Raw genomic sequence first — 72,089 nt, forward strand, 5'->3', positions numbered from 1 at the left:
CTCGTCCTATGAAGTTAGTAGACGGATTGGGACTGCATGGGTATGGGGGGTCATGAGGTCACTGGAAAGGGGGTGTTTGGCACCCCCCCACCCCCGAGATCTCTGTAAAAGGACGAAGGTCCGAGTCTTTAGAGTCCTGAGGCTTCCTGTTATGTCCAGCGGGGGGCGCTAGTTCTTTTCGAACTCTGAACCCAACGACGCAGTCTCCAGTGCTGACCCCAGAACATCCATATGTGCCCCCCCAAGGGGAGGTGGTAGTAGCAGCAGCTTCCGTATTACCCACCTGATTGGCCAATTTCTGAAATCAAATACTCCTAAAGCATCTCTCTCTATATAAACTCCAATGTCTGTCTGTCTGTCTGTCTGCTTGTCGTGAGAGAACTACTTCATGAATTTAGATCGGGTTTTCTTCTATATGTTTCTTGAACATTCCGGTTGATTTTGTGACTTCTCTCATCATAGTTTGCTTGTGGTACCAATTTATTTGTGCGAATCCCAGACAGAGGCTGTGGGCCATTGCTCTCCCCACTCATGCACCAGCCTCGGGGCGTAACCTTACCGCCGAACGAGAGAACTACTTCACGGATTTAAATCGGGATTTCTCCTAGAATTTGCTTGAACATTCCTGTTGATTTTGCAGCTTCTCTCATCACGCGCAGTATTAGAGTTCGCTTGCAGGAGTGACGTGTTTGAGGGAATCTAAGACTGAGGCTGCAGTCCAAGGGGAGGGGAAAGTGGGTGGGGCCATCAGGAGCGGGGCCCTCCTCACTGTGCTGCTTCACTGCTAAGTGGGCGGAGCCATGGGGTGGTGGCTAGTCTTATATATAAAGCAGACTGTGAGAATCTTGGGGTCTCGTATGTCTGTTATCATCCAGCTGTCACTTAGTAACCACAAGGGGGTGCCAGAGAGCCCCAGACACTGTCCACAATATAAGAATATGAATACAATAAAGAGTTTTTATTTCATAAAGCACCTTCCAATTAACACGTCTCCAACAGTTAGCCACGATCTTATATCTAAAGCAGATTATCTAAAGAGAGTCTTGGGGTCTCGTCTGTCTGTTATCATCCAGTTGACAGTCCGAACGTTTCTGGTGAGCTCTGTCAAAGCAGTTTTATCGTGAAAAATCTGTAGTGTTATTCGTTTGTCGTTGAAAGTTTTTTATTGTCCTGTTCATCTTGCATTTTTCTAATTGTAACAATGTTGTAGCAGTAATAGAATTAAATCAACCTAATAATAATAATGTTAATTTAATTGACTTTTTTTTCGTTGTCAAAAATTCTTCACGTAAAAACATATTACCAAAATAAATCTGTCACGTTGTAGTTTTTTTAATTATATTTTTCTCAAATAATTTGAATTTTTTCCTCCCCGGAAGCTAGTATAATACAGTATAAATATAAAAAGGCGATCAGTGATGAAGAAATCACGTAGGAGAAATAACTTGCACTGCACATCAGACATAAAGCCAGTCCGGGAGTGGGGGTCCAAGGCGTAGAGTCACGTCGATCGCGTCGGTGCAATGGAAGGCATTTTCAGGACATTGTGGCGGTGTCTCCCAGCCATCCATCCGTCGGCTTCCAAGGTCTGCTTGGCAACGTCCCAAGGCTTTAGCGCTGTTTCTCCACCTGCAGGACTCCCATTTAGGTGAACATGTCATTCCAGACAAGGCAAGGGTCCCTAAACGAGGACAGAATTCCACAGACAGGAACAGCACCCAGTGTCTTGTAGTGTGACTGCACGCTGTCCAGTTATTCCAGTCTGTCCCATGTCACTCTGCTTGCCTGGCAGTTGTATGTGGTGAGTCCCCCGTGTTTAATTTGTGCTCAGTGACATATCAAACTTATACTTACACCTGTTTGTGAGACATGGACCCTACCCAGTGACCTGAGGCCAAGACCGGACCCCTTTGGTCTCTTCAGAGAGTCCTTGGGTGCCGCTGGTTTGACTTTGTGTTGCCCATGGAGTTCCGAGTCCATTTTTTCCCTTCCAAGTGCTTTTTTCTTGTCTTCTTAGAGAGTCGAGGCTGGGGGGCTGTCAAAATGCAGGGCCTGTTAACGCCCATTGTGGCCCTCGTTGTGTGATTTTGGGCTACAATACCACAATAAATGGTATTGTATTGTATTACCTGCATTGTGAGGGAGCATCAGCTCCAGCACTACGGCCATGTGGCGCGATTACCCGAGGATGATCCGGCTCATTGTTGAGGACCCGAGTGGCAGGACCAGTCCTTGTTAGGGCGCCTATGTAACACCTGGCTGTGGAAGTAGATGGTCATTTCTGGAGGGGGCGTGTCTGCCTGGGGGGGCGGGGTTACTGTTGCCGTGTCAAATTTTGTATATACAGTAAGCTGATAAATATTTTGTATGTTTGTCATTATTTGTAACGTAGATGAAGCAAATGTAATATTAGTGTTACATTATTAATAAGAACAGCAATGTTTTGATGGGTAAGACCCCCCCGGTGTTTAGGACTGAAGCTTTGTAATTTTATGACAGGGGTGGAGATACTGATGTGTCTGCTGGCCAATCAGATGAGTAATACATAAGCTACTGCCACCGCCTCCCGTTTCGGGGGGCTGCATATGGATGTTCCCGAGATCAGTTTTGGACACTGCGTTGTTGTGTTGAGAGTTCGGATTAAAGAGTTATTCTAACTTAACTCTTTGCCTGAATTGTCCTTCGGCAAATGCAGGCAGCCACTAGAGGGCACACTTTTTATTGTTTTCGTGGGCTCCCCTCTTTTATTGGTTACATTTTGGCAAATAAATCTCATCAGACGACTTTAACGCCAGGTCTGCGTCTAATTAATGCAAAGAACTTGGAGGTCTACCTTCTGTGTCATGGGCACCAAGCAAGGACTGGCGTGGCAGCTGGGGTGGTTCAGGGTTCCTTACCATTTAAACAGAAGGATAGGAGGAGACCCGCCACCCGGTGCCATTTGCTCCCCCGGTCCAACAGGTGGCAGCAGCTCTCTGGTGGGTCTCCTTCACGGCATCATGGGAGTTGGAGTTCCAATGGGTGGCCCTGCTGGCTCTGTTAGGGGGAGCTGTGGGGAGGAGGTTTCCACCAGACTCGGAAATGCTTCCCAGATGCAATGTGGAAACACGGGAAGTACGCAAGGGTTTGGTATTAAGGAAGCCGGTATAAACTCAGGGGGTCAAAGTCGGGCGGAAGAGGACGAAGCTCACCTGGAGGAGAGAAACGCCAAAGAGGGGGAAGAAGGTTACTGTTGGGATCTGAGAGAAGCCCATTAGAGGTGTTTATGAAAAATAAAATCTTTGTTTGTACCCGGGGCCAGTATTTGTGTTGATGTGTTTTTGAGGCCTGGGGCTCAATGGCACCCTCTACTGGTCACACTTTGAAATGAATGAGCAGTTCACAGAGGCGATCCATGACAGCACAGATGAAAGGGGCGTGGCCTACGGTGGGCGTGGCCAGCCAATGACAAATCACTGAAAGTCAAGTTTTTGTCACATTTTATCATTCCGATGCCCTCTCTTTACATCCAAATGCCAAAGTGGTCCTGGGTGGGGAAAGCTTGGCTGCTGCTGAGAAGATGTTGAGAAATGAAATTAAAAATAGCAGCTGCAATAACAAATAAAAAAAACTGGAGGAGGGAGAATCTGCTGCTTTCTCCTTCGGCGTCTTGGCGAGCAAAACAGGCGACGAGGATGAGGGAGACTTGACGCCTTGCTGCTTCTCGTCCCCAATTTACATATCTGCCGGTGTCTCGGCGACGCGCACACGTCTCAAATGCGCTAATAATTTATGCAGAACGGCTCCTTCTAAAAATTGATCTGCTGGTCGCCAGAAGCCAGACTGCTCGCTTCACACTCCCCCATCCCAGTTTGCACTCCCAGCTCTCGTCTTCCTTCGTCTTTACCTTTGTGCCGTTTGTCGCTTTCGTTATTTTTGTGCTTCCTTTGCCAGACAACAGAAGAGCCACTGAGAAAAATGAGGAGGGAAAAATCCAAAGCGCCACGTGGCCCGCAGGTGCCAGGCTTCTACCAGCTGCTGCCATCTTACCTGATGTCGTCTTATAAAAACAAAAATGGGGTAAACTTCAAACAAAAGAAAAAAAATCAATAAATGTCAGCACTTCGATCTTTGGGGGTTTTAAATTCCTGAATTTTCAGGTCATTCCTGCTGTGCCAGGCCTTCTCATAGAGGAAGTGGACCGGAGAGCCTCAGCTGATATGGAGGGCACTGACTGCTGATGCCCGTGAAAGGAGCGTAGGGCAGCAATCCAGCCTGAATGTCACCACTGGACCCCGAAAGAGAAGCCAAATGCCACCTCCATTGCTGGGACTGCACACTGGGGGCTTCTTTGACACCTCGAAAGGCAGACCCCCAGGTGACTTGGGTTGGCAAGAAATGCTGTAGGATAGACACAAGGAGGCCATAGCTGTGTAGCTGTGACTCGTTACTGTATAGTGCCTTTCAGGCTCTGCGGGGAGCACAGGTATGTTATGAGAAAAAGAAAGAAAAATCATTAAAGGGTAAAGGTGGCTTCTGAAAATCAATCAATCAATCAATTAATTAATTAATTAATCAATTAATTAAAATTTCATTGGGTGACAAGAAAGAATGGATATGGTCACTCACACACAGGAAAATAGGAAACAGAGAAAGGTGCTATATAACATCCAGGCAAGAAGTTATTGAGATAGATACTAAAGGTGCTACAGTATAGAACAGACAGATAAACCGATATGAAAGAAACTATATAATAGATAGATAGATAGATAGATAGATAGATAGATAGATAGATAGATAGATAGATAGATAGCAAAGGCACTATAAAGTATATGTAACTGTTCATGTTTATTAGAAATTGGGCCATTTTACTCAAAGTACCTCATCCGTTCCAACAGTGACAACAAAAGGCAAAAGAGTTTGAACTAAGGATCTTTAAGGCGGAGATGCTAATCACTGCGCCACCACACCACCCTCTGCTAGTAATGAATGAATACAAGCACACTTATTAAAGTTAACACAGCCCAATAGGCAATCCAATTATTACTCCCTTGTGCCATATTTTTGAAGAGTGCTGAGATTGGTTTCTAGGTAAATATTGATATTTAGGCACAATATTACAATATTACTTTCATAGAGAGAGGCAGAAAGACACGGACAAACAGGAGGAGCTCTACACGGACAGACAGATTCCACACTAACTCTTACTATCATGTCTGACTGACATGTCGTCATTCTCTAGTGGTGTGATAATCAGGAAAGTCTTTCTAAGTACATAACTTCATGTTATTTAACTGGAAACACAAATCAGCTAATCCTATGACTCCTTATAACCCAACTAAATGAGCCCCCAAGCCCCAGGTCACACTGGTGGCTAAATGAACTGTTTACGTGCCTAGAGATTAGCAAATGGAGCATCAAATTTAGCAATAAAATAAAACAAGACCATGCCCCCCACACAGAGTCCCCCATCAGTATCTGTATTTATTTAACTAAACATCCACCCACTGCATACAACTGCCAATTAATCTCACACGTATATTTTTGGGAATGTGGGTGGGAAAACCAAAGGAAAAACCCAAAGAGACAAAAAAGAAAACAAGCAAAGGCCATAAAGGCAGAAATGTCAGGGGAAAAAATAACATTGGTTTTAAACAGCTGGAAATATGGAGAGATAATGAAATGAATTAAAAATCACAACCTGAAAAACGAGCTTAAAACAAACCTGATTCAACTCTCCATATGTTGAATGCCATTATGGTGAAAGGATAGATAGATAGATAGATAGATAGATAGATAGATAGATAGATAGATAGATAGATAGATAGATAGATGTGAAAGGCACTATATAATAGATAGATAGATAGATAGATAGATAGATAGATAGATAGATATGAAAGGCACTATATGATAGATAGATAGATAGATAGATAGATAGATAGATAGATAGATAGATAGATAGATAGATGTGAGATGCACTACATAAAGCCTAGATAAATCGTAAAGGCGCTATATGTAATGGATCTGCAGATAAGAAAGGAGATGAGATCTGCCAGCCATTTCGCTTGCCATTTTGCAGGGGGGCCAAGTGTTTCTGTGACGAAATGCCTGTGGGTGACTGAGCTGAGTGGGTAACCTTTAAGAATTGCTGTAATTTAGCGCCTGAGCGTTTTATTGTTTCACGCCGACTTGCTTTTGAGCCCTGACATTACATTTCATTTCCCTACAAGGGAGTAATAAAGCCTGCGTCAGTGTATAAAATAGCCTGCAGATGGTCGCCCTGGATCGGTAATCACATAGCAGGACGCAGTCCACAAGTGTTGTCCCATATTTAAAGATGAATCTCCACGTTGAATATCTCCAGGTCGGTACTCTGGTATGGTGGGCTTCCCTTCTGTAAGAGGCTCAGGTTGTGCCCATGGACAAAGGGGTATGATCATTTAGGTTCCACGTGCACAAAACGAAAGGGTGCCATTTGCCAATTCTTTAAGGGACACAAAGATCAAATTTGAACTGAGGGGGTTATGGAAGGAAGGGCAGGCAGGAGGTTAAAGGTCAAGCAGCTCCTGAATCTGGCGAGAGACCCCTAGTCACCCTTCATTTATCATCTTAAAGGAGACATGTAAGAGGTGTGACACATAAGAACGTAAGGCAATTGACCAATGAGAGGAGACCATTCAGCCCATCAAACTTACTTGTTTAGCTCATAACTAAGCTGTCTAAAAATCTCATCCGGACCCTTCTGAACGCTTGTCCGGGTTTCTTCTTCCACTCCATGTCTCGCTTGCTTGTTTCAGATTCCTGCAACCTTTTGAGTAAAGAAGTGCTTCCTGACTTTAGTCTTAAATGCACATCTCTTAGTCTCCACTAGGTGTCCTCATGTATGTCATTCCCCCTGAAGCTGATGGAATTTTACTGGATCGACTTTATTAATGCCTTTTAGAATTTTTGGAGATCCAGATTAGCTCCTCATGTTTCAGACTAAATAGGTGACTCTGTCACTTGTGGCCTGCAGAGGGCACTCCTGCCGCCCAAACCCGACATGGACACACACAGGGCACAGGTTCAGCACACATGTTTTAATTTTTTTATTCTTCTCCATGGGGTGCAGCGACAGTCGGTGTCTCCCTATGGCAAGAAGAGAGACCCCGTGCTATATGCACCCCCTTTGACTTGTGGGAGAACATTTGGGATGGGGCACTCTGGGCACCAGCACATGCAAGTCAGCCCCTATCTCCCACCTCAGCCATTTCCGCCCCCACAGTGCATTTGGTCATCACACCTACATCCGATGTAGGGGTTGCAGCTACTTGGCACCCAGTACTATTTACTACCAAGGCCACTTCGTTCTGCACCCTTCTTTCCTGTATGATACAAATGTCACCTACCTGTACTGCCACATCTAGTCCCATGCAGTGCCACCTTAGCCGTTTGGGCACTGCCTTCAGGGACCCCTCAGCCCTCCTCTCCAGCACCTGTAATATCTCCCATACAATTTGGAGCACCTTTACAAGCTCTCGTACGGAGACACCACAGTCAATCAGCCCTGCCAGCAGAGGACTTGTACTTAGCTTGTCCTTATCTGCTGGCCAAGAGCCATCAAGCCTGTTGGCCTTCTGTGCAGGCCTTGTCGGGTGTCCTTTGGTCTCAAGTTGGAGATTTGCACACCCCCCCTCCCCCCTTCTCTAGACAACCGGTAGAATACCAGCACACAACGTCCAACCCCTCACCTGCCTTGGGGAGGGCATCCCGGCCCCCCACCGCTCCCTTCCCATTCTGACTGACCCCACTGGGGATGTGAGACTCCAGGCGATCCTCCTCCAGCCATTGTCTTTTGGTGAGCAGATTGGCCCTGATCGAGGTCGCTCTTCTCACTGGAGTTCACCCCACCCTTGTCCCTCAGATTGACGTGCTTTGGCCACAAATGTGGATACGGATGTTCACCATCTAGAAGGTAGGCACACAGAACAAAGGCAAATCATCCCAGGGGCAGACGCCTACCTTCCGGAGTTATTTTCTTCCGGGTGGCCTCTCTCCCCAACACGTTGATCCAAGCATCATTGGCGACGGTGTGCATGTGTCCGCCCATTGCCTTAGGGCCATGTCTGGTCTTCATTCTCCCCATCAGTGGTGCTTCAGTGAGCCCCAAAAAATAAAATTGCAGGTCCCTGCCTTGCAGATGGCCAGATATCCTGCCGACTACACCACTTGTGGCAGACAGACATGCGGGACACAAGTTCATCACACATGTTTTTATTTATTTTCTTATCTCCCCGTGGGAAACGCCTTCCTCCATTTCCCTCCTACACAGCACAGTTCCAAAGCACAGGCATTGGCTTTCGGAGTAATGCCAGCTGGCTCCTTGTATAGGGAAGTGCTCGATGACCTTCTTCCCACATAACATCCAGGTTGTGCGGAAGTGCTGCACCAAAGGGCTCAACAGTTCTGGCAGCACCCCCTGGCAACACCCATGGAACCCAACAGGGCTGCGCCAAACTCCAACTGTCATGGAGTCCTGTGAGAGTCTGAGGCACCATTGCAACCCGGGCGGGGGGCTGACACATAACACTGCAGGGGAGGTAATGCCCTGAATAAGCTCTCTCCAGTACAGAGGTGTCCTGGCTGGGTAAGGGTCCACCCCACACATGAAGACATGTCCTCCAGTCCTGGGACACAGCTGGTTGCTCTCCTCCGCAGAGCTTCAAGTGCTGCACTGTGTTGTAGTGTGGTGACCAGAATTGCACACAATAAGGCTGCTCGATTCATACTCTACAGTTCTTATGACATAACCTGACATTTTATTTGCCTTTTTAATCGTTCCTGCATATCGCTTAGATGATGAAAATGTAGTGTCAACGTAAACCCATAAATCCTTTTCAGTGGACCCTTCCTGTATGACGGCGTCTCCCATCTTGATGTTCCTGTTGCCCACATGTAGCACTTTCCACTTCTCTACACTAAAGTGCATCTTCCGAGCATTCCTCCAGGTTCTGGAGCTTCTCCATTATTTCTAAATTGTTTCTGCTGCCTCCTCAGTGTCTGCCCTTCCACCAATTTTACTAAAATGTCATTCATGTAAATCAGAAAACGTACCAGAGGGTCCATTGACGGACCCCTGAGGGGCTCCACCGATGACCTCCCTCCATTCTCCTCTTCCCCGTACTCTTTGTCTCCTGCCAACCTGAGATCCAGGAGGTTACCCCTGATGCCTTCAGCTTCCACTTCCCAAATTAGTCTTCAGTGTGGGACTGCGTTGATGGCTTTGTGAAAGCTGAAGTCACTTATGTCGTAGGCTTAGCTTTTGTCAACTGTCGCATCTGCCAGATTTGGAACTCGTTTGCCTTGGATTGCCCTTCCCACACGTCCTTTTTATAATTATTGCTCTTTTGAACATTCAGTGCATTTCTCCTATTCATTCCATAAATCCTCCTTTATGAAGATTTCTTGTGGCCTTGCTCCATACAAGCCAGGGGTTGATGGTGATCTCCTCCCTTGTGTGAACTGGAAGCTTATGGGGGGTGGTGTGTGACAATCTGCTTCATGGGACCATTGAAGAATGCAGTTTAAAATGGGGTTAGGTGCTGCCGGGATTAGTGAGTGTTGGTGTGTGTGTGAAAGTAAGAGATGGTGACACGGAGCAGTGAGTCGGGGAGAGGAGATTGGCTAATTTATTATGTATGTGCAATTGAGGGGTCACCATAGGCGCCCTCAATAACAGCTTCTAGTGGCTATTAACTTAATCCATTAGGCCTAAAAGTCAAGACAGAGGTAAAGAAGGTACGGAATGAGTGACGTTGGGAAGGATCAATAATACAAAAAACACCAGTTTAACTCTAAACTAGCTGCGTTGGTTCTGCCAGAATACCAATTAGGACGCAGCAAGGTCAATTATCAAAGAAGAATACGAGTGGGCAGTCACAAATGATCCGTACTCCGGCAATAGAATTTATTTTAATCAACTTTCAGAAAAGGCAAATCCCTCATTTTTTGACCTAATCCCCCTGCTTCTCAATACACTTTGTCCATCAGTCAACAGGCTTTCGTATTCCTTCATTGAAAAAATGTTTTAGGCTAAGCTGTGAATACACCGCTGTCGTCACCTCTTCATCAGATGTCAATGTTCATCCTTCTTTAAAACCCGTGACGGTGACTCCTAACTCAGTGATGTTCGGAGTGGGGAGCTGGGCAGGACCCTCCTCACTGCCCTGTTTCACTAATACGCGGGTGGAGCCGAGCCGGGGGGGGACATATATATATATATAATAGCTGATTACCCAGTGGCTTCAATCACTGAGTGCAAGGGAAAAAAAAATAAAATGTAGTCTATAAATTATTAAACAGTAAAACATTAACATGTAAGAAGTAAAGATACATTGAGCAGTACTGGAGTGCATTTTAAAGGCGCTATAACACAACAGGTAAGTAGCACTAACAGCAACTTAAATGTATTTGGATTGTCTCTCATAGCAGATCCCTTGTGAAAGGCGCCACACGACCGCTGTGGTATAGAAATTACATTTTATATGCGATCCTGAAAATTTCTGTCTGACAACCTTGCACTACGTGCCTGTGATTTAAGAGAAAAATTATTCTGAGAAATGTGGACGCTGCCCTTCCGTGCTTAACGGGCGGAAGGTCCAAACAATTCCCAAGTCCAAAATGTAACATGAAGACGTCGGTGCATCTTCTTAGATGTCAACCCTCCATCTTCTTAAAAGAGTTCATCACAAAAGCAACCTTGAATGTTGCAGGGTTTTAGTGACCTGAACTCACCTTAAGGGACAGCCGTGCACCACAATTTACAAACAGAGTCCTGCTTCGATGGCGCAGATCACACGCATTCGCAATGATTTCCACTCTCCCAGGAGCCGACGGGGCACTCGAAGTGTCACAAACAGCGCGAGAAGAGAGGACACCGCCTGAAAGTGTGAAGCTCTCGACCCAGCGGAGCGGCCCGAAATTCCGCGCCTCCGAGCATCCATTTTGTTCTCGCCTTCACGTTGTTTACAGCTCGGCGCAGTTAAAAAGTAGAAAGACGCAAAGCTGCTTTCCTCATCTCTTCTACCATCAAGTACTGCCAATTAAAAAAAGTTATAATGTGGCAGTTTCCGCGACAGTCATGTGGACGAATAAATTAAACTTCTCTGTCAGAACGTGCGTGGCAGCGGACGGCTCAGCGCTGGAGTCCAGAGAGGTGAGCTGGGAAAGGGCGACACGGGGCGCACTTCTATGGGATAGATCGGCGTGTTTGTGTTTACTTCTTTTCAATATCAGAAAAATAACTTTTACACAAATAATAACAATTCGTAAAGACGACATAAAAATGGCGTCCACAAACGAAGTGATTAGTTTCTGTATTATAATATGTTCTGTGGTCATACGTAATTTCCGTTTCAAATGCAAAAAGAATTTTATATATATAGATATATATGTATATATATGTGTGTGTGTGAGGAGGGACCCAAAGATAGCAAGAATTTCCCTTAAAAAAATCGTCTGTTTCTCATAACACTTTCAAAATGCACTCCCCTGAGACACAATACACTTGTCTTGTCCCAGTGCTTTGTTGCAAACTGTTCTGAAACTCTTAGAAAGTGATGGCCTTCAGTGCCTCCATCGTTTGCTTATCGACCTCCTCTACGTCCTGAAAACGATTTCCTTGAAGGGCCTTCTTCATTGTCAGAAATCAGAAAAAAAGTGGGATTACCGCTGTGTCATCCTGCTTTTAATGACAAAATGCCGCACACTCAGTGCTGTGTGTGTTGGAGTGTTGTTGTGATGCAGAAGCCACTCGCCTGCTCGCCACAATTCGGGTCGTTTACTCCGCACTGCATCAGGCAGTCGCTTGAGCACTTCAAGGGCCCCGCTTGGCCAAACGATGCAGAGGGCAGTCAGGTGCACACATCGGAACGAATGCCCATCCAGCCCACAACCAGACAGGAAGAAGCCAGCATCCTTCATAAGTAGAGCACCTCACTGGACTATCATGGCCTACTTTTTTTTGAGGCTCCAGTTTTAATTCATGAGCCAATAAGTCAGTTGAATATCAATCAACCCATGGATGAATCACCTCATTGACTGATCAGTCCCATATGTCATTGTTGCTGATTGTTTGACCGAGCGACTGGTTGACGGCGCAGCTCCCTTCACATTTCCTCGCGTCCTTTCTTGACTTTTCGGCTTTGATTCACAAGAACCCGCTGCTGTGTTTATCTCGAAAACGCTGCGAGCGAACATTGCAAAGCAGACATTCTGTTGTCATTACAATCTGAGCTCAAAATGTTCCAGCAGACATTCTGAGGAGGTTCCATGTCTCGTTGCCAACATTGCGTTAACCAAATGTTAGACGACCACAAATGGCTGACTGGACGGTGGGTTATTTTTTTTCAAATGTTCAGTTTATTACTCTTGAATGGATTCATTGCTAAAGTATATTACTATTACAGTATTTGTTAAAAAGTTCAGTTCTCTTCCAGAGTAGGCCAAATGTTACTTAAAAATAAAATGCCTGTACATTTACAGTATGCTGCGTAAGCCCCTGTTCTTTACATTAGGCTCTTGATTTACTGACTGAGGCCTTTCCAGTTTTCACCCTCGTGGTCTGCTTTTTTATTGTGAAATTTTTTTGTGAAATTGAATTGAAGGCATAAATAAAGAAATGAGAGTAGAAGAAGAGTGGAAAAGTCAGCAGAAAATAAGAAAGAAATTTCACATTGACACAGTGCCATGCAAAACGCGTCACCGTCCTGAGACATTTGGTTTTGTCATATTAAGTGACAGTATGGGAGAGCAGAGCAGAAGAAGTGCGTCAAGTGCAGAGAGTGCAGCCACATTGTTACTTGTGTCGCCGAGTGCCAATCACCAGCGCCACGTAAGGTACAATGAAAGAAATGAAAGGCACTATATAATAGATAGATAGATAGATAGATAGATAGATAGATAGATATGAAAGGCACTATATGATAGATAGATAGATAGATAGATAGATAGATAGATAGATAGATAGATAGATATGAAAGGCACTATATGATAGATAGATAGATAGATAGATAGATAGATAGATAGATAGATAGATAGATATTTATTTTATTTTTTTTTTTTTAAAAACAAACTTTATTGACAAAAACATGAAATATACAACTTACACATTATTATAAATATATTTACATGTTCATTTTTTTTTTTTTTTTGAAAAAACACAATTGAACCAAAACAAACCCCTAAAAAACAAATCGCAGTTCCTCATTATCACAGTCACACAGTACACTATTCACACACCATATTGTTTTAAACTTGTCCATATTCTTTGTGGATTTGTAAAAATTAAAATCAATCAAAATGCGACTAATGCACAGTATTTTAAAAAACACAATCGGATCTTGTAAACCATTCCTTCAATTTTGTGCTTTCTCGTTTTCCAAATAGCTAATTTACTTTGCCCCATAATAAAGTTTGCCAAATTCACATTATCTGTGTTTCTTTTAGTTTTTTTAAAACCGAACAGAAAGCCCACCCTAGTGTACACCATTTCCAATCCCCCAACAAGCCTCTCTATTAAATTAAACAAAGGCTCAAGCCTTGGACAAAACATAAAACAGTGAAACACGGTCTCTCTTTCCCCACAGAAACAACAACAGTCAGACACCCCAGGTATAATAATTGACAAGAAGGAGTTCACAGCTAAGATCCCATGTAAGACCCTCCACTGTAAATCACCCACCCTACTGGTCAATGGTGGCTTGTATAGCGACCTCCAGGCTGGCTCTGAGAATTCTGTGCAGTCCATCTTTCTCCTCCATGGAGTGTCTGTTACCGTCCTCAGGAGTCTCGATGTCTAACTTTTACGCACAGCCAGTACAATTGTTTCCCTGTAGCCGTTGGCAAAGGCAGGTCCATCAGCCTCTCCACCGAAAGAAATTTGCTCTGCTCTGCCGTTGTCCAGTCACCCTGTCATCCTGTAAAATCAGGATCCTCAGGTGGATGAGTCCGTTCATTGAACATGTTTCTCAGGAGTGCCGATCTCTCAGCTGACAGTGAAGCCTTCACTTGTGTTAAAAGGTCTGCACCACTCTCACTGACCGCACTCCAATTTGGTGTGCAATTTCATTTGTTCTTCCAACAAAACTTTTCACAGTCAATAACATGTTTTAGTTTTGTGCACACTCCATGTTTAAGATGATTAATGAAAGTTTGAGACAGTGCCACTGAACTACTGTACTTCACATTATTAACAATGGGCTCTTCCAAAACCCAGAACAATGACAGGCTGTCCTCATCCCCTTTAATTGTCACCATCTGCCAGGCTCTAAAAGACTCTTATAAAAGTCCGGTATGTCCGACATATCAAATTTATTCACCTGGCACAGCAGCAGAGTTTTTCCAAATTTCAGGTTTTCAATGTGGTCAAAGAAACGTTGTGCCAAATCCATCCACGGCTGATGCTCAGAAGGATACAACAATTTCTGTAAAGTCTGTAGCCGGAATGCAGCAACTCTCCCGAACACATCTATAATGCCTTGCCCACCTTCATCCAGTGGCTGAAACAGGACACTTCTCCTAAGCCAATGCAGGCCATCCCAAAAAAGTTGATTAAAACTTCCTGAATATTTTGAAGCAGCTGTGCAGGAGGCTCTAAACAAATGCATTTATGCCACAGTCCTGAGGCTATGAGGTTGTTAATGATGAGCATCCTGCCCTGTAGGATAACTGAGGTAGAATCCACCTCCACCGCAAGCCGATCCTTCACCTTCTGCAGTACTCCATCCCAGTTCTTTCGTATGAAGTGTTCATCCCCAAGAAACACTCCTAAATATAACAATCCTTCAGAGGACCACTGCAGGTCACCAACCAGTTGTGGTGGTTTTAAACCAGTCCAGTTGCCCAGTAAGATAGCACTGCTCTTTCCCCAGTTTATTTTAGCTGATGAAACAATTTCAAAAGATCTCTGGCATTGAAGCAAAATGTCAACGTCCTCCTGATTTTTAATGACGATGATGATGTCATCAGCGTATGCTGAAACCTTAACAGGCTCCGCAGTGCAACATGGAATTGATAGACCAGTCAACACTCCTCTCAGTTTAACCAAAAAGGTTCCAAGGCCAACACGTAGAGCATTCCAGACAAAGGGCACCCCTGCCTGACTCCTCTTCTGACATCAAAAGGTTCGCACAAACCACCATTGACCTTAACTACACCAGAAATGTCACTATACAATAGCTGAATATATTTAACAAAACGGTCCCCAAACCCAAAAGCCTGCATGACTCCCCATAAAAATGAATGTCTGACCCTGTCAAAGGCCTTCTCTTGATCTAAAGAAATAAGACCAATTGGAAAGTTAAAGAGTTTGGATACTGCAAAAATATCTCGAATTAAGAAAATATTATTAAAAATCATTCTATGAGGGACACAATAGCTCTGATCAGGATGCACCACCTGAGCTAAAACAGTTCGCAATCTGTTAGCTAGAGCCTTTGACAGGATTTTGTAATCAGCACAAAGGAGGGACACAGGCCGCCAGTTTTGAGATTTTGTAGGTCACCTTTTTGGCAGTAGTGTTATTACGCCCTCGGCAACTCTGAGGTAACACACCCATTTTAATACTGTAGAGGAATACCTCCAATACATCAGGACCAATAATATCCCAGAAGTCTTTATAAAATTCCACTGGAATGCCGTCAATGCCTGGGACTTTTCCATTATTCAATTCATTCAGTGCAGCAGTGAGCTCTCCTAAGCACAACTCCTTCTCCAGCTCTTCAGAGTCTGCATCACAAAGGTGCGGTAAATCCTTCAAGAAGGTCTGCTGTTCCTCAGCCTCACCTTCCTCTGTTGCAAAAAGAGTCTCATAAAACCTCCGGACCGCCCGCCTTATCTCACCCGGGTCCTGAGTCTCCTCACCGTTATCCTGTCTTATGCAATGTAAGACTTTATGTTGAGAGTTCTTTTTCTCAAGTCCAAAAAAATACTGGGTTGGTGCATCCATGTCAGTTATCTGTTGGAATCGCGCCTCACTAGAGCCCCCCGAGCCCTTGTTTCCAATAAATGGGCAAGGCCCTTCTTTTTAACCCCAAGAGTTTCCAACAATTTGACATCTGGACCCTGCTGTAGAAGCTGCTGAATCTGAATGATTTCAGTTTCTAACATTGCCATGTCAGCCTGTAGTGACTTAGTGACATTTCTGGTGTATTCCTGACATAATAAACGAATGTGGGTCTTCCCAACCTCCCACCACTGTTGTAAACTGGTGAACTCCTTCTTCATGAGTCTCCAACTTGCCCAAAAAAATTTAAATAAGTCTTTAAAACTTTGGTCTTGAAGGAGGAGCGTATTAAAATGCCAGTAGGCACTACGAGGCTTGTAATCAGTTAGGATCACAGAACAAGACACCAAACTGTGATCTGAGAACCCTGCAGGGGTAATGTGACCGTTTTTAAATAAACCAATATGGTGCTTGAAACAATAAAGACGATCAAGCCTCGCCATTGAAATAATCCCCCCATTCATCCTCCCCCATGTATATTGTCTGGTGCCCCCATTTTTATTTCGCCACACATCTTCCAGTCCCATCTCGCTCACAACTCTCTCTAATTCCTGGGCTGAGCGTGTGCGGCTCCAGCCCGTTATTTCTATCTTTTTGTGTATCAAGGGTGCAATTAAAATCCCCACCTAGAACGAGGACTTCATTTGTGCAACATTGTGTCAGCACACCCTCCAACTTCTTAAAAAAAGCGATTTTCTCATTCCCATCGTTCGGGGCGTATACATTAATAAAAGTAAAAGAACTGCCTTGAAGTTTGACGCGCACTTTGAGCAGCCTCCCCTTCACTATTTCTTCAACATCACAAAGAACTACGTGAACATTCTTAGAAAACAGAATGGCTACTCCAGCACTAATATTTGTACCGTTACTGTAATAAATGTCCCTTTCCAATCCCTACTCCACTCCCATTGATTTGCGTGTCTATATGGGTTTCCTGTACAAAGGTAACTTTTAAGTCTTTTGCTTTATGAATTCAAACAAAGCTAGCCTCTTATTATTATTTCTTCCACCATTAATATTTAAGCTTCCTACATTAAAGCAAGCCATGTTAAATGAAAATATAAAATAGTCAAAATAAACCACAGATCCCAGAATATACAGGATCTTGGAAATGGTGCAGTTGCCCTCTCCATTACTGCTTATTTAGTTTGAACTGTTTCTTCAGTCTGCTTGACAGATTCTTTAGTCTAAGAAGCTCTTTATCAGAGAACAAGACAGAAGAGGACTTTTCTTTTCTTAGGCTTTGTATTGATGAGATAAAAAGTTGCACATCAGGAAAGTAATCGGTCACATCTACACCCCTTCTGCCCTCAGTTTCCGTCACAAATGTTCTGATACTTTGAGCACTGTATCCCCTCTACCTTTACATTCTTGTAGGTCAGACACAGTTGAACTATCCGACATTTCCCCCTCCGCCTCATCGTCTCCCTCACTCAGCCCAGCCGCGTTTTCACTGTCTGCCTCAGCTAGGGCCGCGTACCTGCCCTGCGTAACCGGTGGGGCTGCAGCGGGACCCTCGCCTTCCTCAGCAGCACAAGCCGTAACATTACTGCGTTTTCGCGGTTCCTTCCTCCTCCCCAGCTTGTCTTTTTTTAGCAGGCCGTTTAAACCCATCGTATGGCTCAGGTGCGTTATCGTCGCCTTCCTCCATTTCAATCTCTCCCCACACACTTCCCTGTGCTGTAGCAGAATCTTCTGCTGCATTTTCATTCCGATGTCCCCATCGATGCTGGTCTGTGCATTTCCCCATCAAGCAACTCATCTCCCTTATTTAAAGGTTCAGAAACATTTACACTCTCCTCGGGCCGCTTCCTCTGGTGTCTTTGTGTTTTCATTACCATTAAGCTGTAAAGGCCGATCTTGTAAATCGTCATTAGTGACATGCAGGTTATCACGAACAACTTCTCTGTTCTCTTTCACTGGACAATTTTAACTAAATGCCCCTCACTTCCACACCCAAAACATTTCATTTCATCCGAACTCAGAAAAATCACATAATCGAAACCATCAATCTTAAACCTCATAGCAACATTTAAACTTTCATCCATTTTGTTGAGCACCATGTAAACTTGTCTCCTAAAAGACATTACATGTTTTAACTCCGGTGACTTGCACCCCAAAGGAATATAGCGGATTTTTGAAACTAAACGACCGTGACGTACTAATTCTTTTTCTATAGTCTCATTCCTCAAAAATGGGGGGACATTCGATAACGTTACTTTACGTGCTGCGCCGCCAACGGAGACACCTGCACGAACGAGCCATCGATCACTACACCCTTTTCTACAATTGTCTGCACCAGATCGACAGAACTCAAAAATAATACGATTGCGCCGTTCATTCGCGAGGCGGACTTAATGTTCTCGCAACCGATCACATTGCCTACCGCCAACACCGCACTTTCTAAGGGGAAAAAAACATCACACAGAAGTTTTATCCCATGGCGGGCTCAATCGTTCTAAATTCGCAGCCATTATGGCTGCTGTGGCCAGATGCAACTTCACACAAAAGAAAACGGAAAAACTTTCAAACAATTCACCAAGAAAATGAAAATGGGAAAGAAAGTTAAACAAAACACTTCGCTCACCAGACTCAGAGCCCACCACCAGCACTCGCGCCAGATCAACCACCCAACATGCACTGCGACAATGAAACAGGAAGGAAGCAGATAGATAGATAGATAGATAGATAGATAGATAGATAGATAGATAGATAGATAGATAGATAGATATGAAAGGCACTATATGATAGATAGATAGATAGATAGATAGATAGATATGAAAGGCACTATATGATAGATAGATAGATAGATAAATAATATTAAAGGCACTATATAATAGATAGATAGATAGATAGATAGATAGATAGATAGATAGATAGATAGATCTAAAAGGCGCTATATGATAGATAGATAGATAGATAGATAGATAGATAGATAGATAGATAGATAGATAGATAGATAGATAGATAGATAGATAGATAGATAGATAGATAGATAGATAGATCTGAAAGGCACTATGGTCTTCACTTTTCATTTCTGCTTGGGTGCCATTTAAGGAAAGGAATGAAGCAATTCAGAGGAACGATGAAGACATTCCATCCATCCATTATCTAACCGACTCTATCCTAACTAAAGGGCCACAGGGTCTGCTGGAGCCAATCTCAGCCAACACAGGGCGCAAGGCAGGAAACAAACCCCGAGCAGGGCGCCAGCCCACTGCAGAGCACACGATGAAGAAATTCAGGGGAACAAATCTCAAAAAAACAAGTCCATTAAAATGAAAGGAAAAGGAGTTAATTAGCACCAAAAACTGATCACCAATTAAGAAAAGGGTTAGAATGAAAACCTGCAGCCACTGCAGCCCTTCAGAACTGGAGTTGGAGACCACCGATTTATAAGCTTGGCCTTGTTTAAATGTGCATTCCACAAGCCTGCATCTGAGTTTCGGGACCAGGCCTACTTTAGGCTTCGATTGAGGCCTACTTTATCTTCATGAAGTCTTTTCTTGAGTTGGGTGGGCCCTGACTTTATCACAGCAGGTGCAAATTCAGTGGAAAATACAGAAAGGATTAAATCCATATTAAGCCAAATTGCCACTTGGTGCCCCACTGATTTATTTTTTTCTTTTTTTGTTGCACGCCGATACAAGTGGACCACTTTCTATGTTTCTCATAAGTCTGAAAGTTGCAGAAAAGTCTTAGTAATTTATCTGCTGAACACGGTGCCCTGCTCCCTTGTTAAATTCCAGCCTCTCACGGTCTCCGACAGGGGCTCACATTAACTAGGTCTCATTAAAAGGGCACCGATACTGTCGGCCGGTGGGCGCGTTGGTGGGGGTGGGGGGGTTAGTTTATCAGACTTGAGAAAAGACGTCGGCTTTTGGGGTGTGCGGCATGGTAATGAAACTTTTGCAAAGAAATAAGTGTGATTAAATTTTTAACAATCCCTATTAACTAGCAGCTTTTCGAATGACTTTTCAAACTCGGCAGGGAGGCACGCAGCACCGTCGTCTCCACGACTGCATTAAACGCGACGGTTAGCCTGAATAGGCACCAGCCTAAAAGGATCTCTTTGACACAGGCAATTTGCCTGACGTGCGGCTCGGCAGCACTGACTCAAAGCCCCAAATTAAATTCTCGCCTACACCCCTGGACCCCCCCAAGCCCCCACAGGCTCAGATCTCGCAATGCGTCAGGTGGGGTTTCAGAAAGCAACAAATGCGGAAATGCCACTGAGATCATTTGTTCCAAACTGGGGCAGGAGGCACGCAGTGAGATATAAACCTGAGTTCTAATCAGCTGCCCTTTGTGTGGCTCGATGGCCTAAAGGGCTGAGGGTCTCAATTCAGTGAGGTGAGCACCGCCATGGAGTGCTTTTCACACTCATTAAAATGTCACTGGAACAAGCAACTGAACACGCCAGGCAAAGCTTTAATTGCATCACACGAGAAACAATGGGAGCTGGATGTGGGCGCAGCCTTAGAAGGCATGCGTTTGGACCTTGGGTTCGAGACTGGAGTGTCAAATCATCAAATGGCTTTGGTCAGTTTAAACACATAAGCCTGACTTAGTGATGAGGATTTCTTCTGTGCCCCGATCTAAAGCTTGAGCGGCCCTCTCCAAGGAGGAGGCCAAGGACCAGGACTTAAGTTCAGGATCAAGGTGTTTAGATGGTGTCCAGCATGTGCCCTTAGGAATGTATGCAGTACCACACTGTGCAGAGAGAGGGCACTGTCACAAACTCCATCTCGTTTTCTCACTAGTGTGACGCGGCTTCCACGTCCACCAGAAAGCTCCACCCCGTTTGGATCAGCACCTTAAAAACAAAGTGGACATTCGATTAGCAGACCATCTGTGAAGGTGTTGTGTTTGTGTTGACTCGCTGGATGCCAACCTGTTTTGCACTCTCACTGTTGTCATTTGCACTTTTATTAAGTTTTCATGGAGTTTCCCAGATGAATTTCTAGAATCTATGTCAAGATCGTGCAGATTTAGAACTCAAGGATCTTCAATTTCCTTCTTCATTTTTTCTTCTAGCTTAAGTTAAGAAACTTCTAGATTTTGTCCATAGTGCCATGACACCATCTTTGTTTCCTATGGCAGCACTGTTACGGGGTGTTTGTCGTCTCCCGTTGTCATGATGTTCTCCCATGATGTTGCGGATTGTATGTCATCTGTGCTGTCATCGGAACAATGGTTTTATGGATCTCCAGAGCTTCAAGTCACAAGTCCCAGTTGTGAAAGACGCTATATAGCGCCCGACCTGGCACAGACTACGCAGAGGCATGTGTAAAAGTCACACAGGCTTTTTATTTTTCTTCACCCGTGGGCGCACGTCTTCCCCGTGACCCACAGGCAATACCCAGTCCCAAAAGCACTAAAACAACGCCAACAACTCTCCACCTTGCACCATCACTCCTCTCAGGCAACCTCGTCCTCTTCCTCCCGATTCTGGCCCCTTAGAGGTGGAGGCTGGCCCGTTTTATAGCCCACCCAGAAGTGTTCCAGGTGCTTGACCACCTGGTCCCAATTGCACCTCCGGGTGGGGCTGATGACTCGTCCAGCCGGGTTGTTGAGTCTCAGCAGTACCATCTCCCAACCAGGCTGTGGAGGACTCCATGTCCCATGGAGCCACGCGGGAGACTGGGAAATGAACATCGGCCAGGGAGGCTGCCACCAAGCATCCTGGGGGAGGTATTGAGCTGTCCATGGTGGCTCCCCCGGAACATATGCAGCAGGGGCATCCCGGCCGGGCATGGGACCCGGCTGTCCATCACACAGTATAATGACTGACTGACCTTTGTATGAAGGCTTTAAACATGACATCCACCAACCCCAACACAATTCTTCTCTCTTCGTTCTCTTCCACACCAATAGGTGAGCTTTGACCTCCTTCCACTCGACTCCAACTTGCCTAGATGAGGTTAAGCGGCTTCTTTTATGCCAGACCCAGGAGGACTACCAGTGCCGGGGCATAGCCTGATGGAAGCACTTTCGGGTTAATCAGGCGATCCCTTCAGCTCCCCCTGGAGACCCCAATGGACCCCAACAATGCTACCTCATGGGACTACAGGTTCCAGCATGCCCAGCGGGCGTCTGTGTGGGGATCCTAAACCAAGAAGACTGCCATCTAGTGTGTTGGGGGATAAAATATTTATTGGTGTGCATCTCCCCCAGAGGTTCACTTACCTCAACAGTGACATTCGTGACTCTGGTGACTCTTCCTATGCAGTCAGTAAACGGATCGGGAGAGCATAGGGGGTCATGAGGTCGCTGGAAAGGGGTGTGTAGCGCTCCTGAGATCTTTGCAAAAGGACAAAGGTCCAAGTCTTTAGAATCCTGCCTGTTTTGACACATGGACGCTTTCCTGTGACCTGAGATGAAGACTGGTCTCTTTTATGTGTGTCTCTTCAGAGAATCCTTGGGTGCCGATGGTTTGACTTTGTGTTGCTCACGGAGTCCCGAATGAGGCACATGACCTGCACTGTGAGGGAGCGTCAGTTAAGGCACTACAGCCATGTGGGGCGATTACCCGAGGATGATCTGGCTCATCGTTGAGGACCCGAGTGGCTGGACCAGGCCAAGGAGACGTGAACATAACACCTGGCTGAGGCAAATAGATCATTCTGTAGGGTGGGACTGGACTGCGTGTCTGCCTGGGGGGTTGCCAACTGGGATCCTGAGCTGTTTCGTTGTGTGGTGGCTGTGGCAATGCGCTGTACCAGTACCTGCTCCCTGACCTGATCTGACCTGATTTACCCGCCTTGTACTGGCCTCCCGGCCAGGTAAGGGTCCTTTTACAAGTCCACGTGTCCCATCCATCACAACATATAGTACTTCCGCTCAAAGTTTTCAAAGCCTTTTTTTTAACTACTCTTTTTCTGTCTTTCTCTTGCTCTCATTTCTGGCTGCTGATTTTTCATTACAGTTTCATATGTTTGATACCTGGGACCGTCTTTCAGTTCCGACCTTAGCTTACCTTTTTACTATGTGTGTCTCCCAGTTGTCTACCTTAATAATGTGTACTGTCCCCCCCGAGTCACTACTCTTGTGTGACATTTATTTTGCCTTTTTTCATTCTGTCCATTAGTCAGGGGTTTACCAGATGGTTCCATAACCCTTTTCATGTTCCTAGACTACTTGTTTAAAGATACACCCTAGAATGCAATGGGACACATCATCCATGATGCTTCTTGAGGTGAGCAGACACCCTCGCTCACGTGACCCAGCCATGGTTGATCAGGCCCTGGCTTGTTTCCCAGCATCATTAGTCCACGATTCAGACCTCCCGATCCAAAGCCACCCAGAGGTCCTCTCTGCAGGCCTCTATGGTGGACTTTATGGCTCTCCTTTTCGCAGATCCTGTGTTAGCAAGCAGGATGTAGACTTTGCATAATGAGTGGTCAACAAAGCCTCTACACCCCACCTCAAAGGGTTCACAATGAGCATTCCAGACGCTCCTCCTTTTGCCCTTCTCCACCAGCTCATGGTACTTGGACCTCTTTTGTTCATTACAGTCCTCCCAAGGGACTGTCAGCTCCACTGTGAGCACCTGCTTTGAAGATGTAGATGTTAACACCACGTCTGGCCTCAAACAAGTTGGTGTAACACAATCCGGGAACTTGAGCTGCCTGCCCAAGTCTACTCGCAGCTCCCAGTCCAACACCGAGGTACCGTAGACTGTGGCTGAGGCTGCTGTCCCCCCTTGACAAAGATGATGTCCCTCTGGCTGTGGATCACCCAGTTATTCACACACAAGTTCTTTTTTGCAGATCACATAAGAGCTTCGTTTTCTCTACTCAACTGGCATCAACACAACCTTGCCAGGTTAATTTTAACACAAGAGCATGCTGGGCAGTTGCCTTGGGGCCTCATGCTAATCTCTGTATGTTGTGTAGGTAGGGGCCCCAGTGCACTGCTCTGCCTGGGGGCCTATAATGCTGTTAAGATGGCCCTGAACCTCATGTCTCCTAGACTCATGGGGCCAGACTCTCAGAAAGAGAATGCACACTTGGGGGACAACTCGCTAAAATCTTAACAATGGACGGTGACAAAATCTGCCACTGAAGAGGCCACATGAACAAGCAGTTCTTTCTAAAAACCAAAACCCAATTCCGTCCACTGCACGTGCTGTAAATGGTCAGAGTACCAGGGAAAGGACAAGTGAAGCAACATATTGATAGTGAGCAAAATGTACTGAATTTGGAACATTAACGGTAACATTTCAAAACGGACATCTTAAGAATAACGTTTGATTCTGTAGCAGTGCTACGATTAGTGAGAACTGCATCTCCCAGCAGTCCCTGCAGGGGCTGTTGGGGTCAAAGGTGGTCAAAGAAGTTTAAAAGGAGGGCAGGTATTTTGGTTCCGTTTACCTGTGAGACTGCCTTCTGTTGTTTAAGCTGTGGTGGATGGCCGGCTCACAGGTAAACGGAACCAAAATACCTGCCCTCCTTTTAAACTTCTTTGACCACCTTTGACCCCAAAAGCCCCTGCAGGGACTGCTGGGAGATGCAGTTCTCACTAATCGTAGCACTGCTACAGAATCAAACGTTATTCTTAAGATGTCCGTTTTGAAATGTTACCGTTAATGTTCCAAATGAGCTCTCCCAACAGCATGGATGTGTCCCGAGTTCCAGCAGGGCATCATGGACTCTGTAGTTTTTATAACCAGCCCTGCTGGATACCTTGGAGACCACAAGGAGTCGCTGTAGGGAGGCTCATGGACTCGTATATGCCCTATAACCCGGAAGTACGTCATAATCCCGTGACAGGAAGAAACAACGTGCTTCCGGGGTGAAGATAAGGACTATTTACCCTGACCCGGAAGGAATAAGGAATTGTGGACTGTTGGGCAGGAACACCTCCGGGTCAGGGAGTATGAAAGGACTATGGGAGCTCCCAGAAGGCGAGCTGAGCTGGGTGGTAGGAGGGCAACGTGTCTGGGAGTGGACAATTGTGAGTTATTGGATTTATTATTGAGTATTGTTATTTATGAGTAGTGTGGAGTGGAGGGTGCTTAGTGCACGTAATTCTTATAATAAAAAGAATAATTATTGCACTTTTACCTGGTGTCTGGCGTGGTACCTGAGGGTTCAAGGGAGCGATAGTGCCCGTTACTGTCACAAAGCCATAATTAGTTTTGTGCCCTGGATTGTATTCGTTGTTGGGGTCTGGATTGTCTTCTGTCTATCTGTGTCCTGAGGATTGATTATGGATTCATTGGCTTCCCCACAAGAAAAGGAGCGCTCCTGAACCATCCATCGATCTTCACCCTTACAGTGGCTACTGGTAGGACTGTTCATCATTCCCTTGCAGCGTGCAGATCTCTGGGCTCACTATCGTCATCTTTCATTTCATCCGGTGTTGTTTCCATTGACTTTGCTGTGTGGAGTTGTTTGTGTTTCTACAGTATGTTTGATGTAATATCGCCGCGGGGTTCTGGGGTGGTATTATTGGTTTCATTTATATGACTTAATTGCATTACATTCTTTAATTATTGTTATTCGCCAGTGTGCTGTATCTCTGTTGTGAGTGTGTGTGGGTCGAGCCAAGGCTAGGAACGTCCCTGGGATCCACTATAAAAAATAAATACCTGTAAATCACCATCATCTTGACGGTGTGAATCTTAGCGGCACCTGACCGCTACAATTCAGTATTGTGGTCTGTGTAGATTCTGGTGTGCCATGTTTCATTTTCCAATTAGACAGTCGTGCTAACTCAGCTCGGACTTGCTTTCACAGCCAGCCACTGCAGCGCTGGGAGCCTACAGTTGGGCCACAAAGTCAAAGCTGTCTTCTACAGACGTGACGATTGGGCTTTGGGTTGTTCTTTGGCATGTCTCCCCATTGGGGAGAGTCCCAAAAGAGTTTTGAAACCTTACATCTAATAATAATCAATCTTTTCGTAATAATCATTAGGACTCGAAGGTCGTACTTGCCGCCTGGCCTGGAGATGACCATCATCAGATCGTGTTTTACATTCCTCACATTTCCAATCTTGAGCTAATAAAAATTGCAGGCCTTTTAATGGATCAGCCCTCATCCATTAAGCTGGAACCAGGATGACCAACATATGAAAAACTGAACTTTCTTGTTGCACCAGCATCCAGTAAAACTAACATCATAGACGGCTGGGCTGGTGAGTGCAGAACGCAGCTTTACTGAAAGGAGCTGGAAGCAGACGAGAGGCCTTGAGTCAGCAAGCACAGTGCTAAAGCCTTTATTAAGGAACCCTTAAATTTATATATTGATCAAGACCAGCTTGTACAATTTGTCTTGTTTTACCTTGATTAATTAAGATATTGATTCATGAGGAAGCTTTGACATAGAAACTGCAATGTTATCTAGAATGTGTGTACAGTACACAGGCCAATGTTACAGCCTGAGAGCAAAGACAGCTGCGTCATCAGCCAGTGACGCGCAGCCACATACGGTCTGACTTACCAACACCGGGGCTAACCTTGATAATCAATTCTTAAAACTTTCTGTATGATTCAACCAAACTAACACAATACAGCTTGCTTTTAATCTGATCGTCTGAAACGTTCATAAGCCTCAATATATAAATGTTTCTATGTTTAAAGTGTATACGCGCTAGCGTGCAATTTTACTTCGTTTCCTTTAAGCTTGGGGGGCATTGAAGGTTTTCGATAAAAAACTTTTTTAGACTTTGGTGAGTGAAAAGGCCCAGCAGAGTTGCCATGTCCCAAAACAAAAACTCATTTCACCTGTTTCCTTAAAAACACAGCGTCTTTGGTCCTTAAAAAACAAGGCAGGTGAAAGGCGAGCAGGCCATCCTAAAAATAAAAGCAGCGGCCTGTAAAATAATAGTGCCTGTTCAAGCCACTTAAAAAACTGTCAAGCAACTCCTTTTATTAGTCAAAAGTTCTAAAACCAATAACGAGGCGTATTGATCATTGATCTAATCCTCATCAGTTGCTTCTCTCCAGTTTCCAGCTGCAGATAGTGACAAGTCCACTACGACTCCTAAGTCCTTCTCATAAGATGGACTGTCGTATTCTCAGACCTCCCATTGTGTCTTCAAACCTCACATTTTTAACTCCCTATTATGTAACACTTGACATTTACGGACATTAAATTTCACAAATCGGCCCGAGTCTGTCTGCTGTCCAAGTTCCTCTGTGATAATTTCCTTCTTCATTATTCGTTCTTCCACATGGTTTGGTATTATCTACAAACGTAAGCAGGTAATCAATTATATTCTGGTCAAGATCAGTTCCACACTTTAAAAAGAGCAGCAGCTCCAGCATTGACCCAAGGGGGACACCAACGTCATCATCAGCAATTTCTGAAAAAGTTCCCATCCCCACAACCCTTCACTTTTGTTTGAGCCAATTTTGTACCCAGATACAGCCCACGCCCTGAATTCCCAATTCTTTTACAAGTCTCTTGTGTGATGTCTTTTCAAAAGCCTTCTGAAAATCAAAATAAATGTTCTCATATCCCCCTGTCCAATCTCATGCTTCCACTGCTTTTTCACAGAATGACAGTTGTGGAGGATGGCCGGCTGTTTATCCCGGCCAATACCCCCAAGCCGCCAGGTGGAGCCCTCCTTGCAGCATGGAGGTCCCCAGAAGACTAGCAGGGCATCATGGACAATGGAGTTTTTATGCACCGCCCTGCTGGATGCCATGGGGGCCACGAGAGGGAGCTGCAGGGAGGACCGAAGAGTTCTTCGTGCCCTATGACCCGGAAGTTCGTCATAGGAAGAGCGACGGGCTTCCGGGGTGAGAAAAAGCATTGTTTACCCTGACCCGGAAGGAATAAGGACTTATGGACTGTTGGATTGGGAACACGTCCGGGTCGGGGGATATAAAAGGACTGTGGGAGCTCCCAGACGGCGAGCTGAGTTGGGAGGCAGGGTGGCTAAGCGTCTGGGAGTGGAGGATTGGTTTATTGCATTTTGTGATTTATTATTGAAGAATTGTGGAGAGGAGCGTGCTTTGTGTACATAATTATTATAATAAATAATTATTTGGACTTTTATCTGGTGTCTGACGTGTGGTCAGAGGGTACAAGGGTGCGAGAAAACCCTTAAATCTGTCACACAGTCTTCTTCTTTCAGCTGCTCCCGTTAGGGGTTGCACATCGGACCATCTTCTTCCATATCTTTCTGTCCTCGTCATCTTGTTCTGTCACACCCATCAACTGCATGTCCTCTCTCACCACAACCATAAACCTTCTCTTAGACCTTCCTCTTCTCTGGCAGCTCTATCCTTACCATCCTTCTCCCAATATCTCCAGCATCTCTCCTCTGCACATGTCCAAACCAACGTCATCTCGCCTCTCTGACTTTGTCTCCCAACCATCCAACTTGAGCTGACCCTCTAATGTCCTCATTTCTAATCCTGTCCATCCTCATCACACCCAATGCAAATCTTAGCATCTTTAACTCTGCCACCTCCAGCTCTGTCTCCTGTGCCACCATCTCCTACCCATATAACACAGCTGATCTCACTACCATCCTGTAGACCTTCCCTTTCACTCCTGCTGATACCCGTCTGTCACTCCTGACACTCTTCTCCACCCTGCCTGCACTCTCTTCTTCACTTCTCTTCCACACTCCCTGTTACTCTGGACTGTTGATCCCAAGTATTTAAACTCCTCCACCTTTGCCAACTCTACTCCCTCATCCTCACCATTCCACTGACGTCCCCCTCATTCACACACATGTATTCTGTCTTGGTGGTCCTACTGACCCTCACTCCTCTCCTCTCATATCTCCACCTCTCCAGGGTCTCCTCAACCAGCTCCCTACTCTCTCTACAGATCACAATGTCAGCAGCAAGCATCACAGTCCACGAGGACTCCTGTCTAATCTCGTCTGTCAACCTGTCCATCACCACTACAAATAAGAAAGTCCTCAGAGCCGATCCCTGATGTAACCCCACCTCCATCACTCCTACCGTAGTCCTCAGCACTGTCACAGTTCCCTCGTTCATATCCTGTACCACTCTTACGTACTTCTCTGCCACTCCTGACTTCCTCATACAATACCACAACTTATCTCGAGGTCCCCTGTCATTTGCTTTCTCCAGGTCCACAAAGACGCAATGCAACTCCACTCAAGCAGTGCAGGATCCACTCTCTTCTTCGACAGTTGCCGCCTTGTGTCTGACCCTGGCTCACGAAAATCTTCTTTTTTAACATGCTGGCTACATACTCAGTTATGGGGACTAACAGTACAGTAAAACCCTCTCTCCAGGTAGCCATGATCCATTTAGATTGGGTTTCTGCATCGGAGGGAAATGTCTGAAAACAGAGTACCTTCTTGTACTTACTGGAAGCTCAGCATGGAGGTATACAACAATGTTCAGCTGTAGAGCTCTCTGTATACCGAAACTTAAAGTTCTTTTCCTCTGACATTCTCACCACTAAACAAAATTCACATCTTCAGTATGGACAACAGACGTGACTGAGCTGGCTGACATTTCACTGGAAGTACGTCAGCACTACTGTGTACATATAAAGAACTGTGTTTTTCATCTATGTTTTCCATTTGTAACTTCCCTTTCTTGCTCCTTATTTATTCACATTTGAGTTTCCTTTTATTCCTTACTGTCCCATATTTTGGGATGAACGTGTCCTTCATTATATGTACATCACTTGTAAACCTGCCTCCACCCTTCTGTGTAGCTCCACCCAGCGGGCTGCAACTCCACCATCTTGACTTGCCTGGCCTACTGCCACTCAAACATCTAGCCCCACCCAGGCAGCTCCCACTCCATCACCTAGCCCCACCCATGCTCTTTTCACTCTGTCATTTAGCCCCACCAAGCCCTCTGCCACTCAAGTGTCACGCCCCACCAAATATCTGGAGCACTTCTAGAAGGTTGGGTTTCAGTCCAGCTTGTGGAGAGCTTCTTGTACTTTGCTAATATTTAATTTTATATATATATATATATAATATTTACTATGGGGCTCTTCCCCCTGCTGTCTTCACTCGACAACCCTATGCGCCCGCCACTTTGCGGATCTGCCACTCGCGGATGTACGATTTAAACAGATTGTTATTTTCATGGGAATTGTTACATATGCATATTAGAACTAACTATTTTACATTACAGCGAGTAATTAACCATAGCAAAAAATAGTAAAACGTATTAAAAATTGAAAGTAAATTCTGTTTCATGTTGCGTTAGGGGTATTCGTTGCGTTATATGTTTTTGTTCTGTGTGGCTCTGAAATTAACACACAAATACTTTTTAAATGTACACTTTTACTGTAAAACTTCAGTAAAAACAATTTTCTGAATTAAATTGTCGTCAATATCACATTGAATTTTGATTCCGTGTTTGGACTTACATCGTGACAACGCGACGTATAACTGCCCATGAATGAATTTCGATTCTTTCTCTCGAATAAATAAAACGACTTTTTCAAATGTTTGTCTCTGTGAAATATTAACTGTCATAGGAAAAGCTATTCTAACATGAAACTGTAAACGTTTGAATACGAATGGCATATCAAGATCTCCTTTAGTGTCTCATGTTACCCTCTGAAGATGGACTACATTACCTTTCTTGTTGCCTGTTAAAATTTTACATGTCAGAATTGTTCGACCAATTTGCAATACGACTAATCTTGTCCCATTGCATAGCTCATCACTCAGACATAAATTACGCAATAACATTACGATTCTTTCATCCTTCTTTCAACGGTAATTTGGCCGGTGGAAGACCGGATGATGTTAACGGTTGTAGATATTCTTTATGATTTTGTAAGTTGAAGTTTTCACCTTCCGCACCATCACCACCACCAACTGTTCCATCATAGTCTGTTGATGCGCATTTAACCAACCTGCCGTGTAACCAATCGACAATTTTAGCATTAATTCATTTGACTTCATTTCTTGGTGCTAGGATTGCTTGTGTACTCATTTCTTCTGTCGATAACCCTTCGTGATGAAAGATTTGGACATAACAAGTCTTATATTATTGGGATTTTAAAGTGAGGAAAACATAAAAATTTATAAGAGCTGAGAGAGCAGGAACTGTGTCTGACAAAAGCATTCACACCAATGAGAGGTGAGAGGACCGCGGGTGTGGGCTATTTAACCGGAAATGATTGAAAGGACAGCGGGACTTGAACAAATCTCTTGGCAATAGTCTTGTCCTTTTATAATAGAGTGACATATTTCTTGCCAACTCAGTAATGGACAGCAGATGATTAAAAACACCATGACTTGCTTTTACAATTTTTTGAGAGTCACTTACACCTTACCTTACTGTTTCGATTTTCCAGCTTTCATGGGGTCCACAGGGTTAACTAAGAGTTGCAGACCCAAAGCGGCCCTCGTATTTCACATCTTGGTCACTGACCTAATGAACTAAAGTCTGCAGATCACTGGCCAGGTTTGTTTTCTAGTTTATCAGACCCAGAAGCTCTGTGTGTGTGTGTGTGTGTGTGTGTGTGTGTGTCTGTGTTTGGTTATCTGCCGGCTGAGGTCTTTCTGACCTTCTGCTACATTGCTCTTTTATTCTTGTTTTGACATCCTGACTCTGCCCATTCATAACACAGACGGGATGCTCTTCTTCTCCTTTTCTCTTTCAATCTGATGCTAATTTAGCAGAGTGTCACCCTCTGTTAAAATCAGACTACAGCATCGGGATAAAACCCTTGGGGGGTCTCATAGTGGCTGAAGCAGTCAGCGGTATACATGTGTATGATGGTACAACAGAGTAAATGGATTCCTTACAAAGTGTTAGGATAACATGATGTGGTGAGCCGTACTGGGCTTTCGTAGGCTTCTTAGTTTTTTTCTTAAATTTGTGTTGCTTCTTTCACGGAGCAAATCTGCACACAGAACAAGTCAGCAATGTAATAGCAAAAGCACAAAGTAACTGTTAATTAACGTGAATGTAGCGCCTTTCACATCACAAACCCACATACGTTTTTTACAAAGAAACAACAATAGAAGTTAACCGTCTGTCACAATTCACTCCTGACACTCTTCTCCATTCTGGCTGCACTCTCTTCTTCACTTCTCTTCCACAATCCCCGTTACTCTCTACTGTTGATCCCAAGTATTTAAACTCCTCCACCTTTGCCAACTCTACTCCCTCCATCCTCACCATTCCACTGACCTCCCTCTCATTCACACACATGTATTCTGTCTTGGTGGTTCTATTGACCTTCACTCCTCTCCTCTCATATCTCCACCTCTCCAGGGTCTCCTCAACCTGCTCCCTACTATCGCTACAGATCACAATGTCATCAGCAAACATCACAGTCCACGAGGACTCCTGTCTAATCTCATCTGTCAGCCTGTCCATCACCATTGCAAATAAGAAAGTCCTCAGAGCCGATCCCTGATGTAATCCCACCTCCGTCACTCCTACCACAGACCTCACCACGGTCACACTTCCCTCGTTCATATCCTGTGCCACTCTTACGTACTTCTCTGCCATTCCTGACTTCCTCATACAATACCACAGCTCCTCTCAGTCACCCTGTCATTTGCTTTCTTCAGGTCCACAAAGACACAATGCAACTCTTTCTGGCCTTCTCTCTACTTCTCCATCAACATCCTCAGAGCAAACATCACATCTGTGGTGCTCATTCCTGGCATGAAACCATCCTGCTGCTCACTAATCATCACCTCACTTCTTAACCGAGCTTCCACTACTCTTTCTCATAACTTCATGCTGTGGCTCATCAGTTTTATCCCCCTCTGCACATCCCCCTTATTCTTAAATATCGGCCCACCAGTCAACTTTTTCTCCACTCCTCATCATCCTCTCACTTTCCAAGATTCCATTAAACAATCTGGTTACAAACTCCACTGCCATCTCTCCTAAACACCTCCATGCTTCCATAGGTATGTCATCTGGACCAACGGCCTTTCCATTCTTCATCTTCTTCATCACTGTCCTTATTTCCTCCTTGCTAATCTGTTGCACTTCCAGATTCACTATCTCCACATCATCCAACCTTCTCTTCATTCATCAGCCTCTCAAAGTCCTCTTTCCATCTGCTCAACACATCCTCCTCGGTTGTGAGTACATTTCTGTCTTTATCCTTTATCACCCTAAACTGCTCCATATCTTTCCCAGCTCGGTCCCTCTCTCTATCCCACCGGTCCTTTTCTCCCTCCTTAGTGTCCTTCCTCTCATATAACTCATCATACGCCTTTTCTTTAGCCTTCGCCACCTCTCTCCTCACCTTGCGCCTTATCTCCTTGTACTCTTGTCTACTTTCTGCATCTCTCTGACTATCCCACTTCTCCTTTGCCATCCTCTTCCTCTGTATACTCTCCTGTATTTCCTCATTCCACCACCAGGTTTTCTTTTCCTCCTTCCTCTGTCTAGATGTCACACGTTTCTGTTTATTTATATTATGAGATTGAAGACACCATGCCAGCTTTATGTGTCATTTGATCAGGTATATCACCGTTACCTGTGGACACTGTGTGCACGTAGAGCTAATGTTTGACTGTTCAGATAGATAGATAGATAGATAGATAGATAGATAGATAGATAGATAGATAGATAGATAGATAGATAGATAGATAGATAGATATGAAAGGCACTATATAACAGATAGATAGATAGATAGATAGATAGATAGATAGATAGATAGATAGATAGATAGATAGATAGATAGATAGATGTGAAAGGCACTATATGATAGATGTGCAGCACTTTGTTAACATTTATTTGTTAAAAAAGGTCCTACATGAATAAAGCTTACTATTATTAATGCCCAAGCCAGTAAAAATGATAGGCTGATCCAGCGCTGAGCTCTTGTGGTCCCCAGTCCTGCTCCTCAGCCATTTGAGATTATGTATTGAAGGTGGGCCTCCTGTATCTGCCAAAATCTACCAGACCCAGGGTTTTGGGGGGCCATTATTTGGGGTCCATTCACTCACTCTGCTCCTCAGAGGCCTTTGAAGGGTGCACAATCTGAGCCCTGGAGCACTCGAGGAGGGCCAGGCCTTCACTTCTCACAACAAGCCTTTCATGTTCTGGTGTCTCGCCGTGGGATGGGAGATGTGAGAGTCAGCCTGGGATGCTCTCCTCACAGAGCCTCACAGTCAGGAGCCAGCATGCCAGATTAGTGTCAGGATCTGTGCCCCCGCAGAGACGGGCACTGTTGCGTGACTTGCTCACTGTCACTCTGATTTGGGCTTTGGACATCCTAAAGACTACGAGACTACAGGAGACAGCACTAGAGGTTGACCTCGGTTTCCCACTGAGATTGTCACTCTCGTGTAGACTGAGCAGTATTTGTTTTCTTTTTCGAGGGGAAGCAGGTAGGATGGCATCAGAAGGCGACTGAACCCCACCGACTACAAACAAAAGTCCAGACTGCACTCACCTTTCCTTTTTTGTGTCGCCAACTTGAGCCATTAAGAGTCAGCTACAGACAGCCACATCTGGATGGGCATCCTTAACCAGAAGTGGAATACCTTGGAATAAATACTGAAAATTGGCACCAGACTGACTGGGAGTGCCAGAAATGGATGTGATGCCAGCTGGGCATCTTATGAGGGGAGTCCATCAAAGATTACTTGGAGTTCTGTAAATTGTGCAAAAAATCAATAAAAGTGATGTCCACAAAATACACGCTAGGCCCAGTTCAGGGAAACGCGATTCTGAGATTCTGAATCAATGCATATTCAGACAAGTTGTGCCAAGCATGCAAAGAAAAGTCTCGGACAAGTTGTGTGAAAAAGTAAGTGAACCCTTTGGAATTCCTTGCATTTCTGCATTGATTCCTCATAAAATGTAGCAAGATCTTCATCTACGTCCCAATTCTGGAGAAACACAATCTGACTACATTAAGAACTCACACAGTTGGACCATTCATGTCTTTATTGAGCACACTGATTTGGAGAATGCCTATGGTAGAGTGTCACGTCAAGAGGTCTGGAGGTGCATGGGGGAGAAAAGAGGGAGGGAAGTATGTGAGGATTGTCCAAGGTAGGTATGAGAGGGTGAGGACCTGGGGTCAGGGTAACAGACAATATCCCAGTTGGAGGAGCTTTTCATCAGAGATCTTCTTGAAGTCCTTACAGTACCTCCTTGATCTGGTTATGGATGTGTTGACTTATCAGATAGAAGTCCAATCTCCCTGGGGCAGACTTTTTGATGATGACGACTCTGTATCTTGTGGCACCACTAAGGTGGGAATGGTAAGGAAGTTGGAAGAATGGAGAAGGGCTTTGAAAGACAGAGAATTGAAGATAAAATGGAAGAAGAAGAAGAAGACAAAATATCTGAGGTCTAATGGTGATCAGAATTCATAAGCTAGCCTTCAGGGAAACTTATATAATAGAGTGGTAGATGTTTAAATGTCAAGGATCAGCGGTAGCACAAGATGCTGAGATAACCCATAGAGTGCAGTGTGGGTGGAAGATATGAGGAGTATTGTGTGGTTGGAGAATGAAAGTGAAGGTTAAAGGTCAGGTTTCTAAGACAAGCAATGATGTATGGAGCCGAGACATGGGCAGTCAAGGGAATGCAGGAGAAGATGTTACACATGGAGAATGTGGAGATACCAGAAAAGAACAGACGAAGAAATGAGACCATCAGAGGTACAACAAAAGATAGAACAGGAAAGATAGTTGAAGTGGTATGGACAGGTGACGAGGAGAGACGATGAACATGTGGGCTAAAGAGTAATGGGAATGGAAGTACAGGGGGAGAGAAAATAAAGGAGACGAAAGTGGAGGTGGATGGAGAAAGTAAAAGAAGATCTGAAGGAAAAGGGTCTGACTTGGGAGGAGATGCAGACCCGAGCTCTTTAGAGAAGGTTCATCAGGCACAACGACCCCACCACATAGTGGGAAAAGAAGATTGAAGAGGAGGAGGAAGAAGAAGAAGAAGATTGAGCACTGTGAGTCATCATTCTCTATGTTGACCGTACAATGTAAGAGACCCCACTTGTAGATCCTCCTTAAGCAGCAATGACCTCCACCAAACCTTTCCTGTAGCTGATTCTTAAACTTGCAGAACATCGATGATGAATTTTGGATCCTTCCTCCATACTACTCTGTTTCGGTTCTTTAGTATTTCCGGGTAGTGTTGATGGCACAGCCCTCTTCAGGTCACGCCACATCATGTCATGACTCTGACTGGGCCTTTCACCTTTTTCAGCCATTTTTCTAATTGATTTACAGTATTTGCGTGCTTTTGGTCGTTGTCTTGTTGTACCGACCAACCTCACTTGCGCTTGAGGTTAATGACAGCTGCCCTTCCCATCATCTGTAAAATGTCCCGATACACTTTTGAATTCACTGTTCGCTCAATGGGCGGCACGGTGGCGCAGTGGTAGCGCTGCTGCCTCGCAGTTGGGGGACCTGGGTTCGCTTCCCGGGTCCTCCCTGCGTGGAGTTTGCATGTTCTCCCCGTGTCTGCGTGGGTTTCCTCCCACAGGTTAGGTAGATTGGCGGTTCTAAATTGGCCCTAGTGTGTGCTTGGTGTGGGTGTGTGTTCTGCGGTGGGTTGGCACCCTGCCCAGGATTGGTTCCTGCCTTGTGCCCTGTGTTGGCTGGGATTGGCTCCAGCGGACCCCCGTGACCCTGTATTCGGATTCAGCGGGTTAGAAAATGGATGGATGGATGGATGTTCGCTCAATGATTGCTTGGTGTTCAAGGCCCTGAGGCAGCAAAGCAGACCCAAACCATGAAGTCCCCTCCACTGAGCTTCACAGCTGGAATGAAGCTGTGGTGTTTGGTGTGCCATTCATAACAAAGTTCAACTTTGTCTCCTCTGTCTGCAGAATGTTTTCTTGAAGCGTTGTGGAACATCCCGGTGGACAAACTAGAGACGTGCCTGTTTCCTTTGTGGTGTTCTTCCATTTCTTGTTCAGTGTGGTTCTGATGGTGAAAGACCTTTGTAGTTTGTAAACATTGGTGGAGGTTGTTTGTTGCTACCTTTGGGTTCTTTTGCACCTTTTTCAGGATTACCCTTTGCGCTTTTGGAGTGATCTTTACAGGACGCCCACTTCTAGGGAGAGTAAACTTATAACACTTGACCCTGTCTTGAACGATGCCGTTATAATTCACCGCCCTTTAGGCAACATATTCGATTTGGATCACAAGTCGACCTGAAAGTGCCCTCAGGCCCCTTGCAATAAGATGAATAAATCGACTAAAAGAAAATGACCCAGTGGCACAGGCAGAGCAAAATGTAATGAAAGCGTAAATAGGAGTCACACAAAATGAATGGCAACCCCACACCCCCAAGACTTACAGTATCCACGTACAGAAAATCACAGACAGTAGACAGCACACAATGTCCACAAAGCTTGTCGTTACTCCATGGGGTGGCGGTCTTTTCCCAGTCTCCAGACGCACTAACCCAGAGCTAGAAGTATTTATACAGCTCACCTCAACTTGATGCACCAAACTGTCCCAATTCTTTCTTGCTGTACGTTAGCTTAAGAATAGCCGTGCTGGGAAACTCTTCACGATGGCCGCTTCTGAAATATCCAAGTGAGGAGCTCCACTTTCTGGTCCTAGACAATCTGCGCCAGTTACATCCACCATAAAGTTTGTTTTGTTTCGCTTCTGCCTTTTTACCTTTTTTGCGCTCCTTCTTTAATTGTTAGTTGCTGTCTGTCACCATGACAACCCCCTCGATGCAGTCTGCCCAAAATGCCAGTTTTATTCCTTCCAAAGACAGATATGCTTGAGCAGAGACAGAGTTCACTTTGAGGACGACATGACAGAGAGCCAGAAGCTGAACCAGTAAAAGATGTCACGGGACAGCACTACAGTCGGGTGAAGACAACGTCATTAGTGACAGCACCCCGGTCTGCTTGTGGTGGTATCATGTAAGTGTACATCTACTTTTGCTTGGCAGACTTACATCAGAGGTAAACATAATCGAGTAACATTAGGCCTGGGGCCTGTTTGTTCAGCAAGTGTGGTAGGACAGGAAAACAAAGTTCATTGTTAAGTTAAGAATCGCTTACCTTATCAGAGCCTTGAGGGTGCCCCTGTGCAAATTACACATACACACATACATACACATATAATTTGCACAGGGGCACCCTCAAGGCTCTGGTAAGGAAAGCGATTCTTAATTTAACATATTTATATATTGTGGCGAGTGGCTGGCAGTGGTGCCTCCTTCAGATCACAAGGGGGCGACCGCCCTGGTGGTTTGGGGACCACAGGAAATGTGCTTGGAAGCTCAACCCTATAGGGGCCCATGGTCACTGCCAGGGGGCGCCCCAATGCCTAAGGAGCCCTGGCCCTCGCACTTTCGCCACACCCGCAGCTGGTACTTCTGCCACACTGGGGAGTGCCGGCGAAAGCTAATCGGGAGGCACCTGGAGCATGTCTGGGTGGGGATAAAAGGGGCCGCCTCCCTCTGTTCGAGGGCTTGAGTCGGGAGGAAGAGAGACGGAGCTCAGGAGGAGAGGAAAGGAGGCGGCCTGAAGGGAGGAAGAGACGCACTGGAAACAACAACAACAACATTTATTTATATTGCTCATTTTCATACAAACAGTAGCTCAAAGTGCTTTATATAATGAAGAATAGAAAAATAAAAGACACAATAAGAAAACAAAATAAATCAACATTAATTAACATAGAATAAGAGTAAGATCCGATGGCCAGGGGGGACAGAAAAAAACAAAAAAAAACTCCAGACAGCTGGAGAAAAAAATAAAATCTGTGGGGATTCCAGACCACGAGACCCCCCAGTCCCCTCTGGACATTCAACCTCACATAAATGAAACAGTCCTCTTTGGATTTAGGGTTCTCATGGAAGGACTTGATGACGATGGTCACGTAGACTTCTGGCTTTTGATCCATCCATCATTGTTGGAGCATCATGAAGCTTTGAGTAGGTGGTGGTGATGCCACAGGCCGAAACCACATAGAAACCTGAAAAAGAAACAGGAGAGAGAGTTGGGGTCAAGTACGGATTTTAGAGCCACCATGAATAGTTTTTATGATGATTTGAACATACAGAGTATCAGGATTAAGTTAAAGTGAAGTTAGGAGAAGGCAATGTTAAAGTAATGTGTTTTCAGCAGTGTTTTAAACTGCTCTACTGTACCAGCCTGGCGAATTCCTATTGGCAGGCTGTTCCAGATTTGAGGTGCATAACAGCAGAAGGCCGCCTGCCCGCCTCACCACTTCTTTTAAGTTTTGCTCTTGGAATTCTAAGGAGACACTCATTTGGGGATCTAAGGTTACAGTTTGGAATATAAGGTGTCAGACATTCCAATATATAAGATGGGGCGAGATTATTGAAGGATGATGCCACTGTCGGCCGCCATGTTAAACTTTCCTACGGTCTTTGTTACTTATGGGCCCATTTTCAAGAAATTTGGTACGTGGGTTCCCAACGCTAACTGAATCCTACTTACGTACATATATACGTCCATAGCCTGCAGCTCGGTCACCGTGTGAGGTGGCATTGGGTCCCCCATCCCAACACCTCCCACGTTGTTGGCTGCCTGCCTATATAAGGCCGTCCGTCGCTCCGGTCTCTTCATTCCCTTCCTTGCTTCGCCACGGGATTCACGTCTCCCTGCTGATAACTACAGCCTTTTTATTTAATCCACGGCTTCTCCTCTATTTTATTGTTCATTTATTACGATTATAGTTATTGTGTAGGTATTTTAGACTTACTTTACATTGTTCAGGTCCCCATTTCCTTTATCGTTCCAACCGTACCCCCATTAACATGTCTATCGAGGTGATCACCATCGATCAAAGAACTGTCACTTACTGAGTGGTTTCCATGCCCGGAGATGGCACCTGCCTTTTCCATTCTCTGTGTTACATATTGCACGGCCATATCAGGCTCACTCTTGATATCCATTGTGTCTTATGTATTGAATGACTGGACAGGTTCAAGGTGTGGACTGATGACGGTACAGGAGATAATTAGACTACACAGGAGCACTAGAAGAGTGAAATGCTTAAGCCCTTCACCTATGGATCTGCATGTGAGTTGATGTCTGCCGCAGAATTGTTCGGTTGTCACTTTCAAGTGTACCGAAATGGCCAAATATTTTACACCTTTCGACAACCGCCAATGCCTCTTAAACATCTTAGATTGACAGGTGATGATTTGAGTAGTGGACTCTTTGATGTTTATGAATGTCTAAACTCTCAAAAGCTGGATGTGAAGTTATCGATGAAACCAGTTGTATGCTTACAACGCTTGACAGATGTCGAATGTCACTTCAACACAAGTCCTACAAATACTGTCGTCATTGAAACAAACCATGAAACTCAAACCGATTATGACAGCAGCAATCCAAGCTGTGAGATTTGAGACAAGATTACTGTTCACATGGCCAACTGTACGTTACATGCTCAAGAGTAAGCTCAGCGCACAGCTTGGTCAGATTACAACCGGAGGGCCGAACTCACAATGTGGTACACAAAGAGATCCTTAACAAATAATTATTGGTATATTTTCCCTCAGTTTATAAAGGTTTAATTTTCTTCTTAATAAAAATTTTAAGGCAGTACTTCGCTAATGCAAAGCGCGGGTATTTTGATAGTGTATATATATATATATGCAGCTAAAGGGCCGGAATGAGAGTAATTCCATGCCAGACCAGTGGATGGCAGAGTGCACTGACTCCTTCTCTCACTTCCCTGTAGACCAGTTACGGCGAATCCCACCTGGCCCGATGACGTCACTTCCAGTTCTATCATCAATGACATCACTTCTGGTTTCAGCCCCACCGATGACGTCACTTCCACTGCTCTCCTTTAAAGCCACCATCTTTGTGCTATCAAGTCAGTTCTGTTTTGAACTCCAGTCTGTACACATCTGTACATTATTAATATCCATTTTGCAGCCAGGAACAATAAAAGGGCAGTTACCCCAAACCTTTTTGTAGCTCTTTTTGTCTTCTATATGACATTATATATATATATATATATATATATAGTATATATATTAGTAAGGGGCGCAACAGCCCTCCAAATCCTAAACACAACCACACTACACAAGTCCTGGGTTCAGATAAAACAGGTTTATTTACAGAAGTACTTTACAATAATGTTCTTATAAGTTGGTTCTTTACCGATATTCTCTTCTCTTTTCAATTTCTCTTTCTCTCGTTCCTCCACTCCTCCCAGGAGAGTGTTGTCCACCTCCACTCCCAACCCTGACTCGTCTGGATGAGTTCAAGTTTCTTCCTTTTTCTTGCAACAAGGAGAACTTCCAGTGTGAGGGCATGGCCCGATGGAAGGACTTCCAGGTCGAGTGGAAGTCCCTAACAAATGTGACTAAAGACACACATATATATATATATATATATATATACTGTATATATAGGGGACATCCAGCATTCTTGCCCAGCTCCCTCAGCCAGAAAGAATAGAGGGAGATGGCATACACAGGACATCATCTCTTACAGAGGATTACATGGCAGCCCCCATGGGGAACTGGGCTTTTTTTGACTCAGCTCTGTTGGGTTCTGTGGGTGCCACCAGGGGGTGCTGCAGGGACAAGGGAGCACTATGTCATGGAGCTTATCCCGAAGTGACCCTTGGGAACACCAGAAGAAGACAGAATTGCAGAGCACTCTACATTGCTGTGTGCTGCTGTGCTTGTACTTGTGCTGGTGGTGTGGGAAATGATTCCCAGAAGACTTTCCCACAATAAAAACTCTGGTTCATTTTACACTTGTGTCCAGAACTTGTCTGTGTTGGGTGTTTGGGGAGCTTGACTGCCCACACTGGCCACAATATTCATTTATATTTATATTTATTCTCATAAGGCCATAGAATATCAAATCATTTTTTTAATAATATGGGGTCTGCACTGGATGATTTGCCTCTGACCCCAAACCCCTGTTACTGACACAATGGCACTTCCTAGCAATACAAAGGTGCCCCCCACTGTAGCAGGATTTCTAACTTAAACAGCGACTTTATAGTCAAAGGTTAAACTGCTGGTCTGGTATATAGCGCCCTTCACGACTCATATGGGGCTCTCCAAAGTGAAGCTCACCTTTCCCCCTACACACAACGTTCCTTGAAAGTGGAGCCAAGTGAAGTGCAGACAAGAGCATGTTCAATAAATCATGAGGAAGCAAAAGAAAAAAAAGAAGAGGAAGAAGACGAGCGCGGCGAGACCCCTTCGTGCTCGTGATTTCGCTTCCTCCCCCATCCCTTTTTATTTTTTTCCTTTCCTCCTCCGGGGTTGCGTGCTGTTTTCCAATGTTTTCATTGCTGTCAAGACCTCCGACTAAAACATGACTAACGCCGCACTAATCCAGCCCTGCGGCCCCCGACCCCCACCGCTGCAGGACTATTTACTCCACGCCTTATTTCCCCTTTATCTTGGATGTCCCCTGATGTCAAAGGCTGTGAATTTAATATTGATTTTATAAAGTACTTTTACTGTAACATGTCAGCTGGCATTAACTTCAAGCGTGAGGAGGCCTGGGCACTCAGCTGGATTTGCACGCGATGCGGCTCTGCGGCGCTGCCAGCATCCTGATTGGAGTGACGGGCAGCCGTGGAGGCAGAGGCCATGCATGAACCCCCCACCCCGCCACTCTCATGCCCGTGCCGGCCTCTGTGTGTACACGTTTGGCGGATCGGAGAGACGGATCATTTGCTGGTGTGTAAACAGACAGACGAGTTTATGGATCGCATTAAACCCCAGTGGCTGTCAGGAAGCAGACGCGCCTTTGCCACGACACCTCCGTTTGCCCGCCTACCCACAATCCACTCCTTATTTATTTCATTTTTGTTCCATTCTGATTCAGCACTGAGTCAGTAACACAAATCAGATCAACCAATGACTTGTGAGGCGTACCCCTTGAGATTGTTTTTTTGTTAACTGCTGCCTAGACATCCTTGTGGACCACACATCAAGGATGAGACATCAAGGAACCAGCCAGTGTGAGCCACTACCCCTGACAGAATGCCACACAACCAATCCAGGAGATGGCATGAACCCATAACTTGATGGGACACCAAATAGTCATACAGTAGTTGGCAGATGACTGACAGGATAGGACGCCAAGTGTCAACCAGTACACCTGACTGGACACCAAAAAGCCATCGAGGATGGCATGGACTGTCATTCAGGCAGCATGCCAAGCAGCCATCCACGAGGTGATGTGGGCCGCTAACCAGACAAGATTCCAAGGAGTTATTCAGCAGTTGGCAGGATGACACCAAGCGTGATACATTAAACTTGACTAGACACCAACAAGACATTCAGGAGATGGTATGGACACATACCTGGATGTGACATTAAGGAGCCATTTGGGAGGCTAGTGTGGACCACTACCCCCAGATTGGACACGAGAAGCCATCCAGGATGCTGTTGATTAACACTCAGACAGGAGATGGCATGGAGCTATACCATGAAGGGATACCAAATATTCACCCAGTAGTTGGCAGACGACCGACAGGATAGGACACCACGTGTGAACCAGTACACCAGACTGGACACCAAGATGCCATCCAAGAGATAGTGTGTACCATTGCCTAGATAGGATACCAAAGGCTTACCCGAGAGTTTGGCATGGAGCCCAGTTTGGATGTGACGGCAAGGATCCTTCCAGGAACTGCGCCAACCCATGACAGAAGTGGATGCCAAGGAGCCATCCAGGATATGTTGTGGGCCACTGCACAGGTGGTATGCCAGGGAGTCTTCCAGGAGTTAGAACATCAAGGGTCTATTCAGATGGTTAGTGTGGACCACCACTACACCAGACTAGACACCAATAAACCATCCAGGATAGTGTGGAACACCAAGGAGCCATTCCGGAGAATGGCGTGGACTGTGGCCCAGGCAGGGTGCCCAGAAAACACAGAAGAGCTGGCATGAACACATGCCTGGATGGGACCCCAAAGAGCCTGGATAAGGCAAAAAATATTTGATGAGGATGCTGAAGGTTGGTGGTGGCCAGTCCTTCAGTCCCCCAATGGCGGGTGCCTGGAGCTTTAAGATGACAGCCACATGCCTCCCAAAGAGGTTTTGATGGCCAGCACTCTGGAAGGGTCAGCCTTTTAAAAAGATCTCCAACACGTTAGCCAGATGAGCTCAGGAGTGGGAGAGAAGTGTAGACCAAGAGAAGGATATAATAATAACATTATATATATTTCAGAGTGCTTAGGGAGCGGCCAAACTGGATAGGCAGGTGTGCCCAAGAGGGTCACAGTCCATTACACCCCTCTAGACCCTGCATCCTCTTAATATCTGGACTGGACTGTGAAGTGCCTGGGCACAGGGCCGACTCTACCATTTAGGCCAACTAGGTGGTCACATGGGGGGGGGCAAAACCTGGGGGGCGATACACCAGCCCAGACTTACGAACACCTCACAGCTCAATACTGCCATCCAACTCCAGTTAACCCTTTATGTCATTTTTGTGTACTCACTGAGTGAGGCCAAATATCTGCAATGTCACCACATCTGGAGCCACCCAGTTGACAGCAAACCTTCTAGAATCCTCCTGTCTGTTCCACAGTTTTCACAGCTCAGGTTACTTAAACAGGAGCGGCACAAAGGTTTAGGGGGTCAGATGTTTCTGGTGGCAGGACGGGATGGCGAGTTTCCCAGATGCGGGAAAAGAGATTGTGAACAGGCATCAAGGAGCGGGCATTCATAAAAGTGTAGACTGGCACACTCAGTCAGATAAGGGTGGGCACTGGGGCAAACAGCAGAGTGCAACATAAAAAAGACGGAACCCAAGAGGTGCAGATGTAAAGGATTTTTTCATGATCCATTTGAATGCAACCATCAAGGGAGTCTTTTGAACTGACAACAACAGATAGCTGGGCACAGGAGTCATGACACACGATGCTGAGAGTGGAGTACCAGTGTGGATTCTAGAAAGCTGGCATTAATAAAGTAGCACTGTAAATGGCCGACAGTTTAAATTATTGAGGGACGATGTGATCTATCTATCTATCTATCTATCTATCTATCTATCTATCTATCTATCTATCTATCTATCTATCTATCTATCTATCTGTTATATAGTGCCTTTCATAAGTGTTTCTGTATGTTAACAAGGCTGTAAGTTGCTGCTAGTTCTTATCCAAAGAAGTTGTGCCAGCACTTTTGAAGCAGTGATGGTGGTCCACTTGTGCCCTGGGACCTGGGTGGTCATTTCAAAGACCAGACAGTGGCAATTTAAAAGAGAATGATTGAGAATGGTTGATGGGTAAGATGTCTTTGTGCTCTTCTGTGCCCCCAGGGTGGCATATTGGAATGGTACAAGTCAAAATATTGACTGGTGAGCCGAGCCCAGAGGAGCTTGTTTTCCAAACTTCAAACACGTTTTCGCCAGTTGCCATGGAGCTGCATGCCATGTCAAGTTATTCTCAGCTCAGTCACCTCCTGTCTGTGCGTCTACTAACAACTCTCAGGCAGGCAGGTGGGCATGCAGGCAGGCATGGAGTTTTAGATGTGGAGTAGTGGCTCACTGGAATAGAGGGCAGCAGTTTTCTCTTTCCTTACTGAGCTGGGTGCTTCACTTCAGTGCTGACAAACCAGAGCAGAAAATTACTGAATTATCATTACAGGGCATGGAGTGGGCACAGAGGACAGATGGCCAACCCTCGAAGAAATGGAAGATAAGTCAGAAGGGCGAAGCTAGGTATAGCCCACCCAGGATCCAGCTGGTGGGTGACTCATAATCAGTCATCCACTCACCCAAACAACTCTCATCCACCACACCATGAGCAGTGGGCACCAGACTGCAACCAGTTTTGGATGTGATGCCAGCCTTTCATCTCAAGTAGATGCCACCATGTACACGTGTTTGTGGAACCCCTCATTTATTACCCAAATATGAACTGTACGGTTTTCATTCATTGTTTTGCTAACTGAATCATTACCCGAGAACGAGGCACATGATTCGTGCTCATTTGATCACCCATGAATGATTTGTACAATTCTGATTTGTTTGATTAATATACTTAATCATTATCTGAAGACTGCGGTGGGCTGACACCCTGCCCTGGGTTTGTTTCCTGCCTTGCGTCCTGTGCTGACTGGGATTGGCTCCAGCAGAACCCCTGTGACCCTGTAGTTAGGATATAGCAGGTTGGATAATGGATGGATTATCTGAAGACAAAGCACATGAGTTTTTTTTATGATCCTCAAACTGAATCATTACCTGAGAATGAGTTGCATGATTCTCGTTCATTCGCTTCATGATCTGAATCTTTACCTTGTAGTGCTGTTACATGAATGAAGACGTCTTAATGTGTTTTGTGTCGAGTCCTGTCATTCGTGGCGTTGTCCCGTTTATGTAGTCTATGGTGCGTCTGTGTAAATGTTGTCCCCCTGGAAACAAAGGGAGACAGGAGAATGCTGCAGGACCGTGACCAGCTTATGATATGGTTGGCTCCCTTTACCTGCCTTACCTCTTCTATTATACTGTGCCAGCGCACCAGTTTATGTCCTGTCCCCAGGCGACCAGCCTGTAATCCCAGCCTTGATCAGGCCCTGAGTGGGTTACCAAGCGAGTCACCCAGGAGGTCCCTGTGCGGGTACCAAACATTTCATTCCAGGCTCTTTGTTTTCTCTCACAGGTGATGCCACCTGTCACTGATGACATAACAGGTCAACTCAAGAGCTTCCTGACACTCTTGAAGACCCCAGTGACGGGGCACAGCCCAGCACTGCCAATGCGGCCATTTCTAACCGATGACGGCGTCCTTGTCCTGCCCCAGCCAAGTGTGTTATCATATAAATACGTGTGCGTTATCAACCTGGCTGCCCATTTCCTCGTTTGCAGTGTGTTTCGGGCACGGCTCATTAACTCTAAAACCCAAGTTGTATTTGAACCCGGTCATCCATAACAAAGAGGAATAAAAAAAAAAAAACAGCAAAAACCTCCTAATAAGGCCTTGAAAAGTGGCAAGTGATCTGCTAATCCAGCCTGGAATTTCACAAGTGGGTCAATCGTCATTTTCGGGGAGCTTGATGGCGGAGCTCTGAGCCGCTGCCTGCCTATCCCATCATTAAAAGGGCCACCCTGGACCAGCAAGAGATCGCGGGAAGACAGATTAGTCCGCAAGCCCGAGACCCCCACCATCTAGCCCTCCCCGCTGGGACATTAAGCCCCGGCAAGTTGGCAGAGCAGTTCATTTTTAGATCTATTAATGAGTACATTCTTTTCAGCTAGAGTGATTAAAAGAGTCAGGAACGACGAGAGGGGATAATTAATTTCTGACACCCCGCCTGAAAACACAAAGCTTTCATCTGTAAATATGCACTACGGTCCGCCGAGAGCGCGGGGTCAGCTAAATTGGGGCTGACAGTCTCAAGGACCGTCCCATGATGCTGTGCTTTTCTTTCTGTTGGGACCCGCTTACTTGAAATGTTATGGGGGCTGGGGGGTGCTCACCTCAGCCATGCTGCTTATTGCATAAAGGAGACTGTATAACCATGAGAAGGATGGGGGCAGCTCGCAATCAGATCCCAAACATCATCATCTTCTTCTTCCTCTTCCCACTCCAAATCCCTGAGTGACTTTCTCCATTCAGCTCAGTCCTATGTGATATTTCAGTTTTTCTTTTTTAATAAATCTGCAACAATTTCAAAAATTCTTGTTTTTGTCTGTCAATATGGGGTGCTGTGTGTACATTACTGAGGGAAAAAATTTACTTAAATGATTTTAGCAAATGGCTGCAATATAACAAAGAGTGAAAAATTGAAGAGGGTCTGAATACTTTCCATACCCACTGTGTGTATATATATATATATATATCCATCCATCCATCCATCCATTTTCTAACCCACTGAATCCGAATACAGGGTCACGGGGGTCTGCTGGAGCCAATCCCAGCCAACACAGGGCACAAGGCAGGAACCAATCCTGGGCAGGCTGCCAACCCACCACAGTATATATATATACAGTATATATATATGTACTAGTATTGGATGTCAGGGATGAAAGGGTTAAGGACATGTCTGACCCCAACGGACTCAGAGAAGCAAACCTGTGTATTCCTGAACAGAGGTGAGCACACGGGGACCTGATCTGGGTCTTCAAAATCCTCAAAGGCATCGATAAATCAACAGCAAATGACTGATTTGAGGACACCTAGTGGAGACTAGGGGCAAGTGAACTTTGTAATGAATTATGCGCTTTGAGAAATTGTTTTTAGTCTCTCTTAAAATATTTTTTAAAACAATATTTCCTCCAAGTAGGTGAGACCACCTGTCAGTCACCACCAGGAACTGCCCTCTGTCTCAGATGTCTGGAGGGTCTCCCGCAGTTCTTGGTGGTTCATTTTGAATGTTCTTAGGGGTTTTGGTGTGTTATCATCATTTTTTTTCCTTCCGCACATTTTGAACCGTTGCTCTGTTTTGTTGGAAGTCGCCTTTGATTCCATATTGTTCACCTGGGATTGATGTTCCTGGCAACTCCTTTGTGCTTTGGCGCTCTTCGGAGCTTCATAGTGTAACTTTGTGCTTTATGAAGACCTGGGGTTTGTTCTTATATTTAGCTGGGGTTTGATGATATGTCTCCCCCTACTGGGCAGTTCTGAGGGGTTTTTTGGTGGGGGAGGGACTACTTGTTTATAACACAAATACTCAAAGTGGCTCAACTGGACCCCAGCATGGACTCAGCCCACCTGCTGTGTTAATTCTAGCTGACCTCCTCTTATTCTCTGCTAGCACGGTGGAGTTTGAGCAACCATTAACACAAAATGTTGTGGCATTTGCTTTTTTGTACCCAGCTGGAGTGGCGCTCTTAACTGCAATGTCGTTGTTTACAACGACAATAAAAAGACTTTCTTTTTGAAAATGGAGCAGACTGAAACTGAAAGCAAAGCAGCTTTTGGGAATACCAAAGTATTGCAATCAAAAACAAAATCCAGAGGGCAAAACTGTGAAGTCGAAACAAGAATTGCTAGGAGTCATTGGTAAATATTACGAGAAAAACGTTAAGACTCTCGACCAAATCGAGAAGGGGGAACCCAAATACTTGACACTAACAAGAAGAAGACTAACAACTGTTGAAGGTCGCTGTCTGGCTGGGACTCTAGCAGGATGGAAGGGCCGTGGGGAGAGAGGGAGAGAAAGAGAGAGAAAGAAAAAAGAGAGAGGAAGAGAGAGAGACAGAAAGAGAGAAAGAGAGAGAGAAAGAGAGAGGAAGAGAGAGAGAAAGAGAGAGGAAGAGAGAGAGAGAGATGAAGAGAGAGAGAGAGGACGAGAGAGAGAAAGAGAGAGACAGAAAGGGCCCGGAAGTGACATCATCAGGGCCAGGAGGAATTTCCCGTGAACGGTCTGCAGGAAAGTGAGAAAAAAGCTCAGTGCACTGCGCCACCCCCTGGTCTGGAGTGGAATTACTCTCATTGAGACCCTTTAGCTGCCTCCCATGCGCACGTGTGTGACAAGTTGCATTTCATTGTTGTTGTGATGCATTTCTTAACGGTTCATTTTGAATACTGTGAAAAGACAGACAGCAAACACAGAAAGTGTCTTTGGGGCACCTGCTGGCCAACCCCGTATAATTAAACGAGACGAAAGCATGAAAACAAGCGGCTTGTAATGTCGTTCTGACGTAAGTTCATGTGGACTGCAGAAGATGGCGAGGAATTCTTGGAGGAGGAGAAGGTAAACAGGAAGTGACATCACAGATGGGACGGTGTCAATCTTCCTTTCTGCAGAGACTGTTATTATGCAGTGCCACCTTGTGCCTCACTGGAGAGTTACAATCACTCAGGTCCCTTCCATGTTCCCCAAGTGCTTCACAGCCATTTTGTGCCTAGCGTTGTGTAGGTGAGAAGTCATTGCTTGGCAAGATGACTGGGAATGTTCGGTATGTGACGTCGTTACCAGGATGTTGGCGTTGCACATTTCTGGTTTGAACCAGCTTTTAGACTTCTTTCAATCAACTACTGCTGCTATAGTAATGGTTCATGTTTAATATTTGGAGACTTTCTGTCAATTATCTCTCAATTCTATTACACCCTTTTACGATTTTGAGACATGTATTTGAATCGTTTTTCACTTCAACATTTGTTTAAAGTTGTTAAAATAAAAATAAAATTAATAAATTCAATAAAAAGAAAAAAAATAAAATAAACAAAATAAAATGCTGCGCTGTATTTGGTTTCTCGCCCGCACTACCATTTGTTGCCATGTTGTCTAGGAGAGGACCTGGAAATTTTCATGTAGCTCAGCACCAATGTCCAAGATTGCGGATCAATTCCTACATCTTTAGCATAACTTCTTGTTTTTGAGCTCCTCGTTATAAATTATCCGGCACGTTTCTTCGATTTGACTTTTTGGGTGACGTTTGTGAAAACAAGACAAGGACCAAAAGAAAGAGTTGGGGACTCCCCATAACTACCCATTTATTGAAAGAAAAATTGAATCGAAGGTTTTCCAAGGTGAATAAAGCTGGCCAATGGGGTCCGTCCATCAGAACCGTTGCTTCTTCACAGGAGTAAAGTCTCATAGAGTTCCATCATCTCGGGCTGAATGCTGATTTCCAGGTTGATCCGTTGTTATATGATGACAGAAGAGGCTTCTTCATTGATATCGTTGCTCTTTTCACTGTTCCTGGTCAGATCTACAGGTAGAGAAGGAGAAGAGGTTAGCAGTCACTGTGCCCTTTGTCACTTGGAATTACACATAACAGCCCTCAGTAGAGCTGCCAAAATATTACTACTTGTACATGTCTGAAGATTGTGACCAGCAGGGGGCGTTGCAGAACCCTAATCCTTAGACACCACCACTCAAACAGAAGTCCCGGGTTCAAATAAATGATTTATTAACAATACCTTGCCAATGCCTCTTCCCATACCTTGCCAATGCCTCTTCCCATACACACAATTCAAATTTTATTTCCCTCATTTCTCTCCTCCACATCTCCAGGTGAGCTTTGTCCTCCTTCCACCCAACTCCAACTCGTCCAAAAGTGGCAGAGCGGACCCGGGTGTATTTCTGGTGACATGGCATAGTCCAGAGGAAGTACTTCCAAGTCAATCGGAAGTCCCGAAAACCACAAAGCACAGCTCCAGGCAGCACCCCATGGTGGTATTCAAGGACCTCAAAAGGGCTGCTCTACAGGACTACAACTCCCAGCAGGCCCTGGGGGTTTCCATTAGTGTACCTGACTCCAGGGTTGCTCCCACCTAGCATTTCGGGGGAGTATGTAGCTTGAACAATTCAGGTCCCCCCTGTCTTTCCTTCAAGCTGCCAAGTAGTGTTTCTCCATCTAATCCTGCTGGGATGCCAGCGTACCCACTCTTCAGATGGCATCCTATACCCAGATCCTTGCATAGGCAGGGAACCTTCTACCTCTTTTCATGTCTATGTGCCACCTGGGCCTCCTGGCCAGGTATGGGAAGGGCCCAGAACATTCAAGTTTGATGACAGATCCTTTCACTTTCAGGTTGACCGTCAACTGCTTTTCTTCTCTTCATCCTTATTTTCTTATTAAGAGCAATTTAGATGTTTTGGTTTCAACCCCCTTAGTTCCAACTCTAGCGGTTGGCACCAGTATTTAAATAATGGAATCAGGAGACAGATCATAATTTTATTAATAGGCAAAGGCTGATACTGGGAAGATGATACTCTAATATGTGAAACAAAAACCGTAATTCAAAGAACCTAACTGAGAAGTCGAAAACCAAACTAATTTCAGAGTCATACTGTAGTTGCCACCAATTAGATTTGCTCGCCTGCAGCCACAAGTGGGAAGTTCAAGACGCTGACCTTTCCACCCTTGACCTTTATGATGTCACGCACCGCCCACATCTGCTTGACCTTTGTATAGCAACCGCTTGGCAACCGAACCAAACAGAGTGCACAAAATGGCGGCGTCAATATTACAAACAAAAAAGTGTTGGGGCAAAACATCTTGATTTGTTTAACATTAGTTAGAAAAGTGTCTACGAATGAGCCCATTGAGTTCCTTGTTGCTGAAACTAAACCGTTACTTGATTTGAGCCATAATGAGGACAATGTGAATTGGTCATCAAGCACCGACATGTCAGTGAAATGAATAAGTACGGCACTGTATGACCGGACTGCCGTGATATGCCTGTCAATTCAGTCACATGAATTTTACAATAGTAAAACAGAAGCTGCGTGGCGAAATGCAATCAAGTAGAAGGACACAAAAGCCCCCTATGTTATGATGTGGGAGTCCTTCCCAAGCCGAAATCCACAGGGTTTTCACAATGGCTGAGGAGCAGGCCAGGCTCCTCTCTCGTATCGTGCACCCAGCAGAGGCACACTTGACTCAGTCGGCCATCCCAGGAGATCTGCTGGCTATTTAGTGGGATGTGGTTGAGGTTGGAGTTGGGGGAGCAGACCCTCTAATTTGGAACTTGGCCAAAAATGCTCTAAGTCTTCAGATACATTAACAAAGCTCTAACACGGGGAGGGCAACCGTAAACCTCTGGCTGTACAATACCAGGCAGACAAAGAATCTTTTTAAAACTAAAAGGTTCATTTTTAAAAGGACTCTGAAACTCCAAAATGTTCAAAGAGAGCGGAGGAAGGACTTCTACATGCAAATAAGGTCCCAATACGGAATCCAGTAAGTGTGCACAGAAACAAAGCGGTGGTCAGTGTTGTCTTTGATGTTCTTTGTTAAAGTTGAGTTTTTTCTTGCATGTGCTTTCCTGAGGAGTTTCTGGGACTTCTCGGCGACTACTTTGGAGTTTCTTGAGGTCGAGGAATGTAACTCCAACATTTATTTCACCCAATCTTGGCTCCCAAATAACTTAGAATTTCTCACAATCTTACCACGTTAGCCTTGTGAATATTTATAGGCAGGCACCATTTTTGTGATTTTCGTGTCGGGCCAATGCCGGGGCAATCTCCCAGAAGTCCCCTGGAGCGTGCTCATGTGATGTCACCGATGTAACCCAATAAAAAGGTCATTTGTGTGCCGTTTTAGGTATCCGTGTTTGATTAAATGTAAGAAGACCTAACGTGCACTTCTCAGTATTCTCGTTCTCGACTTTCTGATTTTCTCTTCTAGCTTAGGATTCTGATTCTTGGCTCTCAGTTCTGTCTCTTTGGTTTTGACCCTGAAAATCCAGAAATCCGAAATCCAGAAAAGGAGTAAATCCTAAAATACAAGAGAACTCAGCACACCAAGAAGAGACAAAATGCACCACGCTAGACCGGAGGGTGAGACGGCCCGGTGGTCGTGAGGTGAGGGTGATGGCCGAAAGGAGGAGGTCAATGGCACGAGTGGCAGAAGTGAGGTTTCTTCGCGTGGTGGCTTGTCTTAAGAGACTCTGGGTGGGGGGCTCTTTTCTGCCCACTGCTATCAGGCAATTCAGTGCTTCCTATATCACCTCAAATTAAATGCTGATATTCCTTACATCCGCATTGCAGCCTTCAATCAGAATGCCACGGCGTGATGGTTGGCAAACTTGAGCTATCAGGATCAACACCTGTTGGTATAAAATGGCGAATCCCTGGAAAGTGAAAGGCGGCCACTAACAGCACTCACAGCCATTTTCTGCTGATCTGCGGAGCAACAGCCGACGGCAGGCTTTTGACTTTAATTAAGTGAGAGCCTGTGAAGTTCACAGGCCTGTCCAAGAACATTTGTGAGTGGTGAGCACCTTGAAAGGACCAAAACCGTAATCATTTCAGCAAAGCCGATTCGGGCCCTGTGCCTAATTGACCTGCGGGACTTGAAGGTTTTGGCAGGAGTTTAACCTCCTAATGCGGAGCATTAAGAGGCTACAAGCCTGAGGTGTGAACAGACGCGTTTGAATTTTTCATCTCAGAATGATCATTTGTTAGAAATTTAAACGCCTTCAGATGAACGTAAGGCCCCAGACGTGTTGCTGCATAATGGAATGTGGCTTCTGAAACTCGAGGGCCGAACTGCGAAGCCACAGCATGGGAAGCGGTCAGACGCTCCATTGTGCTGAAGGTGGCAGAAGTGAATTGTTTAGCTGTTGTCCCCACAGGCCCAGTTAATTAAAAATAAAAGGAAATATCAACAGTGGATTCAGAAGGCATTCGGACCCCTTCACTTTCTGCGCAATTGATTGATTTCATTTTAAAAGATAAATTTGACATTTTTGCCCATCGGTCAACACGATAACCCAGAATGACAAAGTGAAAACATGCGTTCAGAGAGGTTTGCAAATTTATTAAAAATCCAAACCAGAAAACTGTCGCTCCTAGAAGTATTCAGACTTTCAGTTCAGTGCTTTATAGAAGATCCTATGGCAGCGATTCCAGCATTACGTCTTCTCAGGTACGTCACTACAAGCTTTGCACACCTGAGTTTGGGCAGTTAGCCCCCTTTCCTTGGCAGTCACTCACTAGCTCTGTTGCACTGGATGAGAAGCGTCTGTGAGCTGCCATCTTCAGGTCTCTTTATATGTGTGCTATGGGGCTCAAGTCTGGGCTACTCAAAGACACTCAGGGACTTCTCATGTAGCGATGAAAGAGCTGAAAACAGTAAGATGATAAAACCATAAATGAACTGTCAGGACCTTTATATGGTGGAGGGCGTGTCCTGGTGGTGATTGGCAGGTGGCCCCGCCTCTTGGGGAACCACCCACAAAAGACATGGACCATAGCACAGGCATAGTGAACAAAGGACATAATACTGCAAATGAAAGTAACGTTCATATAAAATAAAGACCCAAAAGTGAACAAAACACACATAATACACGGAAATTAACCCCAGAGCTGGGGGAACCTAAATATTATTAGAAATGAGAGCTACAGTACAATCACACAGCTAGACGTATCCATCTTGAACACATTAACAAGTCAAGTCAAGTCGAGTTAGGGAGCATGCACTGGTACAGCATGTTGCCACATCCACTACACAACGAAACAACTCAGGATCCCAGTTTGCAACCCCCCAGGCAGATATGCGGTCCAGTCCCACCCTCCGGCTCTGGCAGGGCTCCTCCTGTTCCTCCTCCTCACAGCTGCTGATGGGGTGGTGGTCCAGTCCCACCATCCAGAAATGACCCTCTATCTGCCGCAGCCAGGTGTTATGTGGGTGACCCCTTGGCCTGGTCCAGCCACTCGGGTCCCCAACAATGAGGATCTTATGAGCCGGATCACCCTCGGAGAAACGCGCCACATGGCCGTAGTGTCGTAACTGGCGCTCCCTCACAATGCAGGTCATGTGCCTCATTTGGGACTCCATGAGCAACACAATGTCAAACCAACAGTACCCAAGGATTTTCCGGAGAAACACAGTACCAAAGGAGTCCAGTCTTCGCCTCAGGTCACTGGATAGCGTCCATGTCTCACAAACAGGAAGCTTTGTCCTTTTGCAGAGATATCAGGAGCTCCACACACCCCTTTCTTGCGACCTCATGACCCCTATGCTCTCCTAATCCATCTACTGAGTTCATAGGAAGAGTCACCAGAGACATGAATGTCACTGCCAAGGTAAGTAATCCTCTCGACGAGGTCGACACTCTCTCTGCAGACAAACACACCGCTGATGGCCGTGCCCAAGAGGTCATTAAAGGCCTGGATGTTTGGTTTTTATCCAGGACACTCACAAGCCCAGACACTCAGACTCTCGAGAGACTCGATCAGAGCCTCCATTGAAGATCACAACATCATCAGCAAAGTCAAGATCCGTGAATCTTTCATCACCAACAGATGCCCCACAGCCGCTGGACCCCATGACCTTGCCCAACACCCAGTCCATACAATCATTGAACATAGGAGGAGCAGAACACACTGCTGACGAACCCCAGAATAAACTGGGAAAAACACAGAGGGTCTGCCTTCACTCTGCCCAGCACTCACAGTACCAGTGGACAGGCCAGCCATGATATCCAGCAACCTCGAGGGGATCCCGCAAACCCTCAAGATGCCCCTCAGGGCATCTCGATCAACTGAGTCACACAATAACTGAAGATCAGAATTCATAAGTTATGGGCCTTTTTCCATAGGTGAGAAAGAGTTCAACTAAGCTTTTGTAATTTTATGGTTTGTGTTGTTTGTAATTGTCTTTTGTCTGTACGTATATTGTCACGCATGCATGTCAGAGGATCACCTTCTAGGCTCATCAGAGGTATGTGATACTAGCCTGCCAGGATTTGGGGGCGCTGTCATTAACGCCCTTGTCTCCTGTTGTTTCCCTCCCAGTGCCTTTCATATCTATCTATCATCTATCTATCTATTATATAGTGCCTTTTATATCCATCTATCTATCTATTATATAGTGTTATTCATCTATAGCTGCTGCTCACCGTCATGAAATCCATTAGGAATTCCAAGAGGGTGTGTAAGGATAACATGAGTTCATCTGTCATAAGACTGAAGCTCAACCAAAAAACGGACCTTGTAACATAACATTGACCCCAAAATTGCAATAGAAGAATGGCTCATTCTGGAATGGTCCGGATCCGAATCCATTCAGATGCTATAGGGGATTTGTGGACAGAAGAGCTCAAATCCCACCCCCAAACATGGAGGTTTCTCCCAGTCAATGTCTGTTAAATAAACACTGGACCCTCTTAAGTCACCTCAGCCCTGAGATGGTGACACGCATCGGCCACCTGAGAAGAATATTAGAGAGGTAGGTTGAGGGTCCCTTATCTCCTCATCTCATTTTTAGCGGCTAACACCACCCTACAAGTTTGCCCTCTTCGTTCCTTCTAAAGTCTTCCATGGTGCCAGGCGTGTTATCTTTAACCCGCTGAGCTTTTAATTAGGACGGATGGACATGTCGACTCACATTTATATCCGTGTGCAGCTGGTGTAAATCCACAGCAGCGTTCCCAGGCTCTGATTGGCCCTAACCCCCCACCCCCTACCAAGTCTGACCTTGGACCTCCTAACTCATCAACTGGAAACAGTCAAATGGGTCAGCGGAATGAAGAAAACAGATCATGTGATCTGAGACCCCAAGAGCAAGGAGCACACGGCGGGGGGAGGGGGCAAGTCAAAGGACGACGTAGTAAGAGGAGCCAAAGAGACGTCCGTGGGGCCGCACATCTCGATCGGACTGGGGGGGGGTCCACTCCAGTCCCTTTGACTTCAGCACTTAATGACTCTTTGAGTCATTAAGAGTCCAGGAATTGGGTTTTAATGGCGTGAACTCATCATGTGACACGGGACCACAAAGAACAAACACAAAAGACTTGACAGCACAGCAGCGTGGAGCATTGAGACCTGCGTGGAGACGTCTGCCAACAATCCGAGGCCTTTTACAGTCACACTACAAAGTGGTTGAGACTTTGGACTTCAAACCCTGACGTTGCGGGTTCAAATCTCAACAGTGTGACCCTCAGCAAGTCACTTGACCTGCCTGGGCTCCAACTGGAAAACCAAAAGAAATGTTGTTAGTCACCTTGGATAAGGACAGCAGCCTTTATGAGAAAGTTATGAAAGGCACTATATACAAAAAACTTCAGAAGGAGCCACTGAATTGCAGAAAAGACCCCCAGAGGTGCTGCTTAGCACACCATGTGTCTACAAGTGCTCTAAGAGAGAGCGCCTCCTGGAGGGGAATTCTTATTCAAGATCGTGTCTAACTTTGCCCTCCATCTTCTTTGCCACAGCAGCATCCAGTGGGTCCAGGGTTAGGGTCTTGAGGCAGACTTCCCTTGATAAGATTATTCAGGTATTCTTCATCAGCTGAACTCAGGAGACCACAGCATGGAATGCCACACAGTCTACTACGGACCAGTGGAACATTTCCATCAGCTTACTGCTCACATCTAAAGACCCTCAGCGTCACAAACTGCTCTCTGTAGGTCAAGTGGTCCCTGATCCAGGAGCCCGTGGGGGGCATCAAGATGCATAGCCTTGAATTTTTACTTTTCTAGTATACTGTAAGTAGTACAGAGAAAGTGTAGGAAACGTGAAAAAGTTCGACTTTGAGATTTTGATGAATCTCGACATTTTAGGCCTTCCTGGGTCTGAAAATACTGTTTATGAAATGCTGTCTGTCTGTCTGTCTGTGTGGAAACATGATCACTTGAACACACTTGGACCTGCTCTACGTCAAAAATCAGGAATCCTATCAAGTTTTGGGCCACTGTGGCGGTGCTTTAACTGAATACTTTCACAAATTTTCAAGTAAACTATGGTTATAATTACAGGGAGATCTCATTCAAATTTGGTTTAGATATTTATAACGATAAAAAGCAAACCGAAATTTGAGAAGAATTACTCAAGCGGAAGTGGCATTTTATTTAAACAACTATACTTTTATATCATGGAAATATAAATGTGTAGACGATATTAAAAACTGTATTCAATATAATGCATATTCTTTTAATAACCATTATTAATTTTACACAATATTAAAAACTGTACTCAATATAACATTTTACACAATATTAAAAACTGTATTCAATATATTTCATATTCTTTTAATAACCACTAGCCGAAGCCGGTGTAAGAATAGGAACGGAAAACGGTGAGAAAGGAATTCAGTATAACAAAGGCTTAGGAAACCACCGTCGCAGTATAACGAAAATAGCAAGGAGCGAAACCAATGCCAATGGTCGAGAGAGTACCTTTCTGTGCCAGGCTACTGAAAACATAGACATATATAAACTGCTCAAAAAAATTAAAGGAACACTTTGAAAACACATCAGATCTCAATGGGAAAAAGAAATCCTCCTGATATCTATACTGATATAGACTGGGTAATGTGTTAGGAACGAAAGGGTGCCACATCGTTTGATGGAAATGAAAATGATCAACCTACAGAGCCCTGAATTCAAAGACGCCCCAAAAATCAGAGTGAAACAATGATGTGGCAGGCTAGTCCATTTTGCCCAAATTGAATTGCAGCAACTCCAAATTGTACGCAGCACTTTGTATGGCCCCTGTGTTCTTGTATACATGCCTGACAACATCGGTGCATGCTTCTAATGAGATGACAGATGGTGTTGTGGGGGATCTCCTCCCAGATCTGGACCAGGGCATCACTGAGCTCCTGGACAGTCTGAGGTGCAACCTGGTGGCATTGGATGGACCAAAACATAATGTCCCAGAGGTGTTCTATTGGATTTAGGTCAGGAAAGTGTGGTGGCCAGTCAATGGTATCAATTCCTTCATCCTCCAGGAACTGCCTGCATACTCTCACCACATGAGGCCAGGAATTGTCGTGCACCAGGAGCCACTGTACCAGCATAGGGTCTGACAATGGGTCCAAGGATTTCATCCTGATACCTAATGGCAGCCAAGGTGCCTTTGTCAAGCCTGTAGCGGTCTGTGTGACCCTCCATGGATATGCCTCCCCAGACAATCATTAACCCACCACCAAACTGCTCATGCTGAATGATGTTACAGGCAGCATAATGTTCTCCATGGCTTCTCCAGACCCTTTCACTTCAGTCACGTGCTCAGGGTGAACCTGCTCTCATCTGTAAAAAGCACAGGGCACCAGTGGTGCATCTGCCAATTCTGGTATTCTATGGCGAATGCCAATCGAGCTGCATGCTGCTGGGCAGTGAGCTCAGGGCCCATTAGAGGACATGGGGCCCTTGGGTCACCCTCATGAAGTCTTTCTGGTTGTTTGGTCAGAGACATTCACACCAGTGGCCTGCTGGAGGTCATTTTGTAGGGCTCTGGCAGTGCTCATCCTGTTCCTCCTTGCCCAAAGGAGCAGATACTGGTCCTGCTGATGGGTTATGGACCTTCTATGGCCCTCTCCAGCTCTCCTAGAGTAACTGCTTGTCTCCTAGAATCTCCTCCATGCCTTTGAGACACAGCAAACCTTCTGGCAATGACACGTATTGATGTGCCATCCTGGAGAAGTTGGACTACCTGTGCAACCTCTGTAGGGTCCAGGTATCGCCTCATGCTACCAGTAGTGACACTGACTGTAGCCAAATGCAAAACTAGTGAAGAAACAGTCAGAAAAGATGAGGAGGGAAAAATGTCAGTGGCCTCCACCTGTTAAACCATTCCTGTTTTGGGGGTCATCTCATTGTTGCCCCTCTAGTGCATCTGTTGTTAATTTCATTAACACCACAGCAGCTGAAACTGATTAACAACCCCCTCTGCTACTTAACTGACCAGATTAACATCCCATAAGTTTCATTGACTTTATGCTATACTCTCATTAAAAAGTGTTCCTTTAATTCTTTTGAGCAGTATAGTTAGACGCCGCATTCACTGTGTTGCCCAGTCGACACAATAAGTCAGCGTGTCCGCCATATTGCGAGTGGTAAATGAATGAGTGTCATTTAAACTAATACAGATAGACATGGAAACCGGGTTTTCTGATGAAAAAACAATAACATTTTAAACAGTATCGTTTACATACAACAGATTTTGGTGAATCGTTTACATGCAATTATTTATATCCATTTATAAACTAATAATGGCAATTATTAAATAATAATAATAATGATAATTATTATTATTATTATTAAATAATTCCTCCCGTATAAGTAACATTTCTTGGACTGCTTTCTTCCATCTCCAAAACATTTCTAGACTTCGTCCTGTTCTTACACAACACAGTACTGAAGTATCAGTTAATGCCCGAGTCACCTCACCTGTAGATTACTGTAATGCTATTCTATCTGTCATCCCACAAAAGCGTATCCATCGCTTACAATTTATTCAAAATTCTGCTGCCAGGATAATAAACTGCTGTTCTAAATCCACTGAACATACTACACTTATTGTCTCTCAACTTCACTGGCTCCCTGTTAACTACAGAATAAAATACTAAATCCCGCTCTTAACATTTAAAGCTCTCCACAGCCTCACTGATCTCCTACAGACTGGCACTCCTCTCGCTCACTCTGATTCTGCCAGTTATCTTTGCTTGTTTGCTAATTATTGCTGTTTGATCGAGAGCAACTGTGGACGCAGAAGTAGGATTAGAGAATGACGGGCGGGGCTCTGTCGTGCGTATCCCATGGTCTTAGAGTTGGTGGGCGGGGCTCTGTGAGTTGGTGGGCGTGGCTCTCTATCTTGCTTGCTCTCACTGTCTTGCGTGCCCTTAGTGAACTATATATATAGATTATTAATTTTACACTATATTAAAAACTGTACTTAATATAACGCATACTCTTTCAATAACTGTTATTAATTTTACATACTATTAAAATCTGTAATGAATATTTTGATTTTTCTGGACTTTTTCGCTCTTCTGCGCTGCACTTGACTCTGTTTACCTTGGATTGCCTTTATGTTACAATCAATTCCATTTCGATTTTGTGCTCCATGAAGCTTCAATGGGATTGGAAAACATTTTTTATGAAGAATAAATCTTTCATTTTATAAAGATTCGGTGTATGCCCTTATTTCTAGCAGGGGTTTCACGGTGATTCCCCCTCTATTTGAGGTGTTTAGGACTACATGCTTTGAAGCTCTTCAGTGCCTGGGACTGCCATATCATCAACAACAACAACAACATTTATTTCTATAGCACATTTTCATACAAGCAGTAGCTCAAAGTGCTTTACATAATAAAGAATAGAAAAATAAAAGACACAATAAGAAAACAAAATAAATCAACATTAATAAACATCGAATAAGAGTAAGGTTCAATGGCCAGGGGGGACAGAAAAAACAAAAAAAAACTCCAGACGGCTGGAGAAAAAATAAAATCTGCAGGGATTCCAGACCATGAGACTGCCCAGTCCCCTCTCATATCATGCCACCTTGCATCACGCCCTGGTGGCAGGGCTTTACCAAAGCAACAACAATAATATTTATTTCCATAGCACATTTTCATACAAATGGCGTAGCTTAAAGTGTTTTACAGGATGAAGAAAGAGAAGAATTAAATTAGGCAATACTAATTAAAATAGAATAAATGTAAGGTCCAATGGCCGGGAGGACAGAAAAAACAAAACAAAAAAAAAAAACCTCCACAAGGACTACAATTCCCAGCATGCCTTGCAGGTGTGAATATGGGTCACATGGTCTAGGGATGCTGTCATCTGGCATGTCAACAGAACATGCAGTCCTGGCAAGTTGTCTCCCCTTCTCCCTCCATTATACTGGCCTCCCAGCCAGGTACAGATCTTCATCCCATACCTGTATGGATGCCAGCATGCCCACTTTTACATTGGCATCTCCTGACAACCTCCTGGTTAAGGCAAGGAACAGTCCGCCTCTCTTCTCGGCCAGGTAAGTAACCATAAACCATCTCGAGAGGGATGCCAGCCCACGCCTGCTGTCCATCAATTTATTTCACAGTTCATTCTTATTAATATTCTAAACATTAATTTTAGAGCCACTTGAACAGAAGATTCCTCGTCGTACAGCATAAGGAGACGTGCAAAGATTTACAGATGAAGTAGAATAGGAGATGAAGTGGGCAGAGGGGAGCAGCTTAATGCCAATCATGGATCCGAGGCCTCTGTCTGCCTCAGTCGCCTTAAGTGCTCACTGGCCTTTGCAACATCAAACTTATACGACTGATGAGGACAAGACAAGCAGTGGTGGGCTGCTGGCTATCTTGGGTCAGGCGGGGGGGGCACTCGTTTACCATGACAGTCCATCATGTTTGGTAATATTTTGACAAAATTGTAACAAGCAGCTAATAGCTGACAACATCCCTCCAGATGTTGTGAAACACCACAGAGGCGGCGACCACATGTTATTACTTGACAGTTCGGTGGGAGCCGCGTTTACGCTGGAAGGGAGCCAGAAACAAACAGCTGTACCGCACAGCAAAATAAATACAATGCAACGTATGGAGCTGGGCAGACGTGCCAAAGGGCATTCCGCAAACACCAAGCAGATGAAGACCAACGGCGTTTCTTTGTTCTTCGATCTGATTAACAACTGAGAACTTTGCTGTTGTTCCTGCTTGCAAAATCAATTGATAAACAATTAATGAACATCAATTAGCCTTTCCTGTCAGGTTCCCCGAACTGCACCACCTCCAAATTGCTTTGGCAATATTAATTAATGTCATAAACGTAAAATTAATCATGAAATACAATTGGACATAACAAGCTAAACATATTTATAATGAATGCATTTATAGAATACTGCGTGCTAAAGATGAGCTGAAGAGACAAAGTTAAAAGAAAACTGAATGATGGAGCAGCCGCATGTCAGCCTGCCGTGGACCAAAGTGCTGAGATGTGAAAGGCAACATAGATAGATAGATAGATAGATAGATAGATAGATAGATAGATAGATAGATAGATAGATAGATAGATAGATAGATAGATAGATAGATAGATAGATAGATAGATAGATAGATAGATCTATACTCGATTGACGTCTCTACACTTCTTCTTGGCCTCTCTGAAGGCCACACACTCAGATGCTCTTCCTCTCCTGTTTTTCTGTGTCTTGACAGGACATGGAGGTCATCAGCTGGTTCGCAGGGAGTTTGCAGGGATCTGTTCAGAGAGTGTGAGAGGTCCTCTTGTGGTCTCCTTTATGCCCACAGTCGTTGTCTTCAGTGTTTAGGCTTCTGTAACCTTCCTGGTAAATTTTCCCATTGAATTCACAATAAAACGTCTCACTGTGTGATGACCGCCCCGTGTTTACTGAGATGATCACCTCAATGGTAAAATGAAGTTCGTCAGAAATGGTGCCCATTCATTCATTCATTCATTCATTCAGCTGTTGAGTCCTAAATTACTTTGATTTTTTGAATCACCCAAAGGTAGCTGGAAAGCTTTCTTGCTCACCTGAGATGTTACTTACCAACACGCCTTACAATGTGCTCAAGGTGTGTGAGTAGCAGATCTGAGTTCAGCTCCACATGTGGAGGTCTTACGCCATTTCTTCCAGTCCTCAGGGGTGGTCTGCCCAGTCTATCCGTGGCTGAGGACCACGACCATGACATGAAGCTGCTGATTCTCATCCTGAGCACTTCAAACCATCCCAGTGGGCACCTGAGGCCAACAGGATCACATCATGTGTAAGAACAGGCAGACACGCAATCCCAAGGTCGGTAAATTGGACCACCTGGACATCTTGGCTCTGCCTAGACATTCTATCCTTAGGAACTATGAACAGGACCTACTGAAGACGTTAGTCCAGTCAGCTGACCGGACCACAGGTGGCCTCCAAACATTGTAGTGATGACCTCCTGAACCAAAGCCAGGGGTCTGAGTACTTGTGTCAGTGGGAAGATATTATGTGTAAGAAATTTGTAAAAATTCCTAAAATCTCACTTTCTTATTAAATGACTTAACAAAATGTGAAAAACGTCAGGGGGGCTGAAGACTTTTACTAACCATTACATAAGCATGTATTTGTTAATAATTATAATCCTGTTAATTAATTATTATACATTGAGTAATCATCTATAAATTATGCTCTTGAATTGTTACGTATTGTAAATGATGTTTTTACTTCTAAAATTAAGCAAATTGTAATAAATTCTTCCTTAATTAATTTACAGGATCATTAATATAGTCATTAATTAATGAATTATGCTTTAATATTAAAAATAATGTTAATGAATTCTTATGCATCGATTTATATCAATAAGTATGTTCATGAATTGTTATGCATTGTTAATTGGGTATCTGTTATTACAATTATCTTCATTACATGTTATGTATTACTTCCTAATTAGTTATACATTATTAGTATAATCAGAGTTGCTATTCATTTGTGTTTAATTAATCACACAGTAATATTTAGCAATAATTATGCTTATTTGTTCATAAAAATTGATTAATTACAGAACAATGTTCCTGACACATTAGGCTTCTATAACAACAGCAAACGATACCACGACACATCCCCGAAGAAATCATTCATCATCAATCATCGACAGGTCAGACACGCAGCTGGACGATCAAAATGCCTCCAAAACAGCGACCTTTGCCTAAACTATCCACCTTAATAAAAGGATAAGTGTCACTGTGTCTGTCTGTCTGTCTGTCTCTCCAGGTGTTCTGCTTCTGTCATTCCAACAGATGGTGCATCACAGACATCATGTTTTTAAAAATTCACAGTATTTTCATTTGAAGGGTGCATTAGCTGGCCATAATGAGAAATACTTTATTGCTGTTTCTCACAGATTTACTGTACGTTGTGTCTTCACTGCTGGATTAAGCCTGTTTTGTTCCTCAGATCGGGTAGTGACAGGGACAACCCACCAAGTATAAAGGATCATGGAGTTGCAGTATCATTTTTTCTCCATGGTGGTGCCTCACTTTTTTTTTTTTTGCCATAATAATCAGCCCAGCATATTTGACAGACACATCCTTAGCCTCCAGGGACATTTAGAAGACCACTGGACCCTTATAACCCACTCAACACTAGTTCAGTTCCTCCTCCCCTGTTCATTTCAATGCATTTGCTGGAATTGTCGATCATTTCCACGTTGTCTCCAAACTCGAGGCGAAGCGAATTCAGTGGGGTTCACTCATCACCATTAGCGACTGCACTCAGCTTTAACCGCTAGATTATGATTTAATCCTGGACTTGGCCAGCTTCAATTTCATAAATCGGTTATATGAGTTTATTGAACACAGAAAGTAGAGCAACACATTGGGATTGAACCGAAACTTCATGGCTGCCTACACCTGTGCTTGTACTTTAAGATAAAGCAGTAACAGTCCAGCCAAGGCCAGAAACACGGCCAGCATCTCGTCTCACGGCAGATCCTGAGCCAAAAGTCCACTGAAGGGGCATGATGGGATAAGAAACAGACGGCAGCCATCTGCCAAAACCGTGAGGTGCGATCTGTTATGGATGGGTCTGGATTATGTGTGTATGATATACTACTCCAAAAACTGAAGAAAAAAATGAAATTAAATCACACATCGGACCTCGAGGGGCGAAATATTCAAGTTGGAAATCTTGACTGAGTAATGCTAGGCCAATCAAAAATGACGTCAGAGCGGTCAATGGACACCAGAATCACCAACCCATGGAGGGCTGACTCAACAGCACACCAAAAATTGAAACACCAGGCTGATCCATCTGACGTGAATTTCATCACAACAACTCCTAATGTGACTCCGTAGTGTGTGTGTAGCCCCTCACATGTCTGTATGGACCCCCAACAATGTCTGTGCATGCTCCTGATGAGATGGTGTCCTGGAAGATCTCCTCCCAGACCTGGATCAGGGCATCAGTGAGCTCCTGGACATTCTAAAGTGCTACTTGGTGGCATCAGATACACCGACACATAACGTCCCAGAGGTCCTCACTTGGATTCAGGTCTGTGGAACGTGTGGGCCAGTCAATGGCATCAATGCCATCCAGGAACTGCCCACACACTCTGGCCACGTGAGGCCGGGCATTGTCCTGCACCAGGAGAAACCTGCTGCACCATCATAATGGCTGACAATGGAGGATTTCATCCCTATACCTAACATTAGTCATGGTACCACAGCCTGGCATGTGGAGGTCTGTGCCACCCTCCAAGGATATGCCTCCCCAGACCATCACTGACCTACTGCCAATCCAGTCATGCTGGATGATATGATGTTGCAGGCTGCATAATGTTCACCACAGCATCTCCAGACCCTTTCACATCTGTCACATTTGCTCAGTGTGACCCTGCTGTCATGTGTGAAGAGGACGGGGTGCCAATGGCAGGGCTGCCAACTGTGTATTCTGTGGCGAATGCCAATCGAGCTGCACTGGTGAGGGGCTATGAGAACAGGTCCCACTAGAGGACATTGGGCCCTCATGTGACCCTCATGGAGTCTGCTTGTGACAGTTTGGTCATGTACACCAGTAGCCAGCTGGAGGTCATTTTGGACAGGCTCTGGCAGGGCTCCTCCTGTTCCTCCTCCTCACAGCAGCTGATGGGTTGGTGGTCCAGTCCCATCCTCTGGAAATGGCCGGCGTCTATCTGCCACACCCAGGTGTTATGTGGGCAACCCCTTGGCCTGGTCCAGCCATTTGGGTCTTCAAAAATGAGGGTTTTGTGATCACCCTCAGGTAATCGTGCCAAATGGCTGTAGTGCTGTAACTGACGCTCCCTCACAATGTCCTCATTTGGGACACCATGAGCAGCACAAAGTCAAACCAGCGGCCCCCAAGGATTCTCTGAAGAGACACATATGAAGGAGACCAGTCTTAATCTCAGGTCACTGGATAGCGTCCATGTCTCACAAACAGGACGCTTCGTCCTTTTGCAGAGATATCAGGAGTGCCACACACCCCTTTCCAGAGACCTCATGACCCCCCATGCTCTCACAATCCATCTACTGACTTCATAGGAAGAGTCACCAGAGTCCCATAAATGTCACTGCCAAGGTAAGTAAACCTCTCGATGAGGTCGACACTCTCTCCGCAGACAGACACACTGCTGATGTGCCTAAGAGGTCATTAAAGGCCTGGATGTTGGTTTTTATCAGGACCCTCGTAAGCCCAGACACTCAGGCTCCTCGCTCAGTCTCTTTAGACCCCAAATCAGAGCCTCCATTGACTCCACGAAAATCACATCATCGTCAGCAAAGTCAAGATCCGTGAATCTTTCTTCATCAACAGATGACCCTCTGCTACCTGGAATCAAAACACAATGGTGTTACAAAGCTGTACCCTTCTGTCGTGATTTGCTAATAATTTGGGGGTTATTTCCATCATTAGGTCCACTTCCACCATTGTTAGGGGTGTGGCCTCCGAGATCAGGACCCATTTGTCATCAACGCGACGGGATAAAAGGATGGCTATGGCTGCAAGTCCTGATCCGATCTGTGGATAGCTAATCTCTGAGATATTCCAAGTTTATTTTTCTGCTCTTTTCTCGTGTGTTACTTTCAGTTTTGAACCTCTTGTTCTCTCGATCACAATCATTGTCTGTCATATTGGGCTTTGGTTTGATTTCTCTTTATATTTTTCCTGTTTTGTTCTTTCTTTTACATGCATCTCCCTGTTTGCATTTAAAGGGAACACTCAGACTCAAAAAGGCATCTGATTGTAATTAACCTGTAACGATATAATGGTCCACGGAATGGCCAAACAATCCCAAATACCACAGGTGCTTTAGCGTTGTTCCTCTCACTGCACCACTTGGAGTATTTATATCACTGTATCTGAGTGTGGAACCACAGCTGTACAGCAGCTGATCGGAAAGAGAATTATCAGGATACAGCATCAAGCACACTCTGCCTCAGCCAGTCTATTTGAACTGCTCTCATACGACAAACACTTCAGAGCCTTTCCTGTGCTGACCTCACGGTTTACAAACAGTTTCATCCCAAGGACTCTAAACGCACTCCATCAGTCCATCAGGTGCTCCTTGTAGAACTGTTAGGACTTATGAGTACAATCACCTCACTGCAAACTGGCACTGCAGTTATAACATTACACAACCTGAGCCATTTTATAAAGTGTGTATTCACATATGATGGCGATATTATTTTTAAGATGAAATGCAGCAAAATATGTTTATTACATTATACAGATAAAATGTTAATATCATTTAAATAATCTATATTGTTAAAAATTAAACATGTAAGGACACAGTGGCGCAGCGCTAGTGACGATCTGGCGCTCCGTTCACGGATTGTTCCTGCCTCGCGCTGTATTCTTGCTGGGCTGGCGCAACACTGGAAGGATAGATGGATATAATAATTAAACGTGTACTATGAAGATATTTCAATGTTCCAGTTTTGAAGAATCTGCGTTCTAAGCTTACAGATGGCTTAACGTCTGTTACAGAGCTGACTGTGTGGCGATTGTGTACTTGGAGAAAGAAAAGGAAGGACAGGAATCGGGGGTTAGTACGTTTGAAAGAGACAGTACTGCTGCAGTAAATTATTACATCGAAGGTCACGCACGGCCCAGCAAGCATCTTGGGTGAGGCAGGAACAATCACTGGACAGGGCGCCAGCTTGTCACTATCACTGCGCCACCGTGTGCCCATATTTGATAACATGGTTTAACTCCTATCATCATGAAAATGATATCACGTATACATCTCAGTATATTAATTATTCAGAGAGCTGTAATATCATGAATGTAATGGATTCTGTGTCCTGTCGGAGGAAGAGAAAGCCCGTTTAAGAAGCACATAGTGATTCACACACATGGAGCACATAGAAGAACACACACAATACAAAGCATTTAACGTGCTACCTTAGTTATGACGGGATTGGGAAACTAGTAAATTAAACGATTTAAAGATGAAGTTTATGATGTTTTACTTTAATGACAAAATAAACTACGTGATTAAAGTGGAAATTTCGAGATTAAAGTTGACATTTCATTCTTTTTCCCACTGTGTGCCTTTTCTTTTCTCTGTACCCTAATAAGCTTTCATACGACACTCAGACGGTGGGCTACGACTCCCCTTTTCACAGCGACTTTGATATCTGACCACTTCTTTTTTATTTCGGGCACTGCGACTTTGTGAACTTGAGCTTTCGAGTTTCTCCGCCACTCTTGATCTCACTCTGTCACTCGATCAACTTCCTTTTGTTGTTTATCCCACTGTTTAAACCAACAAATAGTACGTTTTTCTTTGCCTCCACTTGGTATTTGCTGAAATTCTTCTATTTTCCCCCGTACTTTGTCATTGCCTTTTCTCAGAACGCTGAGCTTAAGGGGCTATTTATATTCATTTGCATATTCAAACAGGCGGATTTCTGGGAGGAGCTTGGGTGGGGCAGCAGGCGCGTGCATGTGTGTTATTTTTCACGCTGACCAGGATTTATGGAGCAGAAAAACGTGGAAGTTGTCGAACGCACAGATTTTTGCATCTGGATTTTTTTGTGCGTATGCACATTTCCGTTTCTGGCCATGTTTTAGTGTGAATTCTACGCCCGCCGTTATGCATGAGGCCCCTGGTCTTTAGATGCCTGGTGTTCTCTGTTTGTGTGACATGGACGCTATCCAGTGACCTGAGACGAAGACTTGACTCCTTCATGTGTGTTTCTTCAGAGGGTCCTTGGGTGGTTTGACTTTGTGTTGCTCACGGGATCCGGAATGAGGCACATGACCTGCATGGTCAGGGAGCGTCAGTTAAGGCACTACGGCCATAAGGCATGATTACCCGAGGGTGATCCTCATTGTTGAGGTCCCGAGTGGTTTGACCAGGCCAAGGGGATGCCTACGTAACACCTGGCTGTGGCAGATAGAGAGTCATTTCCAGGGGGTGGGACTGAACCGCATGCCTGCCTGGGGGGTTACCAACCAGGATCCAGAGCTGCTGCATGCACCCCAACCTGTCCTGGCTTGACCTGAGGAAGCCTTGTGAGAAATGTAATGCACGTGGTATTTATAACAGCCAGGGGTTTATAGTCATCCTCCTCCTCCTCCATATGGACTTTTCTTGTTATTTTGCCAACTCTTGTCGTTTGGGCCTACTAGGCCAGAAGCCAGCAGTTAGTAGTGAGGCGCAGCTGGATTTGGGGTGAGGGTCCCCATGGTAGTCACGTTTGAGACTCAAACGCCACTACAATGGGCCAGTATGCTGTGGAGACCACCTGAGACTTATCGCTATTCGCAGGGCCGTACCAGCTAGGGCAGCGACCCCAGGGTAACACGTGTGGCAGGCACTTTTCAATTTCATCGAATTTAACAAGATTTAAATTGAAGCTGCAGAATATACAAAAACGTAGGAGACTTTCACATGGCCCCCCCGTGTCCCTGCACTGCACTGTGGCAATTAAAAACGCTTCCTTGTGTGAAGCTATGGAGACATCTAGCAAAATGAGATGGTAAAGCATTCTTAATGATGTCTGCTCCTGGCTCGAAATGCAATTCTGGAAACCAGAGCAGCCCCTCTGGGTGTTAGCCGCTGTAATTATTATTTTTGTGAGTTGTTTTATATATATATATATATATATATATATATATATTTCTTTTTACTCTGGCTACTGTGCTTTATTCACACATCCCAAAGAAATGCAGTTTAATTGGAGGCTCCAGACTGGGCCAGCCATGGTGACTGCATGTGGACGGCCTCTCTGGCACAATAGGATTCCCATTAGGTGGCCAAAGCTGGCAGAATCACAGCCAGCTCACCGTAAATCTTGAATTATGAAATAAAGGAATGAATTTTTGGTTACATACACACAGAGCCAAGCAGGCGGCTAGAATTGACCCCCTCTAATGCAAATTAGAATTGTAATTCTGAATCATGAACCTTGAGCATGGGCAAGGCGCTATATAATTAAAATGTATGATTATAATCATTAACTCGACTAAAAATTATTTTGTTGGTGCATCGACAGTAAATTTACATTGGCAGAGATTTCAAATATGAAAAGACAAGGTAGGAGAAACACAATATAAGGAAGCACATGTATCTGAACACCAACATGCACACACAAATTAAACACAAATACGTGACATATTTTCACACATGTGTGCCAGGGGTCCACCCTCCAGGAGGATACTTAGCTCCGCCCATAATAGCCAAGAAGGCCCCGCCCCTTCCAGTACAGACACCATAAATCCAGGCCTGGTGATCGAGGAGGACAAAGCGCCCAACAAGTCCTGTCTGAAGCCACTATATTGTCTAAAATGTATTATCATATTTTATCATATGCAAATATATTTACTAAAATAAATTTTGCACCCCGACCCATAGGAATCTGCCATGTCAGTCATGGACGTTGTGATGGACGGCCGGCATTTCAGTCCGGCTGGGACGTCCCTTGACTGAAGAAATGAACCTTTTCAGGGCACTACATCCCCCGGGACGCTAGATGGCAGCTCCTCTGGATGGAAATGGTTCCTCAGATTCCCACAGGGTACTGTGGGACATGGAGTCCGTCTCTTCAGCCATGTTGGGTGCTGTGTGTGCCACCAGGTGGAGCTCACTAAGAATCCGGGGAATATTACCGTGATGTTAACCAGGAAGTACTTTGGAGTCACGAGGACGGAAACCCGCAGTACTTCCGGGACACCTGAAGAAAATGTTCGACCCGGAAACAGAATACTTCCGGGTCATGGACTTTAAAAAAGACGATGGGAAACCCAGCAGTTGAGCTGGAGTTGGGTGGTAGAAGAACGGAGCTGCTGGGAGTGGAGGATTGTGATCATTGCTATTATTTATTGATTTATTAAGAATTGTGGAGTGTGCGGTGCTTTGTGCACTATTTATTGAAAGAATTATTAAAAAATCTTCTTGGTGTTTTAAACGTGTGTCCTGGATGTCTGTCTGGTGGGTTCAACAGGGCAACAGCGACCCCTAGCGTCCACAACGTGTATTCCAGTCTTATGAAACAGCCTGACTGCTCTTATATCTGTAAGTTTCTATACGACATTCTAAAAATCGAGCTAAAATTAAGTTTA

Source organism: Polypterus senegalus, chromosome 18, assembly GCF_016835505.1.
Source record: "Polypterus senegalus isolate Bchr_013 chromosome 18, ASM1683550v1, whole genome shotgun sequence".
Lineage (NCBI taxonomy): Eukaryota > Metazoa > Chordata > Cladistia > Polypteriformes > Polypteridae > Polypterus > Polypterus senegalus.